At 38.5% G+C, this 72089-nt stretch overlaps 2 protein-coding genes across 15 annotated transcripts; one reads left to right on the forward strand and one right to left on the reverse strand.

The window, feature by feature from the left end:
• Window positions 1-1527: 1527 nt before the first annotated feature.
• Window positions 1528-60359, forward strand: LOC139814076 (zwei Ig domain protein zig-8). Of its 14 annotated transcripts, XM_071780047.1 has the most exons (8): window positions 1529-1763; window positions 1855-2521; window positions 3564-3944; window positions 33320-33495; window positions 36623-36833; window positions 54596-54723; window positions 56796-56964; window positions 57521-60359. In XM_071780047.1, the coding sequence occupies exons 3-8, from the start codon at window positions 3821-3823 to the stop codon at window positions 57610-57612; spliced, it is 900 nt and encodes a 299-aa protein (XP_071636148.1). In that variant the 5' UTR covers window positions 1529-1763; window positions 1855-2521; window positions 3564-3820; the 3' UTR covers window positions 57613-60359. The 14 variants fall into 14 exon arrangements, with proteins under 14 accessions (XP_071636149.1, XP_071636152.1, XP_071636154.1 ...); XM_071780048.1 differs by having other exon boundaries at window positions 1528-2517; window positions 3764-3944; XM_071780051.1 differs by having other exon boundaries at window positions 1528-2175; window positions 3764-3944.
• LOC139814075 (juvenile hormone acid O-methyltransferase-like) lies at window positions 37752-41385 on the reverse strand. Its single transcript, XM_071780040.1, has 5 exons — window positions 41067-41385; window positions 40816-40987; window positions 40262-40394; window positions 39987-40134; window positions 37752-39814 (listed from the first exon to the last, which is right to left on the reverse strand). Exons 1-5 carry the CDS (start codon window positions 41338-41340, stop codon window positions 39633-39635), a joined length of 909 nt encoding a protein of 302 aa, XP_071636141.1. The 5' UTR covers window positions 41341-41385; the 3' UTR covers window positions 37752-39632.
• Window positions 60360-72089: the final 11730 nt, after the last annotated feature.

Here is a 72089-nt window from a genome sequence, read left to right on the forward strand (position 1 = left end):
CTAAGACATCGATGATCGATACGATACTAAGGGAGAGACATGCTTTTTTAACACGCTACTTTCCTCGAAGTATTCAAGCGAGAAACGTTCCGCATTTTACACGAAGAACATCTTCAAATGTCCAACTGTAGGAAAATCCAGTGAAAACAACAAGGAAATAAAGTTGAATAAAACGCGGATAATCGATGAGAAAGAATTTGGTATTCAGAAAATTACGGAGAAAAACTTTTAAGTCGCTGGCTTTGCAAGAGTTTGCGATTTTCCAGCAATATAAATTGCGAATACGGTATATAAGAAAAAAAAAAGACAATCCGCTTCATTATTCAAAAGGTAAAATATGCGTGTATTCATCGCGATTGTAGCAGCAAAAAGAACTTTACTATAATAATACTTTATCCGCTGTTATGCATAAGCAAGCTAAAAAACAATAACAAGCAAGATTCCCTATATGATTTAGTAGTAATTATATATCAATAATAAAATTACATTTTCCGAAAAAATTAACAGTTGTGATCTGCCATAAATTTACAGAATTGTCAAGTATTATCACTTTTTCATGTAAATGAGATTTAATTATAATTATAATTTTGATGTAACTTCACTAATTGATAGTAATACTGTATTAATATTCAGAATAGAATTTAAGCTTAAACTTTGTGTAATACAGAGTTTAAAAAATTTCTGATAATATATAGAGGAAATTGCCAACAATATTTGAATCATAAAAATTTCGACGATACCTTTTACAATAGTAAATATTCATAAATAAAAAATGTAATAAATATACATATATTAATTTAAAAAATTTATCGTAGTGTAATCTTATATTTTTTTTTAGGTGTAATATCACTAGATCGAAATTTATGACATTTTGTAAAAACTACTGTCATATTTTACAACCGCAACAATGGGATTATATTGAAATATATAATAATAAAAATCGAATATCTCAATCTAAAGATTTTGAAAGTAAAAATTACCAATACATATAAATGACCGATCGGTGTAGATTAAGTGCAACTGCCAGACCTGTCAAAATGACAAACCACTGAAAAAGCGTTACGTTCACCAAAAATTGCGATGCCCGAAGTATTTCCGAGCCAAGCCAATAAATTTTATTTCACCGTCGATACCATACCGTTTTCTAGCGCCGGCGTTAAATATCGCGGACAGCCATTGGCAAGCTCGAGACAGGCAATAACAGCAGTTTGTAGCCCTACACGCGCTTTTACCCAGCTAACAACCTTAATAACCTTGCGGCACAAGAATAGCGGGCGCGTGGCGACGGCCAGCGCGACACAAAAGTCATCGATGACAATGTCCGCGGCAGTAATGGAAATGCCATCGCGCGAACGCCAACCGTCCTCACAATCAACCAGCCTGAACCAGCCGACGACGCGACGGTGGGACTATGACGGCGCGCACAACGGGTGGCACGCGGGTGGGTGAAAGCCGGCATGGTTGGGTATCGCAGCGGGGGGTGGTGGTAAGAGTTGACGTCGGTGGTCGGGGGCTGATATCTAGCTAAGCGCTGGCGCAGTTGGGTCGCGGTCTCCACCACGGCAGCATTTCGCCCACCGGTCTCTTTACGCACCTATCTCTCCCTCTCGCTCCCTACCCCCTTATCGTCCCCTGTCTACCCCGCGACCTCTTCGCATGACCTCTCGTTGTACCCCTCCTCCTCCCACCTATCGCCCCCTTTCGCGAACGGGGTGCATATACGACACCGGGTGCATAACACCCTCTGCGTCCCTCCGCTGTCTGTGAGTGAAGGTGTTATTCGCGGCGCGGTGTGGCGCGGTGTAACGAGCCGCGTTAGTGTTAGTGCGGCATGATGAATGAACGGCATTTTAGAAGGACGGAAGTGGCGCGCGGTCCCACCTAGCTCTTTCGCAACGATCGTACGTCACCCACCGGCGACACAGGATCCCCGCGAAGATGCACCTCGCGCGAGAGCTGCAGTCGCCCACGTGGAAGTACGGACCAGCTGCGCTGGAAGGATTTAGTGACGCCCCGGTTCTCTCTCCGTGATTGCGCGGGTCTTGTCGCTCGGTCGTTCATTCATGACAGGTGATAAGGGCGAAAAGGTGTGTGGCCCGCTGCACGTGAAGACAGATTTGTGAAACGTTTCCTCTCGGTAACGGACAGTGCATTCGATGGTACAATGACGAACAAGTATGTCGAGCGATTTTGAAAATTAGACGCGAAAACGTGGTCGTATATAAATTAAATTAACGTGAGACCGGTCGTTAAATTGCGATATATTAATCATGAGTGTTTTCTATGTTTTACTGGACCCACGCATGAATTCTCCACGCGCAGGAAGAACGAAAACATGAATCGTCAAAAAAGCGAACACGTGACCGCTTCGGCGTAGTCGATGTCTCATGAATATTTCGTGGGGTATATGCTGCGCGTACATATAAATCGCTATTTTACAAGTCCCATTCAACATTTTCCGTGAAGCGTATTTTTGCTCCCAAATAATTGATCGTCCTTCGAGAGAATCCTTCGCATGTGTGTGAGTTTTTGAAATTTATTAATATCATACATTTTATGCAATATATAAGCAATTACAAGTTTGAAAGCAAAATGTTACACAGTTTGAATAAATATCTTTATTCTTTACCATGAAATACGTTCATATTAAAATCCAATATTCAGCTTCTGATTATCTGCGATGTAGCGTTAAAAATAAAAACGTATATATTTAATATTATTATCAATGTCAATGCATATAATCGTATTGTCATATTGTGATTAAAACGATCAATTCTTCAATGCTCGGCAATATGGCTCAATAGTTTTCGATTAAACTATCTATCCATCCTCATTGTAGCAAGATCAGTTTATAGCAGAATCTACCTCGCACGCGCGGATATACGGACGCATTCACTGAAATCCAATGACAAGTGAAATTAATATCCCTAGCCGTGTTGTGTGCATACCGAATTAGTTCTGTCGATTATGATTTGCCGGCCAGTAACACCCGATCGGGTAATGCGTGAATGCAATTGAAACCGTATCACGTTCGTTTTCAATCGACCATTCCGCAGCGCGTCACTTAATGTAAACTTACCCGAGGACCGGTAACATATGTCGCACATTTGGTCCACATATTGTTGATCTCGCTGCTCGCGTGGTTCACACGAGAGCAAATAACACGTATACTTTTTTAACAGCGAATAGAAACGACATCACGCGCAACGCGATTAAACACTCTTGCCCCTCTTTTTGCTCCGTCAGTGCTTGAAATCGTAATCGCGGCAGAAGTAATTACTTTCCTGAATAATTGCGTACACACACACGCGCGTGCGCGCGCTCGTTCATGATGGTCCGTTGCATAATTCGGGAAAATATTAAGTGCACCATTGTATATGATATGAGATTAACTTGATTATAGCGATGATGGTTTTCTCGTATTAATTTCTACGCTCGTGCTAGTCATATAATATTTAAAAAGATCTCTTTTACATACATGGGTTTAATTACTCTACTGAGGAAATGTAAAATATATACGATTTTTATTTTATCCTCAATTTCACGACAATTTCACGATACAGTTATTTTATCGTTATCGATATTTCTGCGAGAACTCGAAAAAAGAGCAGACACTTTATTCGACCTATATAAGCATAATATCTTCTTCTTGGTTTGCTAAATATACAAAAGTGCAAGATATTATCAATGACTGATGGAAATAACGCGGCCAAGTGTTGCAACTGTCAGTGAGCGAAGTGAATTCCTTTTTATTGCCAACCAGGAAAACACGTCGCCCTCGGCCGATTGCTGGCAGCTTTGAAGAAGCGGTTGACGTGAAATGTATCAGAAACAATGGACTGTGAAAGCACTAGAAATGGATTTACAACATAGCGGTAATGGGACCGGTCAATGCAAACCTTTCAAAATGATCTACATTTTCACCCTCTTCATGCTGCTGCACGGTAAGGATATTATCGAATACTCAAACGAAAAACTATTTATATTATTAATTAAATTCTTTCCTTAAGAAATCAGATAAGCATCGATAAAATAAAATAAAATTATATATTAATACTAAACTTTTACTACATCCAATTATGATATCTTGCCGCAACAGAAAAATCTATTCTGAATAAATAATCTCTCTGACGTAACATATATCACGCAGATGCACCATTATATATAATTTCAATAAAAATTATGTCTGTCAAAGAGTAAATAGGTATATGCGCGTGTTATGTGTACAAAAAAAATACGGATCGTAAAAAAATCAAAGTGCGAGGTAAGAGTTGAAAGGTAACGTGGTGCATATGTATTCATCCATCGACAAACGACGGTCGTACATACGAATCTGCGGAGTATGTACGCAAAGAATGACCTGGCGAATGTTGTTGCGGCGGGATACAACAACGTCGGGTGAAATGTGCACAGCGCTTTAAAAAGTGTACATTCGACAGGCATGCTCGTTCGCGTGGAGTAGCTTTTACGATGCGGCGCCGCGCACGATTCCGCCCGCGACCATTACCGGAATTGCCATGAGCATATTTTTCCATTCGATAAACACCGCTGGGCAAACACAGCGAACGTTGTTGCGGTACTGCGATAACACTGGGAAAAATTTTTGTACGTTAAGGTGATGCGCGAGATCGGATCGATGCATATGTACGTTCTACCCAGTACCTATCATAAATTTTCCGCTCGACGTTTTGTATTTATTCAAAACATGGTAATTTGTAATAACAAACCGGATGTCCGATAGCCGATAGCGGACAAGTTTACAGGGTATTCAATATTTTGATTTATATAAATTCGACTAATCTAATTAGATATTAGGTTAATAATAGTTAATTATTAATTATATGCAATATTCTCAATAATCAGTTTTTCATACGAATTTGCAAACTACTGATGTGTTCCATTATTATTGATACAATTCATTGCTATTACATGTACTAATTACATTAAATATTTCATAAATGCTTCGAAGATTATACGACACGATGTGTATGAAACCGTGAATTTTACGAGCGCGACTTCACGAATTGAGAAAAATACTGCATCGTCATATCTCGCGAGAAAAGTGAAGATCTTGCGCCGCGAGCGCAAGATCTTCAAACCCAGCTTTAAGGTGCAAGCTGTGTTATTTAGTCGTAAGCCATAAACACGGATGCAGCGGTGTCGTCGACGTAATATCATGCCGGAGACAACCTGTTCGAAAGGACGCCTTTACAACCCGCGCTCTCCGGTCTGACTGTCATCAGACCGCAACTACTCGCATCACAGCATGGTTTCTCCCCGAGTCCCATAAAGTCTCGCGCAACTGATTTTACTTACTATAAGGCGCGTCATTTGCAGCCAAGCTACTTTTATTAAAACGAATCTGGAAAGTCGTTTAAATCACAATTGAGTGCAGTTAAGCTCGTTTCGATTGCATTCGATTTCATTATCGCGTAGAGCGCAGAGAATTATTATCGTGGTGCATTATTTGCTTTTTAGTAGGCTATCAACTGCATCATAAATGCAGAGAAGCATTTATGATGCAGTTGATAGCATTTAGAAACTAAGATAAAGTCTCAGAAACAATTTCACTATATTCATATTAATATACAGCTGGAGAATTATTGTTATTCCGATTTTACATATTTTTTCTTCGCTAATGAATATTAATTTAATAACGTGCAAGGAATAATGTTGCGGAAATAGTTATATAATAATTGCAATCTTCTTGCACAGGTATTATACGTAATGTATTTGTGTATTTCGAAGTTGTAAGCCTTCTCTGTAAAACGGATTGTAACGTTTCTCATTAAATAATACACCGGCGTATTACATCCATCACTCCGATTGCCACTATTCACATCTCCCGCAACATTCTTTTGCGTTTTGTTCGCGTTTATACGCTTTATCATGCATCATCTACTATAACATTATACTTTGCGTAGCCTGACACGTATATTCGCTCCGCAGATATGACACGAGGGTGCAATAATGTGACGTTCCTAACACCATATCCTTATTTTATGCAAATAAAGTGACGTTATAGGCAGCCAAAAAGGAATCCTAAATATTCCTACAGATAAATTGACTCTTTTAACTTGTATCGTTTTTATAAAATGAACATACACGTCTTTAATATTTATCTTCCATTTTGCAGATCTAGTTTTCTCTATATAACATTTCAAAAATTTAATCATTGTAAAAAAAATTGGCTCTTATCACGTAGCAACATCAAATCCAATTCATAAATTCTCGAGATGTAATCATACGTACCGTATTGTAATATTGTCATAAGCTACGGTATAAGAAGTAATGCCTACAAAAGGGGATATATGTGTTACCGAGTGGCTCAGTCAACGTATCGGTCCTATCGATTCCTTGATACGCCTTGCACCCGCAATTTTCAATCAGCCCGGCTGAATGATCGCGGCTGAGTAACGTATAGCTACCGCACGTATCCATTAGGAAATTGAAAAACGTAGACGTTCCACATCATAGTCCGATGGCACGCGTCTCGAAATGAGAAAAAGGACCAACGCGACGGAGCAAATTGACGTGCACGCGAACGTACACACGCACGCATGCGTGAGTCGCGTGTACAGTGCTATACCATGAAAATAGTTCATATATTGTATTGAGAATATTTTCTACATCAAATGGCAATTTTTTGACTATTGCGTCGATTTTCGAAAGCGTCGGTATCTTCCTCTGTTATTTCCGATTCCATAAATCGATTCCCGACGCATCTAGAATGATAAAGTCTCTTTCAAGACTGATTGTGAGATGATTCACGTTCCGACTTGGCTAGGAGATTTGCGTCTATCGCGTCATCGCATCGTTACGGGCGTTAATTACGATCGGAGATGCTCCTTCCGAGGAGCTGACTCGGCTACCGCTTAATACGATTAGCCCATAATTTATACATGAGACCGCGTTTAAATATGCGGGACATAAATTGTAAAATTCGATACCTCGCGACCCCTCACGTTTTACTCGGGGATTGATATTTTATTCAAACGATGTCGCTTAAGATCGACAGCCGCCTCGCTTCGTCGTGGCCCGTAATTTTGTATTCGGCTTCAATATTTGCGTCGCAGGATTAAGTTTAGCTAACGACGCGGCATTTCCGTCACTGTGTATAAAATGCTCGCTCGAACAAGTTTGCAACGTTCCGATTTCTCTTTGATACGAGTTTAGAAACGCTATACGCGACGCGACACACAGATACACGGGCTTGAGCTTACTCCACGAGACACGCGGTTACGTTCAAACGCGTCTAACCGATTTGGAATTGCATACATGCATTCGCGAATAAATGTTATCCGTAATGGCATCGAAATTGGAGGGTTGATAAGCATCACGTGCTATGTTTAGGAGTGTCAATAGCATGAAAGAAAATAGAGAAAAGTAGATTAGCTCATGGCTTGAATTTCAGCCGGGTAAATATATCAAAACTTCTTCTACAACGACGCGACATTTTCTATCACGAAGAAATAATAGAGCAATAAAAAATAATCGTTACAATCTCTAAATAAGTATCCATCAAGGAAGAAACTTCTACTTGAAACACCTGTGCTCGAGTATCCTATTGAAGATAAATCAACATTAACTGCCAATTGAATCATGCCTCTTACAAGAAGCGGCTATAACTTTATATTGTCTAGTAATTTCTAAGTTAATATTGGATTAACTATATATCATAAAGTTAATCTCGAGTTTCCAACTAGCAAATCGACTTCGAGTGCACAGTATTGACATTCTAATAACTGGCGTGACTAACATTTCTAGTAATAATCTAACAAATAAAGTTTAATAAATTTATAAAGAAGTATATAAATAAATGTACGTAATATAAGTCTGTCTAGAATTATCATTATTAATAATCCAATATTAACAATCCTATTTTCCACAGCTCGCAAAGAGATTATCACTCATCGATCAGCCATCGTTATCATTGATCCTAAAAAAAGTCATTACTCTAAGAGATTATCGGACATCGTCGCCCTTATCGCAAAAGAACGAAATCCCCGGGATTCGTTGGCCGACGCCACAACCGCTCGATGTGCTTTTTTTGCCTCTCCCGAAATCTCGATCCGATCGGTAGTTCATTTCGAAGTAACGCCTTCGATAAGATTCTTACAAGTAGGTGCTCCGGTAAGAAAGGAGCAGCGGAAAGAGAAGGAAAGAAGAAAACTTTCGCTGACGGTATTGGTATTCAGAAATGCAAACTTTTATCCGCGAGGTATTCGTGCGAAGTCCGCGAGTATTCGGTATGCGTTTCGATAACTCGTTCGGTTGCTACACACCGAACAGCTGGGATATCGCGATTTTACAACCGATACAAACAGTAGGAATCTAACTTGGCGATTAATGGCGAATAAACTCGAGGGAAAACTCGCCGCATTGTATGCTAAACGAGTCGGGCGGACAAAGAGCGCTTTTTCCTATGCTATTAAGTTTTCTAAGTGTTCCCGCAAAGCACCCCATTACAAAGCGTTGGAAGACGAATTTTCTCCCGAGATACTTAATTAATTAGGAACGCCACCTTAAATGCGATGCCGTAATTTAGCTCGTGTACGATCTCGCCGACCCACTTTCATCGACAAACCGCAATGTTGTCCATTAAAAATTCGCTGTTCGACTTTTAATTTAAGCACAAGCACGTGTACGTATAAATTTCCTAAATAAAGAAGAGTTTACGAGATTTTCCTAAATAAAGAAGACTTTACGAGATTGGAATCAAGATTTATATTACTTTAACAATAAATTCTATTGTTTATGAAATCGGAGCGGCCACACAATGCGAATAAAAGAATTATAAATTTTCGCGTTAATAAGATTTTTGCGGCATTGCGCAAAGGGACGAGACTGCTAGGAAGACGGATTATGCTTTCAGGTGCCTAATTAATTGGTGCCGCTCGTTAATTAAATGTACCAACTTGGTTCCGCCACGCGCCTTCCGCAAATGACCCAACCCATGGACATCACCTCGAAGGCGATGCGCTAATTAATCATCTCACGGAAATCAAAATTGCCAGTTGCAAATAATTAAATCGCCATATTCAAATAGAGCAGATATTTAATTATCGATTCTGAATGTTCAAATGAATCTTGCGATTGAATAAGAATTCGCGCCTCACATCTTATACTGTTCGTTATTGAGACGAAGTTGGACTCCCACGTTCACGCCTGAATTAATTAAATTTCTTCGACACGCAGAAAACCGAGCGCGTTGCGCTACATTAATCATTTCGCAAACTGTGGAGCGTGATGAGGGCACTTGGCACGTTTGCACGGTTTACGTTTGCAGTGAGTAACTCTCGGCAGCTAGGGATAACTACAACGTAATACGTCCGCTTACAGCGGTTAACCGAAGGTAAAGGGAATTCCTAGACCCCGCGAGCGAGTAAACGTTCTTTGATTTATGGAACGGCTAATAGATTTTCCGCCAGAGTGAAAATTCATCAATTCGCAATAGCCGCGGTTAACGCGGATCGATATCCGTTACGCGATATCACTAGCCAATCCGCCGAGCAAATATTTTTGTTTCCACCTTGTCAGGCGTTTTTCAAAAAGTCCCGCCGGCGCGGGCGGCGCGGGCGAGAGCGCTCACATAGATCAGACCGAGAATAACGTTGCACGCGCAATATCCACCGATCGCGTCATGATATATCAAAGCGCAATTTACGGCGCTGCTATATCGCCAATATCACACAAACGAGCTTTTTCTCCTCTCTTCTCCGGCCGGGGGACTCGGGGAGACTGGGAAATATGGTTGCGCTCCGCCAACGAATCCGAAATTTATAACAGGATCAACCGTGCAAACCGATGACGGTCTCTGATCGTAACATCCTTCATCGAGGGCATATAAAGGCGGTAGGATCGCCGGCGAACAAGAATGTATGTGTATGTGTGTACGCTCTCGCTAAGAGAAAAGTGAATAATTCACGTCTACAATCGTACGGAGCTTTTCGCGCTCAACAAGTGAAAGAACGCTGTGCCGTGAAGTGATAAAGCATTTCTACGTACTTTTGAAAAAATTGCTTCCATAATTGTAACTGACTCACAAGCCTGAGAAAATTTGTTGCAGGTGCATTGCATTATAGATGCGAATGTACAGACGAATGTATGTACAGACATGATTTAACAAGTTAATCTAGCAGTATGAATATTTCATACAAGCGGATAAGTGGAAACATGAGATATTAGTAGTTGAAAAAAAAATGTCACTTTGACGTACTTTAGCAAAAGTGTGTTTCGCACTTCGGGTAATTGACTAGCTTCAAAGTAGCGAATGAAAAATATCGAGGGAAGGAAGGGATCCCATCGTTCATGCGGTATACGAACTACTGTGCCATTAGTCTCTATAATGAGACCGCGCTTCTAGAAGGAAGGAAAGAAAGTCGATTCTCTCGACTCGATCGTTCCCTTCCTCTCGCTATCAATATTTTCCGTTGCCTCAGAACATCGTAGAGTCATCCGGCTTATAAGAAATCTCTCTTTTATTCCTCTGAAACGCGATATTTTTATAATTTACACGCAGACGGCGTTTCTTGAGCGGAACGTAATTTAATACGTGCGCTATCTATGCCTGATCTTTCTTTTTTATACATAAAGATATAAAATAAAATAAGTTGAAAAATATTTTTTATCTTTTTGAAAAACGAATAGCGAGGCATTAATGAATAAAAATTATTTTCATAAGTATGCTTCGCACAAACCCTGAAGCACTGACAGCGAATAGTATTCATGAAATAATATATGATCGATCGAGAAAGATAATATGAGAGCAAAAAAAACTCAACAGACGCATGAGAGAGGAAAGGAACAATTTAGTGGAATATTAGCACAAATGTCTGGAAAGTTCTTTCTAACGTTCACTATTTTGCATAAAGTAAATTTGCCGATGCATTTACTAATATTAACTACACTGAGAAAAAAATTTGGTAGATCCAAGAAAATATTTCTTTGAATAGTCCTAATAACATATTTACTTAATATAATCACATATTTATTTAGAATTATATATATTTACTTAAATTAAGTAAAAATATCTAATTCTAAATAAATATGTGTATTATATTAAGTAAATATGTTATTAGGACTATTCAAAGAAATATTTTCTTGGATCTCAAAATTTTTTTCTCAGTGTATGCGAATAGGCTTCATTTTGCCATATGCCTTATTCCGTAGGAATTTTTTGATGGCGGAGAAACAGGCGACGTGGAAAGTAAAACGAATCGATCGATGGGTAGAAGGAGAAGAAGGTGGTTCATCTCGATATGCGTTTCTTTATTACGCCGTGGAGCTGATACGAGCAGACGTAGGAAAGGAAAATTTGCATCCCAAAGAGTTTACATTGGGAATACGAACGCCCGCCCGGTGCAATATTTTCCGGGGAAAACGTTCTGTGCCGTCGATCGCGCCGTCGTTCGACGAAAATCGACGACGAGCATATATACGGATGGTTATTCAGAAACGAGCCCGACTCCTTAGAAATTCTGCTGAGAAGTGGGGCCGATATAAAACCGCATTTAGCGCTAACTATACGCGATCCCTTTATGAACCATTCTCGAAAATAAGAGCTCCCGAGTTAGAGAAGCGAAAAGCCGTGGGTGAGCCAAATTACATTTCAACGGCGACTTCTCGAAGTTCGTCCCCGCAATACGTTGAATGTATAAAATAATGGAAAAGAATCTTCTTATATATCTGTGCGCTTAGCCCATTTAATTAAACGGCAAAGCTTTTAAGAGGCTTATAAGTTAAGATTGTCGTCACCCTATCACGACGACACGTCCACGGTTGTCAGCAATTTTCTTCGGCACTTACTATCCAGAGTACGTAACCGCTTCGCCATAATAAAAACTTTTTTCAACTTTCTAAGTCGAAGGAATAATTTATTCGTGCCGCATCGCATGGTACGAGATAGCTATTATTACGAAAATTCTACGATAAGTCACCGACACGAACACGTCTCGCGAAATTTCGTTCGAGTCACCTCCATATTTGCAATTTGGTAAATGGCAAATATAACAGACAATTGAATTGTCGGTAAAATAAGCCCCTATCTCTCGGTTAAAAAAGCACGAACATTCCAGTGGAAATTCGCGTTGAGAATACGCACGGTTTTTCAAAAAACATACCAAAATTATTTCAAACATTTTTCAATATTATCTTAAAATTGAGCACTTGAATTGCTGATATGAAATTGATCAATAATAAAATAAACAATGTTTCGAGTTAATAAATATAAATGGATAAGCTATAATAAATTAAAACCAAATCAGTAATAGAAAAGATACAATAATCGTTAGTGCATAGTATAATATATAAATTAATTGTAATATGTAACGTAACAGTAAAATATATTTTGTCCTTATATTATTTTTTTTTTCATTTCTCGCTATTTGTTTCAACTTTTTACTCAAAAGTTTAACTAATTATAATAAACTTGATATTATAATTTTTTAACATTCTTAACATGTCAGATCATTATTTCTCAAATGCATTTCCTGAAAATTCTGTGTACAAAGTATTTCAGAATTAAACATTGGTCTTAATCTGTTCTAGCCCATCCATTTCATAATAACAAATCTGTGATTTATCACATTTATCTGCAATATCTTTATGCTGTTATCTTTATATTGTTATTATTTAATTTTAATATATACGTAGCTTTACATATGTCATACATATTATATGTATATCTGATAAAATTTTCACAGACTCATTACCTTAATAATGTAAAAAATTATTTGACTCACCGACTCGCAGTACGCAACAGCGGAGTTGTAAACTACGTTGAACTGCAACAGAAATATATATTCAAATTATTATATCTCAAAGCATTAATATTTGAACAAATAATTATTACTACGCAAACTAAACTTTTTATTCATTCTTTAAAAAATATTTCCTTCAAAAAGATTATATGTCATTTAAAAAAGTTAGAGTTCCAAAATTTTCATAAGTATAAATCTTTCATAAAATTTTGTAAATAAATGTTTTTTCTCCAATTCCTATCTATAAATAATGTAAATAGACAATTTAAGTATACGGAAATAAGTCTAATCTCGCAAACACAAGTAATGTAATATAATATTATTATGTAAATAAAATTACTCACCCCATGGTTGCTCCGCCGTCGCCCGATGCCTCTCCTAGACCTCCTCCTCCTCTCAGATTAAGTCCCTCAGTTGCAGTTACACAACACAACACAGCGAAAATACGATCAATTATAATCGCACGATACTTTAGACGGCACTTCCGACATTAACTGTATATGCAACGCGCAATCCCGCGATATTTTAATGGCACTTTCGACATTAACCGTACGCGATGCGCAATCCGGCTATGCACGCACAATTTAATAAACGATATTATTAATAAACCATATCGATGTATCATGACTTTCTATTATTTGATTCAGGCGATATGTGCGTTACTCCGAACTATCAAATCTCGCGGAAATAGTAGTAGACCATTTATACCTAAACTGGAAAATTCCGAGCGCGATATTTTATTCAAATCGTAGCAACGATAAGGAAATAATGGAGCGACACGCGGCACATCTTGTCTGGTCGAGCGTCGGCATGTGAATGGTTACGCAGCGATCTTGTATAAACAATAGCGCGCTGTACGCAATAACAAATATCAAGGCCGCGCCAACCGAATTCTCATTTCCTCGAAATACCCAGCGGGTGCTTTAAAATAAATGTGCGCAAATTTTCACGAATCGTCACTTTTAAACGTTACTTTTCAAGCAAGAGTATGATCGATTACAATCGCGTGATACTTCGAACGGCACTCCCGACGTTAATCGTACGCGGCGCGCAATCCTGCCAACTACGCGAAATTAAATAAACGACATCGTTAAATAAACCGCCTCGATAAATATCGTGGCTTTCTATTATTTAATCCGGCGATACATACACGGGTATCACTCGGCACTATCGATTCGAGAATGCTAATAGACAAATTATACTTAAATTGGAAATTTCCGAGCGCGATATACATCCGATTCCTAACGAGGATAAAGAAATAGTTATCGGAGCATCGAATAACGCGGGAGCGGCTCGCAGTACGTGTTTGATCGAGCATCAACATGCGAATGGGAACACGTCGAGCTTACACAAACAATAGCGCGCCGCACGCAATAACAAATAGAGCCGCGCGAGTATCCAACCGAATTCTTTTACTTCCTGAAAATATCTAGCGCGTGCTTTAAAATAAATTCGTGGAAATTTTCACGAATCGTTACTTTTAAACGATCTATACGTCATAGAATTCCATCACTCGAGTTATACATCCGATAAATTCTATATTATTCCGCGCTCTTAATATGAAAACATTTTAGACAAATATTACAATGGAAAATTCGAAACGCGATACGAAAAGTAGAATAGAAGCGTCGACAAAGAGATAAACTATTTCTCGGGAATAACTTTCGTAGCGAAACTTATATCATTTATTGTAACTCCCGTTTTCTTTCTCTATTTACCTAACGATTCTTATTTTAAATAAATCACGCAACATATACCCGTGTAGACGAGTAGTATCGCTGCGATACGTTTGCGAATTAACGAGATGATCGATCGCGTGAACAAATATAATATCGTAAGATCCACTTTAATAAAAGATTGATTCGAATGTCAGGAAAGTCGGTGGCGGAGGATTCCTTAAAAGAATTCTTCTCACGAAATTCAATATGTGTAATATTTAATTGTAGATCGACAAAACGAGATACACAGTCTGATCGGCTCGCACGCGATGTTCTCCCGTTCGTTCCGGAGCCAAAATTCTTTATGGCGTTTCGTACCGCGGTTACGACGGTTACGTTAACTCGCGATGTCACGACTCGCGACGAACTTCTCGTCGAAGAATGATTACTCCGAACATCGCCGTCTCAACCAAATCGACGGACATCGCGTCTCACTGACAACAAGTGTCCGCGAAAAGGCTAAGTGCCTTTATCAACGATCGATTCGACTCCAACGCGAGCACCGAAGCAACGTTTCCGAAACACGTCACGAGTGGGGGTAGGGGTGACGAGGCACAGCGTCCTAATCACCCCACCCCCACTCTATCCCCACCTGCGCGAGTCGCGCCGAGAAGCCGCGCGGCGGCGGCGGCCGGCGGCTCCATTTATTCATTTGAATTCATTTCCTATCGACATGCGAATCGTGACACAGCGATCTTGCATAAACAATATAGGAGGTTGTGTACGCAGTAACAAATATCAGAGCCGCGAAAATCCAATTTTTACTTCCTGAAAGTAATCTAGCGCGTGCTTTAAGATTTTGTGTAAATCATTTTTACGAATCGTTATTTTTAACCGTTACTTTTAAACGATCTATATGTATATAATATATACATCACAGCATTCTATATTGAATTATTCAATCCGATGAATTCTATATTATTTCGCGCTCGTAATATGAACGGATTAGGCAAATTACAATGGAGAATTTGAAGCGCGATATGAGAAATAGTACAATAGAAGCGTAGCTAAAGAGATAATTACTGTTCGAGAATATCGTAGCGAAATTATAATTTGTAATTCTTGTTTTTTTTCTCTATCTATTGATACCTGTAGATGTGTAGTTATCGCTTCGATACATTTGCGAATTAATGAACATGCGAGGATAATCGATCGCGTATTAGGCTAATAATATCGTAAGAATCATAAGATGTCCAATTAAATAAAGAATTGTAAATCTCGGTGGCGGAGGATTCCGTAAAAGAATTTTTCTTACGAAATTCAATGTGTAATACTTGATTGTAGAACGAGAAAATGAGATGCAGTCCGAATCGGCTCGCAAGACGTTCTTCCGTTCGAGGAAAAAATTCTTTATGGCGTTTCGCATCGGCCACGGTAACTCGCAATTTCACGATTCGCGATGAGCTTCTCCTTCAAGAATGATTACTCCGAATACCGCCGTCTTAATCAGATTGACGCGACGCGACGCGACGGATATACCGGTGCCACTAACAATAAGTGTTCGCGAAAAGGCAAAGTGTCAATCAACGATCGATGCCAAAGCGCAAATACCTGATAACAACTTTGAAACACATCGCCTGATCGCCATTACGCGATAGACGCCGAGAGTGCCGAAGCGCGACAAAAAGTCGGAGCGATTAGCGGGAGGGGAGGGGTGTGGGGCACTACTGCCAACCGAAGCGAAACGAACATATTGAAATCGGCCGTTCCGTTCTCAGCCAATCAACGCGCGGCAGGAGACATCTTGCGACTTGCGATACCTACTTTAGACTTAGGCCGGTATTCATAATCAGATCTTATTTCAAGACCGTCTTAAGTAATATCTTAAGATGCTAATACGGCTTTGTGATTGGTTAATAACATCTTAAGATTGTACTTAAGACGGTCTTATAAATATAAGAACCGACTATGAATACCGGCCTTTAGGCTGCATTCCGATATTCACTGTCAGTACTGCAAATCTATATTTTACGTCACGTTTACTATAGATTTTCAGTACTGAAAGTTGCTGACAGTGAATTTTGGAATGCAGCCTTAATTTCCCGCGACCCCCGCGTTGCCCGCGTTGGAGTTGGACGTCGTGCGTGGTCGTGCGTAGCTTGTCATGTCACAGTGGCGTTTCGAGAAATCGAGAGGTAATGACACGCAAAAGAGACGATATATATACGGAGCGGCTCGCGTCACGACTGGTCCGATCGAGGAGCAGAGCGTCGACGTGCGAATGACAAAATATTGTGACCTCGCGCGGCTCGCGCTACAACGCGCTGTGTTGACCGTGCAAGAAACGACGAGAAACATCGGGACGCGCGGTGGCCGAGTTCTTGTTTCTTCAAAATATTTTATGTGCTGTGAAATAAACTGGTCTGCTCGAGCCTCGCCGCGCGAATAATAACAAGGGGATCGCCGTCAAACGGAACGCTGTATACGGCACAAAAAACGAAATGCCGTCCGCTCTATGGTATGTAAAAAGTATGTATTATGGAATAAATGCGTTACACGTGTGACGTATTCCATATGTATTTTCGCACACATGCACACGATAAAATATACGATACTGTTATTCGAGTTTCCCTGCGACCACAATGGATATTTCCATACGTAATATCCCGCGATTATTTTAAAATAGCGTAATCTACCAAATTAATTAAAATTGAAAATTGTAATACGAGGTTGTAATTAACATCGAGGTTATAATTGACTTTGTCGAATGAGCCATCGCGCCTTGTTTTATCGACTCGTTAGCGTCGTCTAAGATTACAATTAATTCCGTTCGAGTGTGGATTTTCTTTAGAAACACGAATTTGCCCGTAACAGTTCAAATATGTTGTTAATCGGCTTGTAAAGTTTTTTGCTATAATATTAGGCGTTTGCTAAAATTTTGTGAATAAAAACGATAAGAACTTAGAAGATAGAATTAGCCGAATAGTGAAAAATCATTATCACCACGGTTTTTTTTTTAATCAATAAACAGATAACGAGACGTGCAATACTGTTTTTGTAATGCAAAAATTATTGTGGTTTCAATATTATCATATTATCGTATTATCGTATTATGATTTTCGATTTTATTTAATTTGCAGAATTTGCATTAAAATATTATACAATAATTACAGTATATTATGTATAAAAATAATTTTGTTGAGAATATAAATAAGTTCTAAAGTCGTATATTTTTGACCTGTGTAACTGTAAACGAGTAGTCGATCGGATGTCTCGTATCGAGTCGCATTAATTCCGATGAAAATCAAATCTCGAATAAAAAAGCTAATCAAATAATTATCCAGGATCCTATGCAGCGTACGGTAGTTGAGTACTGACGTTCTTAATTAGTACTTTGTACTGTGTTATGGTGCAGAAATGCTGACAATATCTATTAGAGACGCTAAAAGGGAAATGTAGGTGCACATTGTTGCGTCCGACGAAGAACCACTCCATTCATTTACCTTTTTGATGAGGAAAGGATCGCGAAGGAACTTCCTCCCTTCTTCCTCTCCCTCCCGACCCTTTCCTCTCACCATGCCTCCCGGCCTCTGTCCCTGCATGCTATTCCGTCTAATTAAATCGGGGCTCCTTTGAGAGTCTTAAGCACAACGTTTCCAGTTTTACCTCGAACCATTTGCTTCTCTGTTATTTAGTGTCCTAGTTCTTTGACGACGGCAGGTTCACTGTACGAACCAGATTACAGCCCTATTTTAAAAACGAATACCATTAATGACATATTAAAATGACATAATTATATATAATTTGCAGCCTAAAAACAGTAGGCCATAATCAAACTCCGTTTATTAAAAATCTGTTTTTTTTTTGTGATTATCGTCGAAGATGAGAAAATAAAGTGCATAATATTTGAATAATTGACAACTTAAAGACTATAAGAATTACGATTTTTATGATCTTATACTTTTTTACGTTTTATATTACTATCTTTTTACGTTTTATATTATTATATTTTAATATAAAGATAGATATAAAAGATGATGAGGAAAATGTCACTTATATACTCTGATTCGTGATAATTATTATTACTCTTGTTGTGATTGAATGAATACTAGCCGTCGTAACACTGTATTGTCATTTTATTAAAGTCATCTAATGAATAATCGTTGCTTACTTGCGACTTATCGATCGTTTTTATTGTGGACGATGACTGATCGAAAACACTTATGTCCTTTCTCCTTTCGACAATTCTCTCATTACTTACAATATACATGCGCGGATCGGTCGATATTTACGTCGATTAATGATTTCAATATATCGCGCTCTATTAAACGAGAAATTTAAATCTGTACAATTTTATTATGGATAATATTTTTGGATCAATTTAAGTAACGGAAAGCCGTGATATATTATATCGGTTGTTAATAATTAATTTAAAGGTCATGAAATAGAAATTGTCACTTTGCAGTGCGTTCAATATTTCGAGGAAACAACAATTCGGTTGATGCGTGGTCTTGGAATCTGTTATTTCGGTGCACAGCACGCTATTATTTGTACAAAGTCCCTATAGGCATGCTATCTCGGCTACTATGTGGAGAGAGCTATTTCATGTATCGTAGCATTATTATCTTATAAAACATGAATCCTGTGAATAATTATCACGCGTTTATCCAAGTACTTTGCATGATTTATCCGTTTAAAATAATAATCGTAGAGAAAGAAGCCGGAAATTATAAATTATAGTTCCGCTACGATTATATCTTTGAGCGATGCTTCTATTGTACTATTTCTCATATCGCGCTTCAAATTTTCCATTGTAATTTGCCTAATCTTTTCATATTTAAGAGCGCGGAATAATATAGAATTCATCGGATTGTATAATTCAAGTAATGGAATGCTGTGATGTATATAGATCGTATAAAAGTGACGATTCGTGAACACAAATTTAATCTAAAGCACGCGCTAGGTATTTTTTCAAGAAATAAGAATTTGGTTGGATATTTACGCGGCTATTTGTTATTGCGTACAGCGTGCTATTGTTTATACAATAAAGATCGCTGTGTTACCATTCGCATGCCGAGGCTCGACCAGAATGTGTCACGTGTCCGTGTAGCCGTGATGCACTGATAATTACATCAATTACTTCATTATTATTGCTACGATTCGAATAAAATATCGCGCTCAGAATTTTCCAATTTATGTATAATTGGTCTACTACTATTATTTCCGAATCGTTTGTTAGAGTAACACACATATCGCTGGATCAAATAATAGCAAGTTATAGTATATCGATATGGCTTATTAATAATATTCGTTTATTAAATTGTGCGTGCTTCGTGGGCATCGTGTACGATTAATGTTGAGAGTGTTATCAAAATATCGCGGGATTGCGCGTATGGTTAACATATCGGAACTGCCGTCCAAAGTATCGTGCGATTATAATTGATCGTATTTTCGCGAGTGTGATATTGTGTGACTGCAACCAAGGAATCTAATGAGAGGAAGAGGAGGCCTGAGAGGTATCAAACGACAGCGGAGCAGCCATAGGGTGAGCAATATTATTTATATATTATGTATTTGTTTATGCGATATTAAACGTCCATTTATTTAAATATTTTATATACAATTAAGTAAGATTTAGAAAAACAGACGTTTCTTTTCATGAATCAATAGAAAGTTGAAATTTTAATATGCGCGTAGTCTTAATTAAAGAAACAGCAACAATGGTAACCCGTAACGAAACACAATTTTTGAAAACTTGATTAATCGACACGACACATAAGACATCTCATTTCGTGCACGCGTCTACGAAAAAGCAGCGTCACAATTATTACTTTTTTTTTTTATCTCTTCCGGCTGCATCGTCGTTGTGCCGCGAGAGTTGGAAGTTGCGGGGAAAATGAAAATGGATTGCGCCTTCTTTTTTTGGCACAGAGTAAGCTATTCCGTTGATTCGAAGGGGTGGTGTTCGAAATGAAAATAGATCGATGAGCAAGACGAATATGCTTCGTTTTATCGATGAGTTCGCCGACTAACATGCACCACGCGCTGACAATGATGAGTTGGGTATTTCAAAGTACATGGCGGATATCTCGAAAAAAAAAACGGGAGGATTCCGTTAGAGAGGGTAATTTTCGTCGAACGCTACTATCGCGAGAAACACTCTTTCAGTGGAAGTAGATTTATTTTTTAACTTAACAGAAAAAGGGCGTGCACTGTTTCATAGATACGAAGATCGGTAATCATTCTTACTCTCCGATACATATTATAATAATTTCGCTCTTATTCTTGTTGATTTTCTCGAAATAGAAAGAAAATAAAAATCGACTATATCTATACAGCATTTACTGCAATTGTACATCTTGTCGGGTATAAAAAGAAGAACAATGGAGTCAAAGGGAATATGAGTAATAATTATATAACGCCTTGCATTTATTAACAATTCTTCTTTTGAATGCACTCCAAATTATTGATATGTGATGCATACATGAGATTTATAATACAAAAAATATCGAGGTTTTTAACTGTAGCGTTTAATAATCTTGTGTTCTGCCCTACGAAATTAAATTTTTACTGAGAAATGTGTATGTTCCATAACCAAAGTTTAAATTGAATCTATATATAACGAGAGTGCGAATTATTTATGTATCGTATGTATATAACACAAGACTAATACTTTTTATTAGAGGCGAAGTTTCAATGATCTGTTCGCGTGAATGCGGAACATCCATGATAATACTATCTCCTCAGAAATTTCTCAGGATACTAAACAATAGAGAAAGAAAAAACTTGAAGAGAGAAAGAAAAGCTCTTACTTCGAATGTACAAAGGGAAGATCGTGATTAAAAGCAACATCGGTTTCGGAAACTCGACGGGATTTTTACGTTAAGGCAATTCCGTTTCCATGTACATAAAATGTCGTTAGCATAGATGAGTTCCTCTCCGTGCAGGTGCATTGTTGCGGCGCCGGCATAAAACTGGCGCGGTGGTAACGGCGCGGCGTGGCGTTCCTCCGGAAAACGTGTTCTGAAAGGTATGCTCTAATGCTTCCATTAAACGAATTCATTGGACAAGTGCACGAGAGCCTCGCTTCGGACCGAGCTCGTTATAACGGCTACCATGCCATGTATAGATCGACGCCGCACCGGTCATCGGGATGACAAAAATGCTACTACCGCATATCGCTCTCAGAATACAACGAAAAAATCCCCTTTCTCTAGGGTTTTTTTTTGTTGTCATCTTCATATGTCGCTGTTTTATTCTGATCGATACAGAATATTCTCGCTTTTGTAGTACCGCTGTTAATTACGATCATTAACTCGATATAGTTGGGAAAACAGCAATATGCGACGTACAATATGCATATGATTTTCAAATATGTTACATAATTGTCTGTAATATGCAATTTATGGAGACTTTCTAACAGCGAATATCGCGGCATACGCATAAACAATATCCTTCGAAATATATTTTGATAACATTGGTGTGAATGTGAATCATAAAAATGGAAAATAAAATTCCTTTGACGCGTGTTTTACTTTTTAGAAAAGTTCAGTTTTAAGAAGAACCTATTCTCATATAATACATATTTCGAAAAAGACATTAATTTTCCATCATGTTTCCTCGGCTTTTGTAAGATTAATATTGGAGCTGTGCCAACGAGTGCAGACAAAATCTCAGAACTGCGATCCAATCTTTTCTATGAATATGCAACTCCTGTGGGAACGCTTTACTAAAACTTTTATAAAATACGAGTCTTGAAAAAAGGAAGGATAACATTACATTAAACTACCTTATCTTTTTTTATACATACAAATATATACAAATATTATATTATATATGCATATGTATATGTTACAATATGTTTCAATAAACGATATTCACGCACGGATCGAGTCTGCATACATTACAATTTTTAATATGCATGCGATACAGTGAGGTATTTTTCGTGATATATTTTTGTTAAGGATAAATAATCCGTTGTTTTGATCACGTAAAAACCGCTTGCGATAATATCAGCGAACAAAATTAAATTTTCTTCCGTGAGATGAAAGAAGTATAGTATATGGGAATCGTGTCTGTTGCAGCTATTCTCCGAGAATGTTGTGGTAACGTCACCGTGGCGCGATAAAGAGATCACGAGGACGCTACTCCATCTCATATTCCCCCTTTACGAGAGTAGAAACGTATATCCCCGCGAAACGATTGGTGCAGTTTCACTTCACCCCTCATCCTCGACCTTTCTGCTTTCTGTCGAATTAACCATCGACATTCGTAACGGCGGAAGCGGTGAACGATGTAACGATATAGAAAATCATCCCTCCACGGAGGATAGAACGGCTACATTTCGCAAACGTCTCGAAATGCTTTACGTTTGACTCAGAGGCGGTTCCCAGTTTTTTAGCGTAAATCGTAAATTATTGTATACATAAAATAAAATAAAACAACAACGGCAGAATCGTTAATTTTCACTTAGCGCATGTGATATATGCAATAAATTAACGATGCTGAAATAATATTTGTTAAGAAAGTCTGATACGATAATTTATTTAATATGAATAGATACAGTATAAAGAAACAAATTAATAATTAATATCGAATATATACATATGATATATAGAATTAAACTTTTAATTAATTTGTAATGTAGAAGAGATAAAATTCGTTTACTGCATTTTTTAGCGACTAATATCTTAATAATAATTGTTTATGATAATTGCGTCTAAAATTGTAATTATTCATGTCTCGTGTATCATTGAAGGCAAAGATTTTAACGAAAAAAAGGACGCGAGAGAGTAGATGAGACTTGAATATGACTGTAGGCAAAAGAACAAAAATTCTGTAGAAAGAAAGAGAATATGCCAAGTCTGGTCAATCGATCTATAAGTATCAAAGAGGTATTATAAAGATCGCCCGTCTCTTTGTTCAAGAATGGAAAAAGTAGGAAAAGTTTTTAATGAGGGGGTGCCTATTTTATTTCTCAGAAATAGTTCCATTAATGTCTTTAAAAACTCCGGAACTTGATCGCGGCTCTTTGACGCGTTTACAAATGCAAAAGTCGAACAATAATATAATAATCGTAATAAAAAGCGAGCTTAATTATTGAGCATCGCACGTTTATTTAAAAGACCCACTTTTGTAAAAATAATTCATGATCTTAATTCACACGTAAAACATAAATTGCTTATAAAAATAAAACGTTTTCTTTTTTCCATCATTTTTTGTGCGCCTTGAGCATTAATTATTATGAAAAGTTTATGTTTAAATAATGGAGAATATATCTGAATATCTAAATATTTTATTTAAATAAAAATAACGTGTACACGCGCAATCATTTTTACGAAATGATATACGCTTAATTGATAATAAAGCAAACGCGTGATAAAATTTGTAAGAAACACGCACTGCTTATACTAGACAGCAGACATGTTCATTCAAATTCTATGAAGTGAATTTAATCGCGTCATTACATCCCATAAATTTTTTTCTGATCTAATTGAATCAGCGGTTGAGAAAATACCTGATTGCCACCCTGACTCTAGGTAATTTTGAGCGTAAGGTATCCCCAAGACGCAAAGGAGGGACCGGGAGCAATTTCATATTAATATCAAACCCTCTGTCTTTAGAGGCTGTCTCGGTGGGCAATGTCACTTTCACTGTCGGTTTGATTCAATCAGGTGCGGCCCTTTTCTAGATTACCGCTTTAGGCCGTACAAAAAGCCATATCCTCCCTCATTTCAGACACGCTGAACGAGCTCTGGGTCAATAATCTTCGACCAACAAACTCTCTCTTTCTCTCTCATAGGAAGCTACACCTCCTTCTACCTCGTTGAAACCCTCGGCTTTAGGCTACCTCAACACGACGTTTCGGCATTTCAGAAACGTCGTTCATATTTTTCGTAAAGTCTTGTCTACCTTTAACGTGTTTACCTGGCTCAAAGAGTTTTCGATCTAACATCGCGTTACAGAGCTTTACGTTGAATAACACGTGACGGTAGACTTGAAAAATAGAGTAAATATCAGTATAATATTGTTCGGTGTGACGAGCTAAAAATTTTACGCAAAGCTCTGTGTAAGCTAAGCAATAATGAATTTCATGCTTCAGTGCGATATTATTAAAATGTAGACGAGATATAAAAGAGTTTTATTAGATATGCAAATGTTTCGTTTGCGCTGTCGTTTGACAAATCGTGCCGTTTAGAAATTCATCTCGCTGCGTTGACAGTAAAAGTCAACCGCGCGACAGATTGCAATGTTAGTTCGGAAACACGACAAGCTGTTTGCGCCGTGAGAAATTGTCTGAAATCTTGTTTTATCCAAAACTCCGGTCATTAAACACGTGATAATTCAAGCGGATAATGCACTCGCGCGGCAATACCGCCGACTGCAATTCCACGCGTGTTGGAGCGCCCTTTCGCTACCGCCGGGCCGCCTCCGACTCGGCAAGAAGAAGTCACCGGAATAATTCACCAAGCGCTCCACCTCGTGAAGTGTAATGTAGAATAATGTTTTACACCATTGCGGCTCACCCACGTGCCGAGTCGAGACGCGGGGATAAAATGAATTTTGCAGCGTAAGGACGTTTCGCGCACTTCATCCATCACGCGCCTTTTTGTCCTGCAAAAATAGCGTAACGCCAATACGGCTACGTGAATTGTGTGCGGAAACGCGGTGTATTAACAACGACATAATCAACACAAACAACATTAGCATGTCGCTGACATTTTTTTTGAAAAATAATTTTTCAACCATTTTAAAGCGCTTCATGTGGATCACGCGATTATATAAATGTAAAAAATAACAAAATTTGAAATAACTCAAAAAATATTTCATAGAATTTAACTCTAGCGGAATAATAATAACGTGTGCACGAATAAATTTGTCATCGCTAGTGAAAATTTCAGTAACAATAAAAGCCGATTCGAGAAAACAAATTTCTCATTGTTATTTCGCATTCATATTATAAGAGTTAAATGGAAACTGTAATTTGAAATTATATCTTAATCGACTTTTATTGATTATACTTAATATCATAAATTTGTGACAAATGTAATCAATGTAGCAATATACATTCTGAGAGCAGAATGTACATAAACGTATATATGCAATGGATAATGGCACCGATAAAGACCATGTACCAAGGGGCGAAACGTGAAGCAAATATCGATCAGCGCGCAAGAACACCCGACGATTTTCCACACGCCCGACACCGTATATTCTCTTTCTTATGTCTTCGCGTACTTCATCGCTTTTCCATCGATATCGACGCCTTCTTTTTCCTTTTGCCCGTGCTCGTTCCGCATTACGCCCGACCGCGACGTGAGCGAAACTTTCAAAACCGCGAGTTAACTCTTTCGAGACAGTCTACCCAGCGGCATTGCGCTCTGCAAGATATTAGGTTACTTTTTTTTATGTTTGTCGTGAGCTCAAAAAAATGTGCGGGATAAAACTTTTGCGATTTCTACGTTACACAATTTCCTGTATCTACGTATGTTACTGCCATGATGAAGTTATAAAGTTCTGTCGTTAAAACTGTATCGCCTTGTGTCTCTGGAAATGCATCAAATTTTCTCTCGCTGTTCTCATAAAGTTTCTCATTTTACTTGATAGAATATACAAGGTACCTCAGATTAATTATGTCATGTTTAATAACAGATAGAAGCGCATTTACTGCGCGGATATAATAACAAGAGGATAGTGTCTGCTTATTATCGTCACTTTAATACGACATATTAATGACACATGAATATATAATCAATTTTTCATTAATTAATTTTAATTAAATTTTGTCTAAGTAGTAAGTTAATTTCAAACTAATATTATTATAAAAGGTATTTAATGATATAATGTTTGCATATGATATTGTTTTTAATGATGGAAAAAAGTTGTGAGAAATAAGAATAACTGTTCACAAATTTTTTTATTCGAGAAAAGTCATCTCAAATTGATCGAAGAATCGCATTTAACTAGGGCATCTTATGTGCACATTCTTGCTGTAAATGTTTGAAGTTAGCGAGAGAAATGAAATTATTTTATAACCACCCCGTTCTTCCGGGTGTCTTTTATCATTACTATATCCTATCTCGCCGAGTATTCCCTAGTGACTCTCTGGGCACTGCCCTTTTCCTCGTAGGAACTAGGTTAAATCCAAACGGTCATGCCGCGTTTGGCTGGAATAAAAAAACAAAGAGGCCGAGTAAAAACGCAACGCAATCGGCGCATCTGCATGCTCTATCAGGTCATTGCTTTTTATCTGTTCTGCACGGCGTATTATTTCCTCCTCCGCAAAAAAAACGCGCGGAGGATAATATTTCGACGGTTATCTTGTTCATTGTAAACGAACGAGAAAACATTGCAATATTGTGGATAACGCTATCGTTATTTTGTGCATAACGAAGTGCATAAGTTGTATCGATATATTAGGTGATTGTTCGCGCATAAAGTTTTGCGACACGTTTGAGAAAACTGCGAGATAGCAGGAATACGACGCTATATGATATTAATCTACATAGTCTGATAGCCGGAAGTTATTTACTTTGCGACGTTCCTTCTTGATCGCGTTCGAGAAGTCGTGGGAGTAACGGAACTGCTGCTTGAAATTTCGCCAAGCACCACTCACGTCTCTCGCGATTTCGGGTGTCCTTAACAGCTGGATAAAATTCGCCGGGCCATGTAGAAAAGTTCGCGCGGTGTAAAACGCGGGCCATCAGCCTGCCGTCGGTGTTATTTTTAGCCAGAGAGAACCGAACGGTAAGTGCGCGGTTTCGTAAACAGCCGACGCGCTGTGCAACCTATTCCGGCACATTTACACGAGACTATTTGCATTTTACTGTTAGTACTACAGTAGCGGACTGCAGGAAATAGCGAGAAGTTGCGGACGATTGGTTGCTTCGAACGTTGTTGCGAGCGAGGACGACAACGAAGACGACAATGACGAAGACGACAACGACGAGAAGGGCGGGCGACGATGACGGTGCATTACCGGTGCTTGGTCGATCTCAATATCGCAGTGCTTATTTGTCGATACTGTAGCAACCATGCAAAGGACATGCGAATAGAAACGTCTAGATGTGTTTCAATGCTCTGCGACCAAACATCGGACGATATCCCGATGCAAGGATTACGATAATATCCGCGAGGCTCGAATTCGAAAACGGTCGTAGCACGAGGACGAAATTAGATCGCCACTGGCGCTCGACACTGAAAAGAACATATCGATTCTCGATGTTGCTCTGGAGGAACTTTATCGAAACTCTACTGTATTTTGAGAAATCGTGGGAAGAATGGTTGAAATACCTTCGCTACTTTTTCTTAGGGTTTTTTTTCTTGCTATTGAAACAAGGTATCCACCAGTGTGTCGATAGAAAACAACTTTGAGAAAATAGAGTTTCGTATATTTTTACGTGATTTTCGTCAAACAACGGATGTTTATAAATTAATCAATTAATTACTATTTAAACGAAAAGTAATTTCTATTTGAAGAAGCGTGGAGCGTCTTAGCGCTTTAGAATCAGAAGATATCTAAATGATTTCTCCGATATGTCTTTCGCGCCAATATTACGCATAGCTTCAGCTTGCTGGAAGTCTAATGAAATTCCATGGCGGAATGGCATAGTGCAATTTCGCACATTAATTGACAACAGACCGGTCTCTTCGCAATAATGTCACCCCTCATCCATCACTCGAAGATATTCGTGTTACCGTACAAACATTACTTACGAATTAAATGAATAAAAGAACGCGTCGGGAGCTATTGCAAGTTCGCACGTAGAGCGAGATAATTATATCGCTTGAAATGCGAGTATAATACCTGTACAACATTGCATATTATTTTACGTTGAGCCATTCTTCGCGAATTCTATGCATAACGTTAACTTAAAAAAAAAAATACTTGGAAATCCCTGACAGAGCACTCTAACAAAAATCCCTCCTCTCGTTTCGGAAATCAAAAATTCTATTATGTTTGTCACGTATGCGGCACTGCGCCATCGCGAGAGTAACTCGGGCGTATTTTACGGAGGAAAAGAGCCGATATTCACCATGTCACTGAGGCAGAAACGCGCGAGACTCGCAAGTGGCATTCGCTTGCGATGCATTCTTCTCGCGCAGCCAGACTTTCGGGCTCGCGGCGAGCCCTAAAATGCACGGGGCGGGCGGAGCGGTGCATCCATCAACCTCGATCGTCGACGTCTGTTTTCACAGAATTTCTGCTGTACTTTTCGAGGTTTTCGACGTATGTACGTACATACATCCCGGACATTCCCTCGTATCCGTACCTCGAGACCTTCCACGACTTTTCTGTCTAGCCGCGCTTTTCCCTGCCGACGCAGGAGAAGAGAGAACGTTATTCCCGAGCGGCCCGCCAAGTCGTTCAACGACTTCTTTCAACGACAGTTTCTTCTTTCTCGATAATCTTTCATGATATAGCCCACCAAGTAGTTTACAGATCCTCGCTAGCCGACTGTAATGCAATCCGTTTAAGTTTCAAACAATACTAAAGTAATACTGGTGACTTTAGAACGGTTTCTAAAATGTGTATCTTAAATACCGCATATACGTTATAATAACGAAATCTTCGTCATATTATTTTTTAACCAATTTTTTGAATATTCTAGTCTTAGTCTTTGGCATATTACGTTAAAAGGTCTTACAAAGTTGATATAACAACATGATATATACTGCAATAACTTTATTAATTTCATTTATGTTAATTGTTATTGAAAATATAGTAAATCCATGACGTAAGATGTTATTATATCATTCTTCCTATAATTACCATAAGCTTAATAATTTTTTCGTAAACGTCTTGAAAGAAGTTTTCTTTTCTCCCAGAATGTCATACTTCATCGCAGAACATTCGATGTATGTTTTGCTAACATCTTTGTAGATGACGTTCTATTGTACCCGAAGCTGCACGTCTCTGATGACTTCTCCATTTTGCCTTCCGTTTCTTGCTCTTTTTTCCAACCACCTCTATCCTCGCCTCAACCTCTCGTCCCAGTTGTTTGAACAACGAGAGGTGGATATTATTCCCACGGGATCTTTCCAGTCGTCTTACGACTTCCTCCGAGGGTAGACTCTTTTTCAAGAACGAAGCGCGTACGAGATATACCTTTTGCGAAATCTTTTCTGCGATATTTAATACTGAAAATTATATTCACCGAGAATTTAAATGACGCATTAAAAACTTTTTTAAAAATAAAATTAAAAATTTGGAAAATATGTAAAATAAAAATATATAAATTAAAAAACTTTCGCGCATCACACACATTTACCGCCCTGGTTCTTAGTTAACCCGGTTTATTCGTATAAAAAATTTTAAATTTGAACGTCAAATTTTCACGTATTTATATTTATAAACGACGTGCATATTTTATGTTTAAAGTAAGTTGCTGTTATAACATAAACGTTAATTATTAAAGCAGCAACTGTTTATAATATATTGGAAAAAATAAGCTTTAAAGCATACATTTGCTTATACAAATAACGCATCTAAAACAGATTCAAGAAACAGCTATGAGTAAAAATATGTAATTAGTAAATATTTCATCCTATTTACACTTACATTTCTCTTGCCTTTCTTTGCTGTATCGCTCAATTTTTTACCTTATTACATTTTCCAGTCGAACGTGCCAAGCATGCTTTAAAGACGAAGCGAATATTATTTCAGCGCTGTGTTAGCCATTATGAGAATATTGCTAAGGAAGCTATTTCCCTTTTTGCGAAACATTACTTCACATTTGAGATAATGCATAGAAAGCGGAAGTATTTCGCTGCAACAAAATTTTACTAATTTTGCTTTACAATATGGAAATTATGCAATGTTAAAAACGTCATCCTTTCATCCCGACTCGATTATTGTGATCGGAATGTATTGATTGCGACATATGGTTATTTATACGCGTTATACTTACGCATGTATAATTCAAATTAAAAATTTCTCGACTTGTGTCGGTCGATTCGGTTTCGGGCGGGCATGACTTGCCTCGCTCGAATAACGAGGCCGCGCGAATACATTTCACGACGAAAAGCCATCATATAGAAGACGTTCTCCACATTCGGCGGCGAGATCGTGTAGATCTCTCTTTCTGGCGGCAGGCGTTTCTCACGAAGCGTTGCAGCCAAAGCGCATCGAGGGGGTTCCAATCCGCGGAGTTGCCAACGCTCGCATAAGATGTAAATAATGTTTCGCCTCCGGTGCATTCCGCATGCATCGAAAATCCGAGAGAAACGAGAGCGCCGCGCGCGCATCTGTCGACCCCGATCGTCAACGTCGCGACCGGCAGCCCGGCACCGATACATCCATTTCCGCGGAATTTTCAACCGCATACCGGCTCGCGCAGGAATTCTCGCGACATATGTCTTCCGACGATTTCCCCCTTTCTCCCTTTCCCTTCCTTTTTTGAGGTACACGCGGAACACCGTTCGGCTTTCCCGACTTCGCTTTATTTTCTCACATGACGATTTTTCTCCTTCATTCTCCTTCTCCCGCGCCTCAACCGTTCCGGAGTCCCGGTTGTTTGAACAACGGCGCGAATATATTATTCCGCCGATTACGCGCGACTTTTCCGGCTAGAAAAGTCTCTCTGCGATTTTCGCCGCACAGACGGCAGTTCACCTACCGACGATATTTCTTCTGCAGATATAGATATATACATGTATAACGACGAACGACGTTTCCAAACTTTTCAGGACGAGGTGCTCTCGAGTGCCGACGTTTTCATTCGACAGTACTCTTCAGCTTTTTCCAATGAACTATATGATCAAAATTTTCTTCTGTTGCAATAGCGCGGAAGACTCTTGGCAACGCGAAGAGTCACGTTTCATGGAAATGCACAGAATGCAGATCAATAGCGATTTACAAGAATGCAGTTCTCTAAATAACGTCAGGGTGCTTCTCTTGCTGAAACTTTAATGTTTCTTTTAACATTTAAATTTTGATACTGTAATTATCTATTTTTAAAAGTATAAAGTGTGATTATTATAAATATAGGCGAAGAATATATTATATATTTATATATATAAAATAGAATTAATTTTTTTCTATTAAAAAATTTTTAACTTGTTCTGAGTAAAAAATTTTCTGTTTAAAAGACTTTTGCTAGCTGACAGGGGTACAGAAAAGCCATTTTACTTCGAAAGAGTGATATACAAGTGAAAATACTTCTATAGCATCCCGAAATGGCAAGAGGAGTACTAATAATTTAACTAGTTGCTAAACCTCGGCTTTTGCCAGGCAACTTAGGGATGGAAGAGGTTAATTTGCGAGTTTCATAGGACTCTCTCTCTCTTGAGGGTTCGCCAAGCTTATTACAGTAAATAGCTTAGATGAGGGTGCCCCGTTCGGCCTCTCTTGTTCAGTTGGGCCTTTCATCTCGCAAAACTCATCTCATTCTCTCCCTCCCTTTTAGTGTACGACCTGAAGGATACAGACCGTTGGAATCGTTATCACTTTATCAAAGTCGGGCGCGGTGCTCGCGCCGACAGGAGAAAGACCGTGCTTTCGACCGACCGTATCGTTTATTAACGGTTTAACAGCTTCGCGCAACGTATATTGCATTAAAGTACGAGACACCGCGCCGATTAAACTGTTGCTGTGCCGACGAAAAAAGATCGTTCCGTCGCACGCGAACGAAAATGCTTGTTTCTACGGCATATTTAAAGCGTATCGCGGTAATGGGATAGGGACACGACGAAAAATGGTTTGAAAATAAACTCTTGGAAATAATCCTATAGCGTCGTTCTCTCTTCTTCCAATAAATTCGTTGGACAAGGACTGTCTTCACATAGTTTCTTAATTTGACATCTTACTTATGTCCAATTGCACAATTGTAAGTTTCTACATATAACTATATAGAAAGATAAAAGTCTAGTTAAATATAGTTGATCGGCTTAATATATCCTTAATTAGATCGCTTTATATTTTAGTACAATATAAATTGTGATACAATCAAATTGAGCCAATATAATCAAGAGACACGGTAGTGTCTCGCGCCAAGTACACGCGAAGCGAGACCGTACCGTGACTCTTTTACGCGAACGCACGAGTTGCGAGTACCCGAGATTTTGAAATGTCAATAATAAAAACTAACATCAGACAATACAATGTCGGTAGTTTCTCGATAATTTGCATATCATGGATTATCGGAGCGCGAAATCTCGGGTGTGAAGTCTTATCGAGCTGAAGTCAGCTAGAATCCACTTTAAGGCACAAATCCAGACGTTTTCTATCGGTACGAGCAGCAGTTCGCAATACTATCGAACTATTTCCATCGGGGAAGATTGTGGTTTGAATGGTAATCACCCGACGCAGCAAGTCACTAAAGTCTTCCATACAAATAGACATGACTTCGCTTTTCCGCCATGCACGTATGAGTCTCTCCGCGGCACATCGCGCTCTCACGATCCGCGAAACACGGGAGATATAGTCATCCGGACGAAATTGCATTTACCGCAGTGCGGGGTAGGATATACGTATACGACCTATTCGACGACACGTACTTTCGAAGCCTGCACGAGGCCGTTCGCATAGATCTGATGTGCCGATGGCTACGTCTCGTCGTGTTTCTCCATCTAAAATTACCGAGATAAACGGTCGAGTGCACGCACTCCTTGCAGTGCTCAATAATAATCAGTTTTCTTCTTTATCGTTTGGCAGGTCATGTATTCCGCGAAATAACGATCGATGTTGTGGAAAAAATTTAGACAAAATATTTTTAACAGTCTTATTTATAATATTCGAGTACGCAATAAATATGACATGCTACTATTAACTAATTGTTTTAGCTAATTGAGGAATGTAATCGCGTGATAATTATTCCTGTGTTCATCTTTTTTATATAAAATATGATAATTTTTCTATGTTTGTGAGAATGTCTTTATTAACAGAGAAAATTGAAATAGTTTTTCCAGAGAGCACCGCGTATGAATCGCGTGTTCTCACGGCGGATACCTTTCAAGAACGCACAACATCGGAAATTGATCCACACTTCGACACCACAGTGCCATCCAATATCATTGGTTTGGCAGGAGATACTGTTCAACTGGCGTGCAGGGTGAAGAATCTCGGAAACAGAACGGTGAGTTTAAAATAGTTATATTTTACTGGCGTTAAAATTTTTATAACACTTATATATATTATATAAACGCAAATAATATGAAAAAATAAAATTAAATTTTATCGCTCGCCAATAATCGCAAAGTTGATTCGATAAATTGTATGTCACGTTAGAATTACTGGTTTGCTTATCGCAGAATTACGAGCAAATCTTAAGCCTTTACAAGTAGCAATTCAAATTTTCACACGGGGTATTGGCAGGAGAACACAACCACCGACAAGCCGCAAACATGCGAGATAGGCTTGCCCGAATAATGCACGAGATTCAGGAACGACGGAGCCGAGACACGCGGCGTCGACAACATTTTCGAAATGTTGCGTGAAACTGTAACTCTCTTGTTTGCGGGGATTGGTGAATTATATAGAATGAAAATGTAACGAATGTCGCAAACGGCAATGTTTACGTCGTAATTTGTCGGGGTGAAAAGCAGGAAGAGGGAATAGCGGAATATCTCTCGTAGATTAGCTAGGAACGAAAATATCATGCTATTATTCCAATTATGTAAATATCGTCGCCACTGTTGCAATACCGCGACAACCCCGAGATCTCAATCTCGACTCAGACTTCCATCTTCCACCATTGATTAAATTAAATCGGTTCCGCTTGTACCGGGCCGTAAGACGAATTTTTTCGCCTCCGTAGTTAAATCAGTGTTTCGAGTAGGTCGGTAAATTAACTCGAAGGCGGACACGGCCCTCAGGGAATTTATCTTCCACTCTGGGACCTTCGGGCGTCCTCGATCTCTAGTATTAACGGTTCACGGCACTACTCGGGGATTATCGTAGCGGTTAAGTAGAAAAGGACGATCTTTGTCAGACTATGTCTTCATGCAGACTCCGGTCGGGAGGTCACAGTTTTAATCCCAGAGTCTCATCTCTATGCAAAGCTTGGTCTTCGCATTTATGTCAGCCGCAGCTACGTATGTACCGTCTAATATGTTGCCGTTGACATCGTGCATTTACCTATAGTACATGCGATAGAAAAGTATAATATAAGCTTCAGCCACGGTAATTAACACTCTATTAAAACGGACACTAATGACAATGCGATATCATAATATCTCGTCACTATATATGGGGGTATACACGAGTACGCATTAGTGTTGCGAGAGAATGTCAATGGAATTGCTCGGTTGGACGAAATTACGCACAGTCTCTGACTCGCGAGCAACGAGCGAGCGCTGGGATATGAAGAAGCCGAAAACGATGAAGTTACGTGAAAAAGTTGCGCCTCCCGGCGGATAAGAATAAGCGTCACTCTCGAGATGATATTAACTCTGAAAGTCGGTCCCGCGCGCATGCAAAAAGATTCGAGAAAGGAAGTGCAGCAATCGCCGTTATGGCAGTCACAGTGCGTTCTTGGGTTTTATCTCGCATATTTCTGCCGAAGCTGTGCACGAGCATGTTCTTTTTCTCTCTCGCGCGCATATCGTGAATTTTATTACGCGGAAAAAGTTTCCCCCGGAGTATACCGGGGTATAGGCGATGCCTTCTTTTTGCGAAAAGTATATTAACCGGCGACGCCGGCATATTCGAGCGGCAATCGCATTAGATCGACAATGGGGAGCTCTCTCTCTCGCAGTTTATATTTCCGATAATACTCAAGCGTACAAGTGCGCATCGTGAATTTTGCCCCGCAGTCGATCAACACCGCGATGATTTGTGCAATGTATTATGCACACATGCGCAACATATTACAGCGCAATGCGGAAAATAATATCGTGCCACCGTTTTCATAAAATAACAAAGCTAATTCCCCATCTCTATTCTACATTTAGAAAGGGAATAAAGAGATTCACTTGCACCACAGCTTACATTAATTAACTTTTATGAGAACAATCCTATGTGAAATACAAGATTTTCGCTTTGAATGCAGGCATTAAAATAAAGGTAGACGGATTATTAAATGAATCACTGTTGAATCGGTATACAATATCTGAGTTTACAGACATAAAGGTAATTAACTGAAATTATCCTTCCATTGTTATTTTTACATAAAGAAATTCTGGGGTATTCGGTGAAATAAGAATCAGTTAGTGATATTGTTTTCAGTTTAGCCATTGGTAAATATTGTTATAGTAAGATACGATTTAATGAATACAATTCTTGCGAAATTGCATATGAATCATCAACGAACACGTTTTTCGCACAGTTTGCAGACTTTAATGTAATCCGTTAAAGTAATCTAATAAAGTAGCAAAAATCATTGAAGTTATTAAAGCGCCAGGTTAGTCGTTACGACGTAATTTCCGACACGTGGGGAAATTGCACAGGTTACGAATGTTATAATAGTTCCGAATTATCGGTTGGATTCTGCTCTAATTAATAGCTTCAAGAACTTCTCAGCATCATTCAAACTTAGTGAATGTCACTTTATACAAAATTCAACCATGCTATTATCATATTGATGTAACGACATAATTTTAATATACTTTGTTCACAACACTCAGATATTTTAACACAATTTACTAAGGTAGTTTAACACAATTAAACAATATTTTATTAAATTATATTAAAATTATTTGATTAATATATTGCGGGCCTATTCGTTTACATTTTCGTTTTCATAATTTCTAATAGAAGTTAAACGAACAAATTTGCCGCGTCTATTCGCCCTATAAATAATTGCAGAGTATTACGGGAGTCGTCGTTGCACCGAGATTGTAGTCATACATCACGGAGTTATACAGCATTAAACAAAGACATGAAGTATTCCAGCTGCGGCGAATCTACTGCACTCGTAAATTTCTCGGGGCTAGGAAAAGGGAGAGTATAAAGTTTTATCGTCCAATCTTACGAGCAACAGGGCGCGAGGAGCGGTGATAGTTAGCAATACGCGCAGCTCGCGGTAACTCAAGATTTCTGCATTCAGATTGCAGAAACCGACATATTTTTGTCAGCCTGTTGTTAACCACGGATTTACAGTGAAAACACTCACAACTACTGCAATTCGTCTTTTATTTAGTTTGCAATTATTGCTATAAAAGAATATGAGATACAATATTTGATTTTAAAAATAAATTATTTTTGTTGTTAATTATACGCGCGTAAATAAGTCGATATTGTTTGGTTGTTTGTTTCTCTCTTAGGTTTCATGGGTGAGACATCGTGACATTCACTTGCTGACAGTCGGCAGTTACACTTACACGAGCGATCAACGTTTCGAGGCGATGCACAAATATAATACAGAAGAATGGATTCTGAGAATACGATATCCGCAGCGAAAGGATTCTGGTATCTACGAGTGCCAAATATCCACGACTCCACCCATCGGTCATCCTGTTCGTCTCACTATAGTTGGTAAGTCGTAATTGTTGCATAGAAAACGTCAGAGCGAGCGATAATTTTAGCTTTAATAGAGATGCATGAGAATTTGCATCGTAATTCAGCGGTTATCCGTTCTATCACGGTGAATACAGCAATTCATTTATTGCCGGAGTAAATTTTAAATGATGTTTCGTTTACATGAAATTGCTAGTCATATTAAATATTTCTCGTGATGAACGTTGATTAAATATTGACCATATCAGACATTGCAACAGTAAAAAATTCCATGGATAAAGAAAGATTATTAACTTATCTCTGATATTTCTTCTTTATTCGCGGAGAAAATTTAATTTAATTTGCTTTAAATAATTTGGGAGATTGATATTCTTGTTCTCGTTGAACGGCCAAAATTTCCTTAAATAAAATGATTCAGAAGATTTGATTATACGATTAGAAATGTCCTTATAAAGATCTGGAAGAGTTAAAGAAATTAAATTATTTAACTTATATATTATCAATAAAGATTTCTTTAACCACGAATAGTCATCTAAATGTCACAATTTAATCGGAAATCCACGTTTAATTTTACGCATACAGTCTTAAAATTTATCGCGATTCATCCAACACATCGTCACGATTGCTACGAGTTTTCAACGAGATTCTCAACTATACGATTGAATAATTCAAGATGCGTGTAAGTTGGGAGATGGGGGAGACGCAGAATATTCTCGTAACTTTTCCCTTAAAACTTTGTTTAGTCATTTTAAGTATTGAGTAGGGGTAAAAGACCTTTTGCGAAAGTTATAACCTAGTAGGTCTCGTGGGAATCGCCAGACAATCGAAAGAGTTATGAATCAATGCGAGAAAGTTACTTCGAGAAAAAATTATACGCGTTGTAGCAAGCGAATGTGAACATTGTCCTCAAGTCTATAAGGTCGAGAAATACTCTGTGTGACATACGGGAAAAGCGAAACTTCCGCAATTTACAACGGAATGAATGTACGTTTATTTAAGATATACATAAATTTTGAGAGAAACATTTTTCTATTAAGGCACGCAAATCAGAAAAGTAGTTACACGAAATAATTTCTTGAACAAAATCTTTATTAAAAAAAAAATTTAGAAATACCAAAATTTATATCCTACGGTTAAAATGCGATCTATATATACGATCTATAACATAAATAAGTACCATCGATTCGAACCAATGAAGAAATAATCAAGATGCGTCTCGCACGAGCAAATCAACCATAGATGTTTCCTCTGACATTTGTATACATATATTATTTTCTCGATGGATATCGATCAAATCTTTTGAAATTTTCGGTCAACAGAATATCCCTTCTTAAATTTATTAAATCCCGAGTTAGAGAAAGTTTATCGCAATTGGTCTTTAAGGGATAATTTTGTTAGAAACAAGCGGGCATTCTGCGAACACGAATTACGAGCATGGCCAATTATCGCGAAGTTAATGAAGCCAAGAAAAGAAAGAAGAATCGACAGCTACTGTGCCAATCTCCTCTCTTCTTGTTTCTATGTCATCCATCACGGTGTCTCATTCTTCATCTTACTTCTAGTTTTTTCTCTCTTCTTCTGCCAGTTCAACCCTGCCATTTTTTTTTTCATCAAATTCCATATGTCTTTCAATTTCTTTCTGAAAGAAGTATATATTTCCAACTTTCTCTGATTTTTCTTCGATGATATCTTGTGATTTAATGTAGCGGTAGTGATAACGTGTCATATAGAATATCGAAATTAAGAATTAAACGAGAACAGATAAATTTTTCATTTCTATTTATATAATGCTATATAATATGATTTATATAATTAATATAATATGTTTATATTATATTTTATATAACTAGACACCACAGACGCGCGCTTCGCGCGCGCTATTTAGCTTTGACATTATGCTATTACGCTATTAACTTCTTGATACACACAACTGTCAAAATATCCCACACAGCAAAATATATCTGAAAAAGAGAATTAATTTCAGAAATCGAGAATTTAAAAAGAATTCTTCTTTTCTTCTTGTTATTTGGGTTGTATATAACGTATCTGCTTTTAAATCGGATATAGATATCCGATATATATACAGAATCAGATATCATATCTGAGATAAAATTATCATGGCTTTTTATAATCTCGGAGATGTCTCTGAGATATTCTCATAATATCTCGACAAGTGTTGATGCACAATCAGATATTCTATTATTTAGATATCTTCCAGATATCTTGGTGATATATTTTGCTGTGTGGGTAGTTATTATAATTTTTTATTCATAAATAAGAGTTCTGTTGTACATAATTACTGAATACAAAATACGTCCTTTATAAGAAACCAATATTACCCACGGTATGTAATTATTTTATCTGCTGCAAGTAATTACGTGTATCATTTATGAATCAGTACTTATATTGTTTTAACGTTTTTTAAATATAAAAATCCAGTTTGTTAAGTAACACAGACCTTATTTATAAATAGACCCAATACTTTAGAAATATATAAACACATAAATTAAATTTTACATTTGTATAAATCTTATTATAAATTTCATTAGCAAACAATATGTAAGAAATTCTCACACACATACAAATACACATTGTGATTATCGTGTATAAAAAATTTTATATTTTAAAATTTAATTTTAAATTCATATATCAATCTAGATAAAAGATGTGGAATAAATTATTAACTATTTATTAATTAATAATTATTTATTAATCATAAGTATCTGTTAATACAGTTAGTGCTACAAAAATGCTAATGTCTTCTATAGATTTTTCATTCTACGACTGCGTATATGCTTATACAATTGTTATAGACTACTATACTTTTTGTGCATAAACTAATAACATTTTATATTTATCTAATGTAAGTTCCTGATTATTATATATTGATTTATAGTTAATTTTTCTTTTTAGAAATTCACATGTAAGTGTATTCTTGTATTCTTTTACCAGATCTTGTGGCATGTCTTCAAGAAATGTTAAGAGGGATATTATCAAGTCTGTTAAAAAAATATACGTATGATTATCAAATTAACGCATATATAATTTATAATAATATTAAGATTAAATTATAATTTTAATAAATAAAATAGCGAAAAGGAAATTTTTTAAAGTATTAATAATTTTATAACGTAAAATTATTATTTCTTGCATATTTTTAATATAACTTACTCAAAAACTGTCTCGATTTTTCTTCAGAATAGCTCGCCTCCCGAAGACTGCAATGGTGAATTGTAAATCCGACACTTTGAAGTAATTCTTTTAAGTCTTTGCGAGGATTATTTGAATCATAAAATGGAAAAATGTTTTTCATCGTATCCTATATAAACATAAAAATAATAATTAACAATTTACAGTGCCAAAATTACAAAGTAATAAAACATGTAATAAAAATGAATAATGAGAAAGCAAATCAAATATTAATTAAAATTTAATAATATATATACCGGTATATATTGTGCAAAGCGGATGTCCTGCTCCAAAATTCTGAGAACTTCAAACACATCCTGATATTGTACTATATACAAAAGTATAGTTCCATTGGGTCGTAGCATTTGATATATATTTTTAAAGGCTTGTCTGTTAAATAAAACAAATAAATGTTATTAATTTTTTTTAAAACACATACTTTTATTAAAATATTTGTCAATAGCATATTTTTTAAATGCATTTTTATATAAAACATGTGATATATTCATATATTTTGCACTCTTATGTGTATTGCTTGTTTTTCAAATTATGCTATTATATTATCATATATTATAGAAATATGTGTGTGAAGAAATATTATGAACAATAAAGACGTCAAAATGTAAAATAATATTGTGTGCATAAATTTAAAACATTTGTTCTATTCAAAAAGTGAAGCACACATGCACAATATGTTTGCAAGAAAAAATTACTTTACACTGTTTAAAAAGTTTAGTGATAAGGCTTATTTATCAATAATGGTTGAAATACATTTTAGTTTTAATTATATTTTATATAATATCTTGCTTACCGAATGTCATTGCACCATTGCAAAGTGTGCAAGGAAAATATATGATTAAATTCAGAAATATATTTCTCAGGCAGATTTTTAGTTTGAATATCCAATACTTCGAAGTAGAGCCGGTTTTCGGCGTTAAATGTTTTATTCGCATATTTGATCAAGCTCTCCGAAATATCCGTACCTTCACGAAACGCGAAATCAGAGAATTAAATAATTATGTTGATTTGTTATTACATTTCTATAATTTATTATTCTCTTACCAATTATTTGTGCATTTGAGCCAAGACTTGGTAACAAAAAGTCTTTTGTTATATCTCCAGGACCACAACCAACGTCCATACATTTTCCACGTACATCCTTCAAATTTTCACTAAACTCATCGAGTATAGACAATATATAACACTTTCGTGCTTCGTCAGATGTCATGTAGCCTTTTGGACTTCCCATCTTTGACTGTCCCCACTTCAGCACTGTCGTTTTAATGTGCAATGTGGTGCGGTGATATCTGAGCAATACTTTACTTATATACTTCATGGTATCAAGTGGGGATTGCTAGTAGATATTCTATCTACAATAGGTTTGATATCAGAAACCTTTGATCAGAAACTAACCTTTGATCAGAAACTAACATGAGATATCAGAAACTAACATTAAATAGGAATAAAATTATAATATTAATATTGACTTAAAATTCCCGAAAACTGAAAACATTCTGTTAAATCTCTTCTTAGTAAAAAGAAAATCTCTGTAGGGAATGGCCACAGGAAGGAATGTCAGTAGGAGAATGTTCGTATCAAATGCCACTTTATTCAATCGAACGATTATTACAACGCGGAAATACCCTTATGTCTCGCGGGTGGACTCCTCGGCTCAGAATTTTTACGGACGTCTTTCTATTCGGCTGGCTGAAAGGACTCTGCCCCTCTCGGCGATCAGCGTCCTTATATCTATTCACGAACTCGGTTCGTTCGACTTTGAATTTGTCAACAGTGACTACAGCTTGTCGAAATAAACACGACCGCGTCATCAACGGTCCGCGCGTCGCCCGTTATCAACGTCTCTGAAAATCGCTTACATTTCTCTGAGTTTTCTCCTTCAGAGAGGTGTCAATCCTGCAATTTTCGTTCCATTAGGTTCGAGAGAAAGATGTCTAAAGATAATTTCAGAATAGACAGAGGTGAATGTCCAATTATTCACACTTGTTCTCGCTCGCGTGAATGCATAGGTGTTAGGTACCTACAGAATAGGCATGCAATATATGTATACAGCGACAGGATATTCCGAAGCGGGGGATAAATTGCATCCGAGCAATTGATCGACGTGATGATAGAACTCCCTCTCCATCTTCGTCCATTTAATAAAGACGCTGAACGGAGGCGACGCGAAGCGGATCGAAAAACAATAGTCGACCTTTCAGCGGCATTCTTGGCACGCGATGCCCGTGAAATTGTGACGACAAATTGAGCCTTCTCAGGAACGAAAGATTCTTCCCCAATGTTGCGCTCTTTCGTCGTTTCACCTTCCATCGCGATCCGCATTGGCTGCCTGAAAAGGGAACGATCTCGCCTCAATTTTCGTAGACTTCTTTTAAGCGCTTCTTCGTCTTTCTTTTCCCTCTTCGCTTCCGGACCTCGTCTCTACTTCTCGCTGTCGCGATTGATGCCGTCGCTTACATCTGACTTGAAGACTCGATTTTTTAACGATTCGTCGTTTACTGTGAGAAGCGATGTGTAAAGATCGTCGAAATTTGCGAATACCTTACGGAAAATTCAAGGAAATTCCAGAGCAGTGCTTACATCGATATTACGCGGTCGAAATCGTGTCTGTTATTTTCTCGTAAAACAATAGAATCATGGTCTCGCGAATTTCTTTCATCAGTTTGCATATTATTCTTTCGTTAATAACAAAAATCTTTCTTTGCTTTAATATTAAAAAAAAAATAAAAGATAATATTTTGTTATTCTGTTTGTATTATTCTTTAAAATTGTTTTTAAAAATATATTGAAAAATCGACATTTAAAAATTGAAACAATCCAGTTTTTAATTGAAATTCTTAATTGTACGAGGAGCAAACGGCACTTATTCACTTTGATGATCTCTTTAATCCAACGCGTATTCGCTTTCGTCATTTTTGTTATCGCTCGCGTAACGATCGGTACGCTGGAAAAGCTCTGTCATCTATCTGTATAGCGGCAGAAAATGATTCGTAACAAATGCGCGCATCGTGCCATTTGCTGATGTTATGACCAAAAAGTTGTCTTTGTTACCAGCCACCTTTTTTCGCGGGAATATTCCTTTTATCTCGAGTTCGTTCGCCACTCCTCTTTATCTTCTTCTCCATCTTCCACTTCATTTCATTACCATCTAGGAGAGCAATAAAGCACATGAAAGTTTTATCTTCTCATTTGCTTCTTTCTCCTTTTTCTCTCCATTTTTTCTTCCAGATTCGCCGGCGTTTGATAACCAAACACAGACGCCCGACACGAAGTACCGGAAACTCTCGTTAAAACAGCTTAAATAATTCGTTGGATCCATAAATGAGTTATTTACAACTGGATCCGGTCTAGTTCTCATTAAGCCGTTGTCAAGTATCGGCTCAAACGGATCGCGATGTTCATTTCACGAAAGAAGAGAAACGGGTATCGCACTGTTCGCAATTTGCTCTCATTACCTCGATTGAATGGTCGTCAACTTACGGCGAGTGCCGTCGGCAGTCGAATGAATCATTTGCATCGAAAACCACCGCGACGTTTGTCTACCGTCGACACATTTTGGCGGAACGCGATCGTTTCCATTCTCTTTCGCATTGGCAAGTGTTCTCAATCGCTCTTACTCGATTGGGAAAACCGTATCGTACGATAATTTAAGTTTGAACAACGAGCGAATCATCATTAACGTATTAATCAATTATTTATAAAAACGCAATATGTACTACGTTTTCTCTTTTATAATTTAATTTATTCTACAGAAGCATTTTCCCAGCCGCAGCCACAGCCATTCTCACAAAAGTCACACACCACATCGTAAAGTCTGCATTTAATTCTTTCTCCCGTTGCGGAGTCTGAATTTAATTAAAGACACTGTTTTTTTGCAATGAGCTCAACCCACTGCCACACATTTTTGAGCTCTCGTTACTCTAGAAAGGAAAATAACTCAAATGAATAGACGAAGATACATAGACGTGAGAAGAAACGCGAAGCGGAATCAATTGCTGTCGAGAGCGGAATCGAAATAACATTGAGAGATACGATACTCCTTCAAAATTTCCGCAATAGCGAAATTTCGAAAATTTCACGAAACAATTCTTCGCGAACGGATATATCGATCGCCGTCCCCGATTTCGACTGTTATCCAAGTTTCGATGTTGTGTCCTTTCTCCCTCGGCACCGGTAAAGCAATATATAGCCTTTTCACCCGTGAATCAATTTCGCGGCCGTCACGTACTCGGTCAAGTCGTTTCTCATTGACGTTAGCGGTAGTAAGAGAAAAAGAAATCTCGAAAGAGGAGAGTCGGCGGAAGTGAAGGGAGGGGCATCGCGAGACGGATGGGCAGTTCGTAGTTTCGTTTGTCGCAAACGTGTGTGGAAAGTTAAACTGCAGTGCACATGCAGCATAACGAATTTACGTTACCTCCAGCGTGCGGAAGTTCCTTAACCATTACCGAGTGGCCCGGCTAGCCGGGACATTAGGCAGCTAATTAGCGTTCACTAATTAGTTTTCGCACGGATGCCCAAACTAATGTCCCTTCGGCCGAAGCCGCGCACTATCGCGACGCGATAACATCGCAAAAATAGAAAGAAAATATTATATTATCGTTAAATAGATGCATATATGTATATAGTATAAGTCAACCGATAAAAATATAATATGGTATCTATCGCATTATAAATTTATGACAAAAAATATTGAACATATTCAGGATAACAAATGTGCAGCGCTTAAATTAATCAAGGATAGCGATACTTTGTTACGCGGAATTTGGAACATTCGCCGAGTACGCTCACGTTGGTGGGATGAAAAATTAAGCGTATTAAACTCATTATCGTCGTAATTCCAGCAAGTGGTATTAATAACTGTAACGCGTAATAATAATCGAGTATATTTCTCTAAGTTCCCGCCCGTATAACCACCGGATTCTCGGACGGCGAGAGACCGTCGTCGCTCGTTCGTGCATTTATCGCGAGGTAAGTGCTAGAAATTGCGCGTGGGCTCTTTGAAAATTAAACAGGCACCCGCGAATCCATTAAACGCAAATTTATCCGCCACGTCCATTAAGAGACGCGATTACCAAGATTATCATGAAGCGCTGTCGCGTGAAACTTGGTACAGAATTAAATGCAGTTATACCCTCGCACCGTGCCGTAGCGCGTTCGTGTATATTTCTGACGAGCGGTACGCGTCTCGGACGAAGAAAACTCGTTAACGAAAAAGACGATCAAACGGCCAACCGCGTTGGGCAAGCTGAGTAAGATCCATTAATTGGTATCACTCACGCTAGTAATAAACGCGAGCAGTTTACCCGCGGCTTAAACGAACGCTCGTACATAACATCTTGTCAAGTATTCAATTTGATAAGCGAGCACTCGGTTTAGTTTAGTGCGTCTCAGAAACTTTGTTCCGCTACCCACTAGCGAATTAATGCCATCCACGCCGCTCGGCAATGCAAATATGGCCGGTACCTTGCCCGTGACGTAGTGTATTCAATTTGTCAGAGTTTTGGGGACGTTCTGGCAGTGTTCGCGTAGCGCCGCTCGTGGGTCAAACTACTGCTAGAAATCCTTCGTGCACACAGGCCCTAAGGTAGAACCTTGTGCAAATCATACGACGGGATTAGGAAGTGAAATACATGAGTGGATGGTTCCTAGGGAAAACTGGATCAAGATAATCCTACGGAGATCTATATTCGGACATTGCGCGGAGAATGGATGGCGATCGCGAGTGTATCAATTGTCTATATGTTTTGAAACACATGCCTTGAAATTGCGGACAGCAGACGTTTCCAAAATTTAATAGATAGCATTGGGTAATACGCGAACGCTAGTGCAGCGCGGGAATACAATACTTATGTTGAATTTCTGGATCGATGTTGTTGCATCTTAATTAGTTCTGTACAATGCGTGATTATGTACGTTATTTGAGATGAGACAGAATTCATATTTTTCGAAACATTCTGTAAGAATAGTCGCTCCGTTTTCCTTTCAACGGGATAGTCGTCAGCTTGTGCTCGTTTGTACTACTTTGCTTGTTTGCCAGCGTTTTTGCGGTTTATCCCCGATAAAAGATATAAATTTCGCTCGGAATATTGTCTTCGTATACATACGGCTTACCGCGAGATGCGCGTACGATTTATCTCAATTTCGCCGTTGGGAAACGCGAGCGCATCGATTGGCGCGCGTAACGTAATTTTTGTCACGACAGTAAAGTCATGTTTATTGAATTTTTGCGGTTTACGTTACTTCCATCGGTGTCAAACTTTAACGCTTTAATCCTGGATGCTGCAACGCTTCGCACGCGGACACTTCATGCCGCGCGATTGAAAGCGCTTTAGCGTTTTGCTGGGAGCCGCGATTTCGCTATACTTTCTCATAAATATTAATAAGGGGCTTGACAGGTTGCCAGGCACAAATTTTGCGATGGAATACCCGCGTAGTTAAATATACGTTACAGAAAAGGACGTTATAATGCAAAACGTCATAGTTACGTTTCATTATCGATTAAACCCGCGTTAGAGCGTGATTAACGTCAATAAATATTTTGTTCCGGTTAGAATTTCAAATGAGCGGCAGCTTGTCGCGTTAATGCATGTTTAAGCGGTAATTAATGCGCAATGAAAAATACGCTCCTTCCTACGCTGTGTATAACGTTATAAAATATTCACCGTGGTTTCACGGGGTTAAAAGAATCGTTATGAACCGCCGCGCGCCGCGCCGGGTCGTATCGCGCACACATCGAACACGATGTCGGTCGTATTTCGCTCCCGCAAAAATAGCACAGTGCACTTAAACAGCGGGCCGTAATTACAACGCCATGCTGGTAAGAGCCGAGGCCCAAGTATTGTTATCACGATGATCCGGGGTCGGCGTGTACTTTGTAATTACACGCCCCTCGGCACGAGCTCCTCGCGGGCCGAGAGTGCGGCCGGCCTATAGTCATTGAAATTAAAGGTTTCGCATTTTCAGCGGCGCCTCGTTAATTCGTCACGATGACGGTTTCGTGCCGCATATTACTAATAAATCGCCCGGCGCGGGGCCACACGTCGCGCTTTCGCGAAGTCGAATCGACAACGGCGACGACGTGTGTGATTGCGAAATAAAGGTGGGCACGGGGTCGGGGAAGAATCAGCCGCGATTTAATTGCTCGTGCATCGCGGTATCGGCATTCGCGTCGCCGACCGCCTGAATATCACTCTTTTTTTTTCCGATCCGCAAGTTCGAAACTAATTAAAAGTTGACTGCTAGTGATTCCGTCGACCGTAGTAATTTTTCGCGCCGATTTGCACTTACTTTCGTGACTAATCCTGCATTTTTTTTCCTCATCATTACGCAACGTAATCATAGCCCAGCTTGTTTTCCCGAGTCAATTTCGTTAACTCAGATTTCGCCTTTATCAGACAGTTAGATTCAATCACCGAGTTAGTTCTCGTAAGTTCTCACGATGTTCACTTCCAGACTCTTTAGAGGCCACAGTTAGAATTGCCAATAATGACAGCTTTTAACTATACAGTGGGGTGAGATAGGGAAATTCTCCAGTCGTTACGTATGTATACATGTATAGATAGAGACCAATTTCCAGGAAACATTGTTTAATCTTGTTTCCGGCATTTCTATGTCTCAAACATTCAGATACGGATACAGCAAGAGAATGTTATACGCGGGGCCGGGAAAACGGAGGTAAATATTCGCAATAAAAATAGTTAACTATCTATAAGAAATAGACACGAATGAGGGATACACTTACGAAAAAGCAAAATTATTTCTGAAACTGCAGGTAACGAAAGTTATTTCATAGAAATGGGTTGTACTTTTCATATAAAATCTTAATACAGAAAAACATAACATATTCTTAGAATATTATTTTCGATTTTTCTTATGCCAAGTTTTTATTTGCTGCAATACGCTTTGTCGTACTTTGCAGAGATTTTTTTTTTTTTTTTTTTAACGTAAAACTGTATATATGACTATGACCTAATTTACAGACTTTAATATTTTAAGTGTGAAGTTGTTTAAAAATTATTCTAATGTCTTTATCGCGAAATGTTCTATTCGACATTTTTATGAAATATCGAATTTTTAACTCTTGAGATGTCGTACCGCTGGAACAATACAAGCTTACGATGAGCGAGAAGAATCGAAGATATATGTTACCTTTATATCGGTATAAAACCGGAGCACAGTTTTCTGGAACAGTTTAATCTGATCTTCGATAATTCTTCCATATATTCGTTACGTTAATGCATACAGTTTTACGTCTTAAAAAAAGTCAAACTTAAACAAATCTTTGCAAAGTACGTCCAATCTTGACATAAAAATAGTCGAAAATAATATTCTAAGAATATGTTAATTTTTTCTGTATTAAAACTTTAAATATACTCGCTGTATAGCTGCAAGCGAAACGATACAATTCGATATCAATTTTTCAAGAACCTTTATATATTATGATAAAATAAGCGCGGTTGAATCTATAAATTGTAAATCGCATCCGTGCGGGGGAAAATTCATCTCCACGTAATAACGGCGTTGAACTATTTCGAATATCCCGAGGAGGGAAATATATCATATAGCCCGAAAACTATTTCGCAGCGATGTGCGACCGCGCTATGATGGGGCCCATAACACTTCTATTCTAACGGCAACGTAATCTCTATACTCTGACAATGGTTATTTTTTACTCCGATATCCGTTACTTGATTTCGCTGGAAAAACTGGATCATTTCTTTATCGAAGGAGAAAAATCTTATTTAATACTGAGATGAATTTAATAAGACAATTCAGTTAACTTTGATTATATACATTTAAAAAACAATTATCATTATTTATATATATTTAGAAAGATTTAAGTATCTTTTAAAATAGAAACATCTAGTCAATTAAACGTTTAAGAGTTAGAAGATTGTTTAATTCATCTAGCGGTTAAATCAATTCTGATTACAGTTTCTTGAGGACCGATAAAATAAATTCGACACAATCCCCAATAACGAGCTTTTAACAGGTCGTGTCGGTTATCTTTACGCGTATAACGAGGCGATTCCTAGGAAAGCATTGCTTAATCCAGTTTCGATAATCCTCTCATCGTCGCTCGTATACCGTCGACGGGTAGACGTTTCCTAGAAAATCGAGCAGGATTAACAGTTGCGGACGGAGATGGTGCCGTACGGCCGGAATAAAGTTTCGTTAGCTCAATATGGCGCCGAATGATTTCCGATCCTGGCCGGTGGCCAAGCTCCTTCCGGTCGGTTTAGCTGAAATAAAGGATGTCATATTGAGAATTTGAAGAAAGTAATGCCCGGCCGGCCATGCCGGACACCATTGTAAGCCGCGCGCGGATTGCCGAAGTCTCTCTCTCTCTCTCTCTTTCTCTTTCTGCCCACGGCCTGGAAAATGCTATTTTGCAGGATTATCGCGGACGATAAAACCGGTACGTTCACGGTGGGGTATAACGCTTCCCGGGTTTGTTAGCTGATCGCAGTTTCAAAATAACCGCGAGCTTTTATCGAACATTTCCGTCGGGATTGTTTTCGCGGTTGAAGGGGACGAAGTACCGCGAAACATATCGCTCGATTCAGTTCCACTGCTCGTTTGGTTTTGCTCGAGCAAATTGCCGATAAAGACATCCGTAAAAAGACCCGTTTATGGACACTACGCCGCACAAATGCGATTTCTGAAGCCGCGTGTCTCTTTATTCAGCGAATATGTGTCCAATAGAAGTTTTTCTTCATAAAATTAAGTTGTTGCACTAAAAATAAAAATCAGGATCGTGATTTTAAATTCTGTCTTAACAAACTGTATTAGTATCGGCAAGTAAACTAATGGAACTGAAGGATAAAACGAAATCAAATTGTAAATTTTTTTTTAGCAACTTTAAAGCGAATAAAATAGTTCGTTGAAGGAAAATCATTACTAAGACCTTATTTTGAAACGATATATTTTTTTCTCAAAGAGTGCAATGATCCACTAGAATTGCTCTATTCTCGCCACGAGATAACACGATCGTTCTCGAGTCGAATTGGCAGCTATACGAAAGTAATTAGAATTCCTAATTGTCGCAAGTACGCTTAAGTAAGTGCCAGTAACAACGCATTATTAGAGTATAGATACTCGAGCAGCTTTTCTCCGGGGGCCGAAACTTGGGGTAGGTACTCTAGCTAAGAATCTCGCCATTACCGTCGCCTTTTGTGTAAATGGCTCTTGTTCGGTAGTTCAGCCGTAGTTCCCTTATGGGCGTGGCGGAATCGCTTGCCACGAGGAGTATCGTAATGCAGGTGGGCATCCTGGTTCATGCTCGAGAACGCGTTCTGATCGCGTTAGTATCCAACGGCTAAGGCGGAAGTGCCGAGCTATCTCATCGCCGATAAGACATTAATCCGTAAAATATGTACGTGTTTAGGATAACGGCCGAGACGTCGACCGTTACGAATATTGAATAAGGATGCATACTCGTGTAACGATATGTACGTATCGAATGGCTCGATAACATATGTATGTCATGGAATCTGCATAAAGCTAACATACTCGACATTCTATTTTTTTCATAGCTGATTCGAAATAAAAACAGAGAGGAAAGAAAAGAAAAAAATAAAGAATTACATTCCGTTCTACTAAAAATATTGATATGATATAAAGGTAATACACACGCATAAAGGAAATATACAAAACGTTACTGTAGTAGTAATCTCCCGAGCGATTATTCACTTCACCGCGTTCGAACCGCGATATATTATTCCCTTATCGTCGTTTCACCCTTCCGTGAATGACGCGTCTATCAGCCGTGATGCTCTATGCGACATTCCGTCGGTCGCTGGCGTACTGGCGAGTGATGCACAATCAGTATGACACGACGTCGGATATGCACGCATGTTGTCTATACACACACCAGAGTATACTGTATATCCTAGACGCGTGACGCGTGTACCCAACACAGTAATTCGGTGTCCGTGCAGACGACCCCATCGATCGACGCATTCGGGCGCAATCAATTTCTATCGGCAATGGCGCGAATGGAAGATCATTATCGGCGCAGGAATTCCCGTGCACGGGCTGGCCCAATGGTAACTCTCGCTTCTGACGATATGGCGCGTAACATATGGGGTCCATAGTTCGTGCTACTACGATTGTCCGCTACCAGGCTTTCTCTCGCTTACTATTCTCTCTCTCTCTCTCTCTCTCTCTCTCTCTCTCTCTCTCTCTCTCTCTCCTCCCCGCCCTCCCCTCCGTCACGCCCCCGGGCGTAATACATTTAGTGGTTGCACACAACCGTACTGGACTTGTCCCGCCGCTAACTTATCCCCGATACCGTCAGCTGCATATGTCTGTCAAGTTAATGTCCCTGATCACTACGAACGTATGGACACCGGTTTCGAATGGCGTTACGAAAAATGGGCCGCGACTACGTTCCTGAAATGCAGTCGCCTCGATGTAACGACGTGATTTATCGAGCGGTCCTGTTTTACGTTGGCCAAGAAGATTAATATTGAGGGAAATGGACGTGAGTATGATTACACTGTCCGTGTGTACTAAACGATATTTACTTGAAGCGATCGTATGTTTAATATATGCAGTCAAAGTGAATAAGTAATTGAATTAAGATATCATACATCGAATCGAAAGGTTTGCAGAGTCGCATGTTGATTTTCAAGTCACGAAACAGACTGTTTGGAGGAGCTTCTTCTTCGAACGGATGTCAAAGAGTAACAAGTCTGGTAACGATACAAAAGCGACGGTAGTATCGTACGATCCTTTTTTATCGAACGACGCAATTTTCTTTCGGGAGGGAAAGTTCGCGTCTTCCACCCGAACGTATTTCGCAGAGGTAGCGTCGATTTACTATCCTTCGTACTTGTTAGACTTTTTTTGCGGGCAACACAGCGAAGTGGTGATTCAATTGCGAACGAAGTCGCGGTCGGGCTACGTACGCGGTCCACCTTCCTTCGATTTATTTCACCGGCCCTTCACCCAGGGGTGCGGCAACACGGTGATCGATCAAAGATAGGGGATCGATGGCTCGGTTAAAGGCGTACCAGCCGGTTCGATTCTCACCCTCCTCTGAAATTTAGGAATACTTTGCCTCATGGTCAGAAAGAATGAAGAGTGTCGAATACACTTCAAAGAGAGCACTTTCAGCATCAAGTACAAGATACCTGTCAGTATCTCTATTACATAACTGCGTTTATGAATATATTTGCGTCGATAAACCGACGCGGCGCTGAACTGCACACTGCTTGCATCTGGCTAGAAACCGAAGTTGATGAAAAATAACATCCGATAATGGTGTGCTGTGAATTAATGTAATTATCATCACATATTAATTTGATATTATATATTAATTAAATATTACAAAATATTTGCGTTACATTCACAGTATTTTTATCGCAATTGAAACATCTCGGTTATTTGCGGTCACAAATTTAAAAAATTGACAACTAAATAAATATATATAAATACCAATAAAAATAATTCGCATTCCCTAGTTTTTCATCGCGCAGAAATATTTCGATGATAATCGACAAAGAATGAAGATGAACGAATTCCCGGGGCTCGCCGCGCCTATTCAATTTAGACGATCGCAAATTGTCGAAATAATTGATCGTTGCTCTTAATAGGTACTACCGTTCGCGAAGAACGTCATTGAATTCTCGAGATACCTGCAGCACGTCGTAAAACGAACGATGTCTTACGTCTCTCTTCGCGGGATGCTTGCGAGCGGGTATTTATCCAGTCGTTTAGAAGCTCCCTCGCTTTAGAAGGTTGACCAGAGTGGGCAGTGCCCACTGACGGAAGTCCCAGTTGCAGCACAGTTGAGCAACGCGTCGATGGGGACTCCGGAACATCGTCGGATCTTAATTTCGGCATGACATCGTTAACGTTGCAAAAACGTCCTCACTTGCAGTTAACGACAAACTCCTCGTGTTCTCATTAACATCGTATCTTAACGATGTTCGCGCTCTCCCTGACTTCCAAGCGGTGAAACCGGGGAGAGTACGCGCTCTCTATAACCCGCAATTTTGTTCAGTGATATTTTTCCAAGGTCTGCACAAGCAATGTGCTGAAGAGAATTTCGCCCCGAAATCATCGTTAGTAAACTTACTACATTCGTTTAAATCAAGGGACGCAAAAAATGATCTTGTTTTTTGAGAAAACTAGTCTCTCCACTGAAATCCTATGTCGAAAACACCGAAAAATATATACGCGGTAGTTTGCTCTAAATTATAACAAAATTAAGATTTTCCTCAGAAGTAACACGGATGAACGGAAAGGACGAAAGAGTAGTCTGTCGAACGCGTAAGGTTTCGAAATAGGTGTCGTACGAGCGATTTTATTTAACGACGTCCTGGATCATAAGCTTACAAATTGCGCGCAACGCGGTAAGCCATCAAATTGCATGCGTGCTGTAAAACGTTATTATGCGGAATAACGCGTCATGATAACGATAAAAGAAGATTCCGAGTCTTTTCACGATACGACCGTTAAATCCGCTCATATTTTACTCTATCGCGAAGTTGGAGACTCGGTCGCGCCGCGGGGATGGGAATAAACGTTGGCAATGAACAACACACAAAAGGGTCTCGAGCCTCATGAAACAGTAATAAGCTGTTGCCGCTCTGCGATAGCCGTGCTCGCTTTTGGTATTCCTGGCGTGGAAATGAAGATCCTCTCCGTGTTGCCGCAGACCGCCCGCTCGCAAGTCGGTCAGCAAACGACGGTGGAAGTCTCGAAACTGGTTTGTCAGATAATTGAGATCCACCAATGGGAATCCGAGAAACTTGGAGAATCCCGGCCGACGGACTGTAACGATCCTGTGTACCGGCGGACTCGGAGATTTGCCGAGGTGGTATTTCCAGCAACAAGATTTAATGGAAAGGCGAGAAGGAGGAGAGTGAAGAAACATCCTCCCGCCCCGTGTTCTATACGTTTTCTACGTGGTCATTGATTCCTACGAGCACGGAGCGCGAGACAAAAATTCCGGGCACGTCATGTCGCGCGGTAATGCCCTCACAAAATTAAGCGGGTTTTTAGCGTCTCACGATATGGGCGGAGATATCGATATGTGTGCAGTTCTCGATTCTCTAGCGTGGGGTACTTCAAAAGAATTCCGTATATCTTGTGGTTCAATGATTTCTCCTCAATCGCATACAAAGCGAATCTTTCGAACGGAAACTCCCAGTCATCCGGAATTGATTCCGTCGGTACTTCCTCCGGGCGAACCTGTTTTCCGCGAAATAATGTGAGTATAATGCCGAGCGACCCTTCTTGTGCGCGCGGTTATTGCATTTCATTTCGGCTGCCGACTTTTTGCTCTCCTTTGAACGATCGTTCGGAAAAATACGAGGCGAAGAATAGGGAGCAATCGCATTGAAGACAACGACGAAAATTATAGAGGAATTATTGTGGCTTTCTTATTATAATTGCGAGAGAGAAGAGAAAACACTAACAAATCTCCATTGCAGATTTTGTTTGCGAATAAAACAATTACGTTCGCGACGTAGGTAAAGCAGCATAAATAAAGGGTGTTTTAAAAGTAAAAAAATCGACGTAAATTGAAAATATTGTGCATGCGATTCTCTCCCTCATTGCAGAGCCCGTGACGGAAATAGCCGGCGGTCCCGATCTGTTCATCAACAAGGACAGCACGATAAATTTAACATGCTACGTGAGACACGCGCCAGAACCGCCGTCGACGATAATTTGGAGTCACAACCACCAGGTAAGCCGGTCTTACAATCCGCGAATGAGGTTTCTTACCACCAGCTGAAAATCAGCTGTCATCAAGTTATGAAAGGTGCTTTCAACCCGCGAGACCCATTTGAATTTTATAACCGACGCTGGTTTTGTGGACGGACCGTCACCGCAAATACCGATACAAACAGAAACATTTTTCATGTTTCTCGTGGCTGTTAAAAAAACCCTGCAGCTGTGTACGTGTTTCTATCAGCGTAGCGCGTATATCGATTATCGCTGGTAGCTTGCTTTCATTCCTTCGAGCGTGCGATATTTATGGAAGACGCCAACAGCGACTTGTTTTTTCGACAAAATGATGTATTTCCGTTCGAGCACCGCAGAATCCACAATTAAAAGATTCTCATGTTCGCGCTTTTTTTATCCGCGGTATAACGCAACTATTCTCATTATACTACGAACACTGCAAATATGCTATTTTTATACACATAAACGTCTTAAAATGACACATTTGACTAAAACTCTTTTTACATGTTTCTTCATGTGTTAAGTTACATTATTTAACGTTTAATCGTATTAAATTAAAAGTTAATACGTTCAATCGTGTTAAATGACGTGATTTAAAATGGCAATAAATGTGTAAGAAGATCTTCAGCTAAAGTAGATTTACATTTAGATTTACAGTGATGATACAAATTGTCATCTCCATTAAATATATCAAAGTTTCTTTCTCAATACCGCGAGACGATTCAGTTGTTTAAGAACATTGTGAAAGTTTCTCGGGGAGTGTAACATAGGCAGACGGCCGGGTTATTAATAATAAGCAGACAAATGCTCTCGTTACGTTACGTCAGTTTTATTTGAGTTTAAGAATTTCACGATTGCACACTTATTTCTATGAACGCGCATACAACAGGAGTAACCAAGATGGTTGTACAGACGTCGCTTTAAGTTGTAGTTTCGGGAAACTTGTCCGGAAATGCTTTCAGCCATTCAAAGAAGACACCTACAGTCGACACTTTTACCTCTTCCACTTCCCACAAAGTGCCTTGAGTCCCGTCTAGTCACGTCACAGACAGACGATATGACATCTGTTTCTGTCTTCCGCGTGAAAGCAATTTACTTCTGGATCGGTTAATTACTCATGCTTATATCGCTATTATCCACGGCAATTATCTTATCAATTAAATAGATATGTATATAAAATACTTGTGACAAATGAGTGTGATATCGTAGCATTAATTAAAATCCTCCATTTATTTGAATTTGTCTCTCTTAATTGAATTTTCGTTATATAATATTCGTTATTAATATTTATTTTAAAACTTTATATTGTAGTTCTTTTTAGTCAAAATTATTATTAATTTTTCTTTCACCAACATATGCGGGAGCATTCATAAATCGAACAATCGTGACCGCAATTTCTGCCGGTGTCAATTAAATATGATCAAATATGATTAATTTAAAGGTGCAATAAATTCTGTCCTAATGAAACTTATAAAACAAACATATACAATATATTGTGTAGCCGTTTGGATCATTAATTTTATCAATTATTGCAAAATTTAGCATTTGTGGTTATAATGAAATTACAAATGAAATTTGAAAACAGAATTGTTACAATAATGCATTGTTCTTTGGAGAACATAGAAAATATAAAAAGCAGCGATTTATTTCTGAAAAGTTATGTTTTCTCTCTCAGTCTCTTAGGTTTAAACGAGATCTATTCATTGTAATCAGCATGAATTGTTTTCTTATTGTTTGAATAATTGTTACAAATGTTTAAGTTTGTTAAACGTTTACATGTTCAGAAAGATACGCAATTTAAAGTATACTGTATAAATCTTAATTAGTGTTTGTGATATTTTCATAATTACGATCGCGTGATAAAAAGACGCATTTTACGTCGGAACGGCGAAGTCAGGAAATGAAAGTAGCGCCTAGAAAAAATCCTAGGAAAAACGGATTTCTGTCATGGCAGCTGGGAACACATTCTGTCGACACTTCCTGCTTCTTCCTTTCCCGCAGAGTGGCCCCATCCGTACTTGGTCACGTCAGAGGCGAGTAACCCGACGTGTTTTTTATATCCTTTTTCCGCAGGCGATTAACTTCGACTCGCCGAGGGGTGGCATCAGTCTGGTAACGGAAAAGGGACCCGTGACTTCGAGCCGTTTACTCATTCAGAAGGCGATCGAGAGAGACTCCGGCCTTTACACGTGCTCGCCAAATAACACTCATCCCAACAGCGTACGGGTCCACATAGTCAATGGTAAAAGAAAAATGTCAATTTCGCTTAAAATGGGTTTTACGTGCAAGCATCTGCACGTTACTCGTTTGGATTTGAGTGAGACGTTGCTTTTAAAAAACGGACTCGCTAAAAAATTGGCGATGCGCGTTGAACAAATAGATATTTCGAAAATCTAATAACAATTTGTAATAATTTTTATTTTATTACAAGGTAATATAAAAATACATCGTTTTACGCAAAAAAAAAACGTAATTAAATTTATTACGTAAATTATATCATTCAGTTAATTAATAATTATGAGCGTCTAAGAAAATCACACACACACAATCGGAGTTCCTCTTTTTGAAAATAATAAACTTATTCAACGAAAGCGGTCTTTAGAGTACCAAATACTTTCTTGAGCTATAAGAAAAGGTGTCTCGCCAAAACTGCTTAGCTTGTAAACGTCAAGTGGGGGGGGCCTCTTCGCTCAAAGCGAGAGCTCGCGTTCTCAGCCCCGCGGAAATGTCGCTCTAAATATACCACCTGCTGAGAGCCGACCGAGCGAAACGACATTATAGCGTGGCATTTGTTTCAGAAGAACACCCAGCGGCAATGCATCACGGTAGAGGCGACAGAATGGCCGCGACGCTGCTTCCGGTCGTCCTACTTCTTCGGATGATATTCTAGCCGACGTTATGCACTCCAGGTTGAATGCGCGCGAACTTAAGCACGGTCGCCTTAACTCCCACGAAACCATCGGGCGGAGATTCTGTTTCGCGGTTTTGTCTTCGGAGATTCAACTCGCTGCGACGCGACGCGCATTCGACGCATTCGCCTCGCGGAAAGTAACGGAATCTCATCGTAAGGGTTTGCTCCGCGACGTCGCGTGTCTCCTATTACGTCGTTAGAGCATTAGACTGATTGGAACGCATCCGCGTTACGGAAAATCCAATTGTCCCGTCGCCACCGCCTGGAGAACGTGAGTTAAAATAAATATTTATTAGGCTAGATGTGTATCCACAGAGATGAGTTGCGGATAACAACTATTGAATATATATATTTAGTTCTGTGTGAATATATGGTCAAAAAAAAGAGAGAGCAAAAATTTAGCTTAATGGCCAAAAGATTTGATACAAATAAAAAATATTTTTTATTAGGAAATGTTAAATTTATCCAAAGATATTTAATCACCGATTTTTGCTGCAGTAATGTGGACAAGTGAGAGAACTTGTCTATAATAATTTTTAACACGGTTAGTCGAGTGAACTCGCTGAACTTTCACGGCACTTTCAAGGTCGTTGTCATTTTGCGAAAAAGAACAACGTCTAGGTTCTTGCCCCACTGCGGAAACAAGTACGAAGTCTCTTTCTGTTCCGGTAAAGAACTCGCGAGTCCGTTTTCGTCGTCTGGAATCTTTCCTCACTTTCCGAAATAAGAATCGTCTGCGAAGAAAGAAGATTTTCGCAAATGCCATACTAATATAACGCGTGACCTAAAAACGATTCAACAAACACATTTCTATATTTATTCAGGTATTTACGAAAGAAGATACAGCAATATAAAGAATATATTGTAAGAATCGAAAGAATCGCTTTGAATATTGGCCGGTATTAAGTAAATTTAAAGAAAACATTTCCTCGCATAATGTTCGAAGAATTTCGAAAATCGAAAAAGTAGATTGATTTGCAGAGTTAGACGAGCGCAATGCTGCGTAAAATTATGTATAGATAAGATGCGAAATTTGTCAAAACATCAAATAGAAGAAACATATACTCTCGATACATTAGGGCCTTATTTTTAGTAAAATTAACTGACGTCTATCGTTTGCAGCAGAAAAGCTTGAACATGAACACAGTATTCATTATTGCAGTCATTCAATTATTGATTGCGTTCGATAGACCCGAATGTTCGCTCTATTCTCGTTGCAACTATCAACAATGTCTCGGCTGTGACGAATTTCGGGTATATTCCGACGTAATCTTGTTGTCGAATTTGTGATTGTCGCGCAGGAAACAAATTGAAAGCTCTCAAAAAACAGAATTTCAATAATTGTAAATACGTCAAGAAAGAAGTTATGATATAGCGAAATTTTCTGAAATTAGAATGTGAAAACTGCAACGCGTCAATATAAGAACGAATAAATTAAAAAATTATATAAATTGACTCTAACGTAAATAACAGATGTCGAGAATATTTATTGGAAAATTGAATTAATTGCTTTTATTTGCTTTGATCTTCTCTAACAAGATCTAGCTAGTATTCTATTTCTAAAAAATTTCTAAAATAAATTATCAAAAACTATAATTTTATTATCTTAAACATTAAAACACAACGTTAAAACAAAAAAAAATTGTGCTATATTAAAGCGTGTTATACTTCAGAAATCAGGAAAAAATAAATCTCGGATAATAGAATTAATATGAGAAAAAATGTTTTAAGGACACGTGTATCGAATTATATGGTAAATATGTTTGAATGAGCATGCGTCTCTCTACATATCGGACGATAAAACTCGTTCAACTTCGGAAGTAAGGATAGACGCGCTGACGGCCTGCGAAACGCATAGAATCTGAAACTTGGAAACTGCGCGCGAGAAAGCAATGACTTTCATGCAGATACGTAAATATATAATGGAGCTCTTCCGGGCTTCGCGGCTGGGGCGACGTATCTACAGGAAGAAAGCAGGTTTATTCGCCGAACTTATAATGGCCCGACTTCGAAGCGGATTTTATCCTCGTTACGGTTACCAGTAAAAACGTATTGTTCGAAAGTGCATTAGCTCTCGGGGATTCGAACACGTTGCGCCGGGACGATCCCAAGATTGTTTCGTTCTCCGCCGTAAAAGAGGACTGGCATTGTGCCTCTGCAGTGCAACTTGGCAGTATTATTGCGTCGGACATGTACCTCGCTTTTTCAGGACCATTCAACGAAAACGTATGGCTTCGATAACCTCGGTGATATCCTTGTCGCTATTAGCGCCCAAGACCGAATGTTTCTTCTATCAATGGGACCATATAATCGGAGCGCGTTGGTCCAATCGCGAATAATTCGCATTAGCAATTTATTCCCGGTGTGCACGTTTAAGAAAACGGTCCTATGGTTGCTGTATATACTATATAAAAACGTGATTCTAAGAATATTTCGGTGCCAGTCTTTCAATTAGCTTGTAACGACGCCGAAATTCATTATACTTCGAGGATGTCACGTATAATGCATACACGGGATACGTTTTTATAGATGTTAATATATATGTACGCGGCTAAGCAGACAAAGAAAATGATTGAAAGGGACTAGATTAAGTGTTATTTGTCATTCTTTATAGATATCTTTTTCATAAGTCTGTACATTTTCGCCGAATTAGTGTTGCGAATTGTGTCGAAAAATTTTATTTGCCATATTGTACGCATTAATAAAAGAACAAAAGGCACTCAGAAGCGAGTGACGGATCGTGCATGAACGACCTGCATTAATCATATTTTTTTTTGTTAAATGCATTCTTACACCGGATGTATGAATCTGGGATATTGTCCCAATAACTCGTTAATCACGATTTTTCTTAATACTTCGTCACATTTTAAAGAAACAATTTTAATTAATACTTGAGTTAATGGACGTTAATTACCCTCTTTTAGCAGAAAGGGCTCTTTCACGCCTTTTTGTTCGCTTCTTTGTTACACGAGCCGGTTACCTCTTACTTAAATTTCACCTGTCCCGACCGCATCTCTTTTACTTTCCAAACCCCAAGAGTTTACCTCTCGCGTTTCTGTCCACGAAATCAGAAATGTACGTAATGGTCTAACGTTCTCTCTCTTAATAATATTGTTGTGTTTATTTTAAAGCAGGACTACGATTGAATAAAAAAATTAATTAATCGTTCAATAAACATTATAATTATTAAGAATTAATATTTAAAATAAAAATTACAGAGAAAACAATTTACAATAAAATAACTTCCACAGCACATCGGAGAATCAACGATCTGCAAAAGTGTAAGTATCTTTAAAATATCTAAAGTTGGTATTCTTATTACGCATACAGTATACATTCGCAGTGTATTCGATAATCGATATATATATAAAGTTCAATTCTGTGTAATTATTTCCATAATTATTATCTTCGTATAACACAAAGCGGAGCTAGGAGGAAACTTTCCGTTACCAGGCAATAATTTCCATCACAAATGTAATTATTAACGCTGTCGGCCATTATACATATATGGTGCAGTTCATTATATGGGAATTAATAAATTTAATGACAGTTCCGCACAGCGTGCGTCATATCGCGGTGCAGCCAGTAGCAACGCATTAGTATAGTAGCTCCATCAACGAGGCACGCATCCAATTGGAAAGTCGATAGACTCTGTTACGTGCTCGGTTACGTGACACGCGATCGTACATTCCGTTTCACAAGCTCCAGATACAATGCGGGGGTTTTTTCATATTTTATTTCTGAGTCACGATGCGTATTTTTTATGACTGAGCATAAATTTCAGCGACAATAGAAACGTTCAGTGGTGCAACGTAACGCAGTGGCGGTTCAGTGGATCGAATATCAAAGTATCAAAAATATATCAAAGTGAGTATTACATCTGAATGTGTGTGTGCGTGTATGCATGATACCGATATCACCATTCAATCAATGGATTAATAAACGTAACAATTTATCCGTAAAATAAGGTCGCGCCGGATTAAAATTTTTTACTTTAGCGGAGATCATATTTTTAACGTATTTTGTATAATATTTTGTCACAATCCGGATTAATACCGTAACTGAAATTACGATGAAATAGAAACTATGTAAACGCGGAAACCGCGATAGAGAGACTTAACAATGACGTAAAAACTGAAAGCAACATTTAAAAATTATATCGCTAAAAATAAATCAATTTAGAAATTCGCTGCAATTTTAACTCTTTCACTGCGACGTGCTGATATAATCTTCCGCCATAATTTTGATGAGCTAACATAGGTTCGATTAGCGGTGCCGCTATCGGCGGAACGTATATGAATCTGGAATAGATACTCGTACAAACAGCACGGTAATTCCGTCAGTACTTGATTAATACGATAGCTCAATCGTATACACATACACATATTGAATCCAGTCGAAACATATCGAAATTCCTATATCTATATATACGCGTAACTGACGTTGGCAGGTCATAACTACGCACGTGTGTTGCATTGTCGAAGTAATCACGTATATCGCATTGTCATAAGTATCCGTACGAGCGAGCAGACTCTAATGCATCAACCGGAATGAAGAGGACCGTTAAAATTGTACTGCTCCAATTAATATCTAAAGCGGCAGATAACTCACGGCCTCGCTCACCCGACATTCGAATTCTATGCGTAGCAGCGGAGCTTTCGGCGAGGAGGGGGAAGGGGGAGGGGTAGAGAGAGCAGTATTTCGAAGGCCTCTCTCTCTCTCAATGGTTGTTTCACTTCGTGTTATTTCGAGAAACTCATCCGCGGATAACGATAAGCAAATGTTTGTCCCGGAGTTAGTAGCGGCGCCTAATCCGAGCCACGAAAACCGTGACAAACGCCAGAAGGAAAATCGATATAAATGTAAATAATTCGCAAGACGCGGCTAGCAAACAATTAGCGCTCTCTTGTCATCTTACATATTCATTTCGAATTTTAGCTTGGCTACCATAGCAAAAGTAATTACCCTCGTAAACACGGTAGAAAGATCAACATGGTACTGAAGTAATTGAATAGGGAATATGTTTGTTCTTCTCGTGGTGTTTCAACATTTGTTGGTCGTGAAAAAAGGAATAAAAGCTTGGGTTTTTCGTCACAAAATATCACATGTTAGTAAACATTATATTATGAATGTAATTGTTGAATTGGACAAAAATTGATAATTAAGTTAACATGGGAATAAACGCGGAAAATAAAATACGTGAAATTTATTAACATTATTATTACGATAACAGAGTTAACAATATTTTCGTATTAATACGATAAAACTGCGAAGCTGTATAAAAATTTAGTATGCAAACTGCGCATGGAAATTATGTTTAATTGTCTGACATACTTAAATGCAACGTCAAATTTAATTTGCCACCTTCAACGAAGGTAACGAGCAGACTTTGGTAAGTACTTATATGTTAAATGATTCAATCTCCGCCCCGTCACTCAGTTCAACGCGTATTATGCTTTATGATGCGATCAATCTGGACCAATGAGAAATGCTTTTGGTAATTATCAGCGAATCATATGACTTACAAGAGTATAATGCTTTTACTACGCTGGAGTATATGCCGACATTGAAATCAGTATTAACAATCTTCCTCATTCACCGGTGCATTCTGAGTTACAGTGTTTCATCTCACCACAAGCTTCACGGACAAAGCACTTTAGCGAAATTTCATTTAACTGCGAAATTAGGCACCGCGGTTGAATTACTTTTCGGACGAAAAGCACTCGCGTATAGCAGTTTGTCAAAACGGACGGTCCTTTGACGCCGCACTCGGACGATGTAATCAGCGTTGATGAAACATTAGAGTCGCTTAGAACGTCGACTAAAAATCAAGAGACCACTATAGCTAGCATGGTTTTCTCTAACACGATGGTGGCAGAATTACTAGAATATATCTTTCGCTCGTGCGGAATATATGTATAATAATCAGTTGACATTTTAACAAGTTAATTATTAACAATGAATTTTAAGTGCAATATGCAAATTATTAAATTCTATTTTTCTCAAAATATGAAAATTTCCAACTAAACGGAAATTATTTTAGGCATTATTTTTGTTAACAAAAACAAAGCGTAATAATAATTAATTCTCCAAAATAATGGAAGATACAAAATATATGCAAATTATTTATATTATATCATATATCGCTAGTTTTTTTTTACAATTTTTGATATATATTTTTTAGATAATTTATTTTTTATTTAACAAAAGAAATAAAAATATAATCAATTTATTCAATTATTTCTTAATATTCTTAATAAGAGAATATTTATTATTTAAATAGGATTTTTTTTATTCTAATTAATCCTTAGAATATATATACCGCATTAAAGTATAATACGGGATATCCTAATATTTTCAAGGGAACTTTAGTGTTTTTTCTATTTTTTATATTCCGTTTTAGATACATATACGCGGAGATTTAAACTCCGCGTGTCGAAACTAGATCTAATAATATGGATTTATGCGAAATAAATTATGAAAATCCCGACTGAAATTACATATTTCATATTCTCGCCGACGACACGAAAACCACTCTCATACAGCCATGATTAGCATAGAAAAAGGGCTTATCTTACATCCGTCGTTTCACGGAGTAACTTTTACCGTCGGACACGGCGGATTTGTAAAGCTAAATTTAATTTGAAAAGCAGATTTATGTGCCACGCCGTGCTCTTCTTACGCCGAAACTGTTCCTCGTTTCTTAATTACGTCTCCAGATCTGCTCTTGCCGTTTTACGATTCGCATTTATCAAGAGCCTCGTAAGATTCCAAGTGAAAATATACTGCCGAGAAACAAGAGGTGGGCGGTAGAGGGAGGAAGAGAGGGAGAAAGGGGAGGAAACTACACCGCCGTTCGTTAAGACGTTTAATTTTATATGGCTCCTGCGAGGAGTCGCGCGCCCGCGGTTCTCTACGTTATTTATTTTCTCACGAGACACACACTGTTGCGGCGACCAAGCAACAAAAACTCAAATACGGTCCCGAAGCAAGCTCCGATTAATGTTTAATTACGATCGAATAGTTCTCAATCCCCTATCATTCCCAAACATTTTTTTCTTTTTCTACTTTAACGCTTAAGTCGTCGGGGCGTATCGAAAAGAGCGGATACCAAAGCTCGAGCGATTCTTTTTTGCAGCAGTTTAAACTTTAAATTAACGAGCGATACGTACAAAAGTAGAAACTTTTGCTTCTTATGCGATCACGATCAGAGAGATACCTTCGTCAATCGTGTAAAAAATTATATTTTTTTTTATGCAGATACATTAATAATACGACACATTTTTATTAAAAATAGGCTTTTATAATTACCGTAATCATGACACATCGTGTTCGTAATTTCGTCATAAAAACGTTAGCAAAATAGTTGAAACAGTTGATTAGTAAATGATGAACGGTAATATCTGATGCATCTTTATAAGAAATAGAACGACATCAAATTAATATTAACAGCGCACACCGCACAGCGCACAGTGCACAGTGCACAGTGCTTATCGCTTCCATTAGCTACGACCTCCAAGAAGATACATTAAATACCCATTATAAAAGCTATAGATTAACTGATATCTCGACGTCAAGTCCTCGACGATGTCACCGTAATCTGAACGAGGTTTAATTACTGCGCCGTCAGCGGTTGTCGGAGAAAAAGGATTGTACTAATCGGCAATTCGATCGAAGCGGAGGGGCATGCTTCTAACGCACCGAAATAAATCTGCGAGATGTGCTTGCTGAATGACTCTCGAGGGAATGATCTCTCGTTGTGTTCCTTCGGTAGGCGTCATTACGCGTTCGCGCGGCAGTAACAACGGAACGAATTTTCTCCCAGCCCTTCCAGGCGTTATCAGTCAGTGGTAAAAAAGAATGAAAAATGAACGACTAATCTTCATCGGTTGAAGCTAATAAACATCACTGTTCGTGTAGAATGTTTTATCGAGTTACACCCGTTCCGATCGTCATTTAAGTAAAGTCGTTTATTCTCGAAAAAGTTAGATAGAAATAATCGTCAAAGCTTGATGTCTTCTTCTTAATCCACTTAACTCTGAATCGTCGTATTGCAGTCGTCTTCTCGTGAAGAAGGACGATACGTTACATTTCTTCGTTAGTTTTTCTTCGTAGCGCTCACGACCTACTTGTTCCGCCGTTCGTTGATGGCTATTGCAGCCGATCTTACTTCCGTTGCATCTTATTTTTCACACAACAGTAACTAGCCCCTTGCACAATAGGCGATAGCGATAGCGACAGCTACAAAGTTGCCGACAAAGGTATAGCTTTGTCGGCAACCTTGTCGCTGTCGCAATCGCTATCGTTATCGCTATCGCTATCGCTATCGCCTATTGTGCAAGGGGTTTAATATACCTTTAGTCTCTTCGGTATAGACATATCCGTGAGAAATAATCGTAGCACATGTACGTGTAATTTAACGCCTGGTGAACGCGTTCTCAGCCGCGGTGTGCGGAGAATGAAAAATTTAGTAAAAAATGTAGCGGAGATAGAGAGGTGGTTTGATAGCGTATAAAATTAAATCCATTACACGCAATCGCATTACACGCTTGCGCACGGCCACGGATTAACAATGAAATCTCTGTGGGCGAGCTTTCAGTTTCCGCCATCGCGTGCGAAACGATGTTGCGACGGGCAAATTAAAAGAAAAATTGAACTCGAATATTCATTAATATCAGCGTGCATTCGTTTTTCCTTCCAAATAAATTATTAAACATGCGCGCACATAGCCGAGTTATTAAAATGTAACAATTTATTGCAACGTAATATATTTTGTACGTGGATGATAATAAATCATCATTTATTACACAGGTATGTTCGTCGTTCATTAATTTTCTTTACGATTGCTTCTATAAATACATATTTCTCTAGTAATCACTGCGGGCATTACTTATTAATACCGGATACATTTTCCTGTTAAAATTTATGTTCTCGCGATACTTTTTTTTTCCAAATCTAACTTTATCCGAAGACGATAAAATATCGAAGAGATTGAAATGGACTTTTCATCTTTATCTACCTGCTTCATTATTCTTTTATATGTATAAAAAATATATATATTATTCCTTCAGAAAATAACTCTTGAAAAAGTCACGATATTTTTCCTACACAAGGAAAGAATCGGAAGACGCTCGCGTTAAGGAAAAAACCCATAAAGCAATATATAGCTGTACTCGGTGACATCGGTCCTTCGAAAGTGCAGCGCATATCCGAGTTATCTTCATTCCAGCAATGTGCCTCACTCTTACCCGTCCATTTATCCCGAACATGTATCCGCTTCACCCTCGATCCGGATTTTACTCTCCGGACCGCCACTTCGACTTTGCCCATTCGAGTATCAAGGCACTTTTTCAAGCGTCCCGTGAATTATTTGCTACTCGATATCTCATCCTCGCGCTCTCTTTTTCCCCACCTCGTCGAGTTACTTCCGGTGGGAACTCATCAGACGTTCCGGCGTAGATTAAATTCACGCAAGTATCGGGGCCGCTATACGAGAGAACGAGCGCGGGTAACTTTCATTAAAGCTCCTTTCCGACGCGGCTAATCGCATTTGCGGGTGAACCCCACTCTCGTCCTGTCCAGGAATCCTAGAAAACTCGGAGACATAGCTGTCTGTCCCCGACATTCGCACTATATCACCGTACGCTTTTCACGACATTTAGTAATGTTATGTATTGTATTATATATGTATCTTGTGAATATCAAATCGACATTGTACATATCCTATAATAAAAATTTTGGCATAATAAAGATCTCGGCATAGCTAAGACGCTGCATAATGATAGATCAAACGGATAAAATCGATTTATATTCATATACCATGATAAATCTTTAATTTATTATCAAGTAATATAAATTAATAAATTAGAGCATTATTATACATAGATAAGTATATTAATATACAGTAAATAAAAAAGAACTGAAGATATATATGTAATACATAGAAGCCTAATAGAGTCGCTATCATTTTTCTGTTATTATCTGCGTAATATAATAATTTTATTAGATGTTTTAACTGAGCTCAAATTAATTTTATTTCGTTACTTGTTTATTCCGCCCGCAATGCCTCATAAATTATGTGCGAATTATCGATACGAGTGTTTGCACTCCTCGATGCTGTTTGAACTGTGGTTGTTCCGCGGAGAAGAAGCATTCTCCCAGCTATTTATCAGCACCAGCAGCTTGCTCTGGCAACATTTACGACCCTCTTAATCCGCGGTTCCATTAACGCGCGGCATACGCCGTGGCGAAGTGTGGTGCATTAGGTTGAAGTCAACCATAAAACTCTGCGGAGACGTTTAACATCCACTGTTTTAGGTTTTAAGTTACACGTGGCGAGCTCTGCACCCGCTAGGTATTTGCCGCGGCACTAATTAAAGTCGTCGTTAAGAGTCATTACGCAGTGCCGGCTACGTTTTCTTTCATAACAGCCTTAACGACGCGACGCGTCGATAAACTGAAAGACTACGTTTAATTGGTCATTTCTGCAACTTGATTATGGCTATAATGAACTTTATATAAAGAGGAATACGTTTGTAAGATCGCGTTGAGTAGTTTGCAACTTGTACTCATCGCCATTCGTTGTTCTAATGGCAATTAATGTTCACAGTAATTGTTCGAATAATGCATCAATAATGCAAACAGAATATACAAAAATGGTGCTCAATATTATCGGTGAAGGTATTTAAACGCAAAAATCAAAGATATTAAATATCAAATAATAAGAAATACATTTCGAGTACAATACTAACAATAAATATACTTTCATACGTATAATATACTATACTACACTAAAACTTCTTTCTACTGAATGAGTACAATAGCTTTTCTTCAATTCAATACGCGCGCGATTCAGGTTCTTTGACCGAATCAATATTTTTATTTGATACACATAGCATTTTTCGATTCAGTTTCTTTTTATCATTTTGAAATGCGAACATCACTCGCAAGAAGCAATTTGATAAATGGCGTGTTATTCGATGGTCGCGACTATTAAATCAATCGTACACTTTCAAATATAGATCATTTTGTGTTGTTCGAGAGCGTATATTTTTTGCGAAATAGGAACAATATTTATAAGTAAAAATAAAACGCCCGTAAGACTTACTAAAAAAATAACTATTAATTTTTCACCGTGCACATTTCTGAGGTGTCACGTATCACATATAAAATAAAAATAAAAATTTAGGAATTTGAAATTATTTTAAATAAAACTTGTAATTAGTATTTTGTAAATGTCTGTGCCATGATACAAATTATTGTGTGTGATAAAAATTCAGAGACATTGTTACGAACCGAGACCATTGCAATGATTGATCAGCAAACCAATTCGAATCGAGCTAGCGACCAATAGGTCATAATTATCTGGAGATTCGCGTAATTGGCCTGGCCGCTGCAATCATGTTGACCTACACGCGTCCAGCTGTAATTTAAAGTAATGCGATCTAGTTCGTAATCAGCATTTCCCATTAAAACACCTCGAATGCCGATAACGCATTCAAGCCAATGTAACGAGTCTGCGGTTTTGAGCTGCCTGATTAATTAATTACTGATAAATAGTATAACGATCGCAAAAGAAAGATGTAAAACTCGCGCGTTACACTACTGCAATAAAAACACGACGTATAAATCGTAAAAGCGTTCGCGTTGTTAGGGATTTCCATGAAGGACCTGAAATTTAAGTAACGTACGATGTACCCGGATTCGAATGAGACTGTCTCGAGCGGTTGCCGTTGCCGTGTGGATTTAAGCAGCTGCATCAGGATCCGTTGGTTTCCACTGAATTCTTCATGACGCTTTAGTGCACCAAAGATCATTACAACCACACTGAAATTGCGGTTCGTCGGCACTTCATGTTCTTATCGTCCTGCATTCTCATATCATTTTGCGTGTTCCTCGAATTAGAAAATTAACGTGATTAATGTTTTTAATGAAATTTCACTTAACATCTCTGTTCGGAGTTCGTTTTTGAAATTTTTATTATCTCATTTTTTGATCATGTATTAAGACTTGCTTATGAATAACAGACGAGACGAAAGTTAGTTACTTTAAAACACCGTTAAAAAATTACTCTATGCGGTAATTTCATTACTGCCCGTGATAAAAGTAATAATCACAAGCGAGCGATTTGTTGCCGCGCGACTCGCCCGTCTACTTCGTGTTATTCTCGCGTAATAAATTTAATTTGCAATTTTGCTATTACATCGTGAGCTCGTTAACGGTTACGTAAGGATAATGTTTTCCGGGGCAACCCGCCGGAGACTGTCTCGACGCATCGACGAAGTGTTAGATGCTGTTATTGCGAACTTGTTCGATATTCCATTACGTGCCAACTATCGAGCCGACTTCTCCATGGCGCACGTCCATGTATTTCTGAAAACTCGTTTACAGTTACTTACGACGATGGATGAGCCGCGCACTCAAGGCAGAACGCTATCCATACGTATTCCATAAACGTATTTCACATGGGAGAAATAAAAACGAACGAGATCGAATGCCGACAGTGTTGTGCTCTTGCTTTATGCAGTAGTATAAGAATGTCGCTGATCAGACGAGATCGTCTATCGCGCGACGTAACGGAATCAGGAGTACAAATGTTGACTGACGTAATTTTCTTTTCAGCCAACACGTTTGTTATACATTTTCTAGCATTTCAAAATTAACTTCTCTTAAAATACTTTTGTATACGCATTTTCTAATAATATATCAGATTAAAGTGCATTTACTATTTGTAAAACATACGTCACGTATTCTGTTAAAAAGTATTTATATATAATATATGACAGAGTCAAATATTATTGAATTTAAAGCAATCTAAACCTTCTTAATCAATAGATTTTTTTAAATTCCAATGTCGATCGACAAATCGACTTTGAAATAGCGCTCGAAATTTGAACAATTGTTAAATTTCAATATCACTATTCTTAAGCTCTAAATTACTGTTCTGAAATAAATGTGATAATTATTAAATCGTTTTGCACTCAGTAGATTAGTCGAGAGATAGCTCAACCATATTTCATTTCTGGAAGTAGACGTGCACTGCTCCTCCGACGTTCTTGATCAATCAAAAGCCCAGATAATAGTTCAGCGAGTATATCGTTGACCTCTCGGGGCTTCACGTCGCGACAGTGAGATCATCTTAAAAGACGAACCTCGGAAGTAGTTTCCTCGAAGACGGGCACGTAGCGGAGTGCTTTTTAGAGCGATGTCTGTCCCAGGTTATGCACACTTTCGTCGTAACAAAATCCGTACAGTAACTTTTCCGACGAAAAAACTTTTTAAAATTTGCAACAATTAAAACATCGCATTACTCCGTTTCGCTTATTTCCATGTTACAAGAATAATATCGAGGTTTGCTGCTCTTGTTCGCGAGTGTATCGAAGTATTACATTAAATATGCAATTACACGCGTCATCGGTCGCCACGTGTTACGCAAGGGAAACTTGCCGAGACGAGAACACGTAGAACGTCGATTCCCAATCGATGAATCATTCATGCCCAGGATCTGGTAACACGGCGCATTTAAAATTCTCATGCTCGATCCGTCCGCGTTCCTGATATAATTCCCTTCTTCCTGCGATCCCTCCTGCCCGTCGTTCTATCTACCTACCGAGTGTGGGCATACTCGCGCGCGTGCATACGCTGCAGATAAGAACGATTATAAGGTCGCTCATTACCATTTTCCCTCGCGCCGGGGGTGGCCGTTTATGCCGAGAGAATAATAGTGCAATCAAAGTCAACGACAGGCGGATCTTATCGGCGCACGAGGAGCATTTAAATATACCCTCGTTGTTTTTTGAATCCTCGCAATTCGACCGCGTCCAGACGGCCGCTGACTTCACGAATTAATCTATATCTGACGTGGACTTAACTCGAGTCTTAGGTTTACATATGCGGGGTCGAGACGAAATCGATGTCATCAAGATACCGGAACTTTCACCCTTCATTCTGTCATCGATACGAAAATCAGTTTGCGACGGAAACACCTCGCGTGCGTTATTAAACCCCATATTTAAATGACCACCGTCGTATCAAAACGCAGTGACAGAATTTTAATTCACGCGATAATGTCCACGCGTATGTAAATAGGCAGCGCTAAATAATCGCCGCTAAATTTGCGCCGCGATTGGTGGCACATGAAACTTAGAAATAAATGTAGATCCTGTCGAAACGACGACGATTTTTCGCACGGAGACGAAGCCATTTAGCAGGCCGTAAAAAACTCGGTCGGACTGAAGTGTTAAAACACCTCCAAATTGCCGGCGTCGTGGAAAGGTGCGCAAGAACGGCACGCCGAAGTTATTACGTGTAAGAAAAAACGGGAAAAGGCAATGAGTGCTAGAAAATAAAAAACAAATGAGAAAAACGGCGCGAGAGACGCTTCAAGAGAGTTGCAACTCTCTTGAAGCGTACAAGCTGGACACGAGGGTGCATCGCGAGATGCAGCGGCGATCAAA

Source organism: Temnothorax longispinosus, chromosome 6, assembly GCF_030848805.1.
Source record: "Temnothorax longispinosus isolate EJ_2023e chromosome 6, Tlon_JGU_v1, whole genome shotgun sequence".
Classification (NCBI taxonomy): domain Eukaryota; kingdom Metazoa; phylum Arthropoda; class Insecta; order Hymenoptera; family Formicidae; genus Temnothorax; species Temnothorax longispinosus.

Coding starts and splice junctions, on each gene's coding strand:
- LOC139814075 (XM_071780040.1), bottom strand. CDS start 41,340: ATGAAGTATATAAGTAAAGTATTGCTCAGATATCACCGCACCACATTG. Junction 40,988..41,066: donor CTCAAATGCACAAATAATTG/GTAAGAGAATAA, acceptor CGTTTCGTGAAG/GTACGGATATTTCGGAGAGC. Junction 40,135..40,261: donor GCTTTGCACAATATATACCG/GTATATATATTA, acceptor ATGTTTATATAG/GATACGATGAAAAACATTTT.
- LOC139814076 (XM_071780048.1), top strand. CDS start 3,821: ATGTATCAGAAACAATGGACTGTGAAAGCACTAGAAATGGATTTACAA. Junction 36,834..54,595: donor TGTTCGTCTCACTATAGTTG/GTAAGTCGTAAT, acceptor CCCTCATTGCAG/AGCCCGTGACGGAAATAGCC. Junction 54,724..56,795: donor TTTGGAGTCACAACCACCAG/GTAAGCCGGTCT, acceptor CTTTTTCCGCAG/GCGATTAACTTCGACTCGCC.